We start from the raw sequence: 72,089 nt of genomic DNA on the forward strand, positions 1-72,089 counted from the left end.
GCCAACGGGAATGACAGATTTCAGTTTCTGCACCTTACAATTGATACCCAACGAGAAGAACTTAGCACTTTCTTTGATGCATCTCCTATAGCTTGTGTTGTCCACCCTTCTCGATCTAAATGTGACTTCATTCCTATGGAGCCAAATATGCCATTACCCCATGACAAACAAGATTTTCCATGGCAAACCCATTATATCAGAACTAATATCTTTCTGGTAGTTGACCTTAAGCCACTTCCCAAGGGGTAAGTTAAAAGAATCCCTTAGGCATTGGGGAAAGTTTAGGTCCTACCAAAACCTTTGAGCCACCTCACAGCTCCTTAACAAGTGCTCAATTGTTTCATTGTGTCTTTGACACAAACTACATATGGGGTCAATGTTTAAACCCCTTGAACCTAGCACGTCTCCAATTGGCACACTGTTATGTAAACACAGCCACAGGAAAAACTGAACCTTGGGAGGAGCTTCTACCTTCCAAACCCATGCTATAGGATTTGTCTCCAGGTTCAAAGGATTTAAATTTCTTGCCAACAAGTAAGTTGATTTAAGTGAGAAGATGTCATCCTTGGAGAATGCCCAATGAAGAGTATCTTCTGTATTCTGGTTTAGAGACAATGGTGTTGCTTTAATTACATTAAGAACTTGATCTGGTAACTCAAAAGATATGCATTGGCTTCTCCAAGCACCTTCATTGTCAAAACATTGATTAATAGTAATCTGCTCTTCAGCTCGATTCAGAGGTCCTTCAATGAGGCTTCAAAGCCTGCCTATTGGTAGCCAAAAATCCCTCCAAACATTGATTGATTCACCATTCCTCACAACCCATTTTAAACCCTTGACATATATTGGGCCACACTTTTTGCAGGCAATCCAAACACTTAAGCAAGGGGCTGATCTACCTTGCTCTAATCTTTGGGGAGTTAGGTATTTAGCAACCAACATTTGAGCCCAAGGTGCCCCTTGATCACTAGCCAACCTCCAACACAGTTTAGCAAGAATAGTAAGATTCCTATCTTTCATGGAATGAAGACCCAATCCACCCAAATCTTTAGGCAGAGTCACTATGTTCTAGTTTACCATGTGCATTCTTCTCTTCTCCTCCGTTGAACCCCAAAGAAAGTCTCTGATAATCTTGTCCACTGCATCACACACTTTGGTAGGTAGGGCTTGGCATTGCATATAATATTCTGCTACTGGTACAGCTGCTGTTTTGGCAAGCACTAGCTTCCTTGCCCTCGATAGCAGCTTTGTCTTCCAGCCAGCAAGCTTGTTTTGAATTTTCCCCACCACAAAGTTGTATGCAGCCCCGACTCTGCTCTGTTGAAGTATTGGAAAGCCAAGGTATCTTCCAAGGTTGGTTGTTGCATGGATTCCCAATTTCCCACATATGGACCTCTTTCTTCTTCTAGTGACATTTGAGGAAAAAAGGATTTTGGACTTTCCCGGGCTAACTTTCTGTCCTATAAGATTGCAGAAATTATCTAGAACTTCAATAATGGCCTCACAATTCTTATGATCAACCTTTGCAAACAACATCAGATCATCAGCAAAGAAGACATGGGAAAAGCTTGGCCCATTTCTAGATGCTTTGACCTTATCCCACCTCTTAGCTTCATACATGCTAGTGATTTGGCTTCCAAGAAACTCCATGCACAACAGAAAAAGATAGGGTGAAATTAGATCACCTTGTCTAATCCCTCTCGAAGGGTGAAAAGCTTCAAGTTTACTACCATTAAAAAGTAGGGCTATGGTTGTTGTGGAAATACAACTCATGATGAGGTTGATAATATTTTGGGGAAGACCAAAATGTTCCAGAACCATTTTAACAAAACTCCACTCAAGGCAATCATAAGCCTTCTCAAGGTCAATTTTTACTACCATGTACCCTTCCTTCTTTTAAGAGAATAGATCAATTCTTGGACAATAACAACATTACCCGTGGCTCTCCTCCCTTCTAAGAAAGCAGTCTACATAGGGGAAATCAGGGATGGAAGAAAGGGTCTAAGCCTTTGGATGATGATCTTAGAGATGACCTTATAAACCGTATTGCAAAGGCTAATAGGTCTGTAATGGTTGACAGTTTCAGGTCGAAGCTGTTTCGGAATTAGAGCAATGAGAGTCTAATTGAGATACTCTAGGACTTTTTGACTTGTGCAAGCTTCCCTGACTTCTCTCTTAACCGAATCTCAAACTATAAGCTAGAATCTCTAGAAAAACCCCGCATGAAGACCATCAATCCCAGGGGCTTTATAAGGTTTCATAGACTTCAAGGCAGTCCATATTTCCTTATCAGAAGGGTTGTGAGACAACCCTCTTGCTTCTTCGAGACTAAGATTAACACCCCACTCAGTATTCCATTGCGGGGTAATGTTACAATATACTTGCTCAATCTAGTACAACTTAATGAAACTTGAAGTGAAAATATCCTTAACTTCTTCAACATTATGCACCCAAACCCCATCACCATTCTGAATGCTAGTGATTTTGTTCTTGCTTCTTCAAGCAAGTGCTAAGATATGAAAGTAGGAAGTATTCATTTCCCCCAAAATGATCCAATTTGTTCTTGCTTTCATTGCCCAAATTTCCTCCTCCATTTGAAGAGTAAGATTATACTCCTCAGATAATTGATTTTGGAGGTTGATATGAAATGGGTTAGGGCGAGAGGCTAAAGCTTTTTGAGTACCCACTAGCGTGGCCATAATTAGCTTCTTCTTGGCAAAAACATTCCCAAAAACCTCCTTATTCCATCTCTAGGGCCTTACCGTAAAGTCCGAGATAGCACCCTTCAACCTAACATCTTGTCCTTCCCAAGCTGCCCTGATCACAGTTGGGAACTCCTCATGGTTGAGCCAAATGGACTGAAATCTAAAGGGTCTATCAGATACATTACCCATATTCGGGTTCAAGTTTAACACCAGGGGGCAGTGGTCAATACTATTGCTATTTAGTACATACTTCTAAGTTTTGAGATAGTTTCATTTTTCATTTTTTTTTTCTTTTTTTGTGAAAAGAACAATGACACCTCCTTAGGAATAATTTATAGAAAATGGTTTAGAATATATTTTTAGAAATATTTTATAGAAAAATGATAAAATAATTAATTTTTTTGACAGCTTCTTATATTTCACATGAAAGTGATATCAAAATTTTCATAATATTATTTATTAACAAATTGTCCTAAGACATGGTTAACATTACCTATAATTTATTGTTCCTACTAACCAAAAACAAGATAGCAATCAATTAGGGTGGTTTCGAGTCTTTCAATGAGTCTTTTGGCTGAATATTGTATAAAATGAAGTTTATTTGAGAAAATGAGGAGAGATGCAAATTTTGACGATACCATTGCCAAAGTTCTAAGAAAAAGTAGGAGAGAAGAGAGAGACATGATGTGACGGAAGGGAGAGAGAGAAAAAAAAAATGAATTATGGCAATACCATTGCCGAAATTAACAGAGAAACAAAAATTGCAATTGTGGCAATTCAATTGCCAAAATATATTAGGGTAGATATGAGATGTGATGGGTTTGAAGTATTTTGTAATCCAATCGGGGTGGTTTCAATTCTTTCGACAAGTCTTTCGGCTGAATATTGTATAAAATAAAGTTTATTTAGGAAGATAAGGAGAGATGAGAATTTCGGCAATATCATTGTCAAAATTCTAAAAAAAAAGTAGGAAAGAAGAGAGACATGATGTGACGAAAGGGAGAGAGAGAGAAAAAAAAATGAATTGTGGCAATACCATTGCCGAAATATGAGAGGAACAGTGAAATTTTTCTCATATTTTGACAATTGAATTGCCACAGTTGAATTGTCACAATTACAAATTTTCCTCTTTTCACTATTCCTCTTATATTTTGGTAATTGAATTGCCACAATTGCAAATTTTTTTCTCTTTCCTAATTTCAGCAATGGCATTGCCACAATTCATTTTTTTCTCTCTCCCTTCCGTCACATCATGTCTCTCTCCTCTCTTCTGCTTTCTCTTAGAATTTCGGTAATGATATCAACGAAATTCACATCTCTCCTTATTTTCCCAAATAATTTTGAACAGTGCTTATATCACAAATAAACTTCATTTTATACAATATTTAGCAAAAAGACTCATCTTTTGACATTAATTAGGTAGAGATCAAAGAAAAAGAGAATGGACGCAAGTGAGAGAGCTAAATAATTGAGAGAAAACAAGTGTTTTTAGATGGTAAAAAAGAAGTACAAATTAAATAATTATAATTAAGAATTGTATAAAAAAAGATTAAATCATATATATATATATATATATATATATATATATATAACGTTTGAGATGAGATAAAGCAAGTAAAAGCCATCATTGTCCTATCACCATTTTGAAGCAGGGAAAATCAATACGAAGTAATGCAAGAAAAGTGGGATGAGAAATTTTGACCCTATCTAACAAAAAAAATTAATTGGATAACTTGGTTTGCTTTTGGGCCAGGTTATTTGTCCAATTGACTATATCATTATCCATGATATGGGACCATTATTTATTGTTTAGGGATGCAATGCTAATCAAGGCCCATCCAATTCTTCGGTTTCATTGACTTTGCAAGACAAGTGGGATGAGAAATTTTGACCCTATCTAACAAAAAAAATTATTTGGATAACTTGGTTTGCTTTTGGGCCAGGTTTTTTGTCCAATTGACCATATCATTATCCATGATATGGGACCATTATTTATTGTTTAGGGATGCAATGCTAATCAAGGCCCATCCAATTCTAAGGTTTCATTGACTTTGCTACATGATGATTAGTTTTTCTTCAAAAGATGACACATGAAATAATGGAACCTCATCCATCGTGACCTTTCAACCTTCATAATCTTTAAAATAAGGATAAACGAATCAACCTACATTCAATATATAGTGTATTTTTTCCTATAAACAAAGCGTACTCATAAATTAAACAACTAATACAAAGTTAAGAGGACATAGTCTCTCATAATACATGCCCAAATTGTCATAATAAAGCAAAACACAAATACCCACACACGGACTATTGAAATACAACAAAATCCTGGTTTAGTTCCATTCCTTCTCTAACTAGAGCATCAGCACAATAATTTTCCTCACAGAAACAGTACTTTATCTTCTCTTAAAATATCTAACCGAGGAGGATCCTACAATCCATAATAAGACTTGCATAATGTAAATTGTTGCAACAAGATTCAATAACCCATTTAAAGACTACCTTTGCATGATCTCATTTTCAACCGCCAATGAATTTATATTTGTATACTTCAATAGGCCATCCCTCAAAACACAAAGCTCTGCATCAACACTGTAACTAAGTTTGTGACAGCCTTCCATAGGTTTATTCCATCTCACTCTAACTAATTGCATGCTCTTGTTCGTGTGAGACCGTGTAGCACAATAGAAGAATTCAGTAGCACAATGATTCACTTCTTTAAACAAATCATGACTTACCAGAGAATTTCTAAACACCACTCTGTTTTTGTGAAGCCAAAGGCTCCAAATGGCTAAAGGGGAAAATAAATTGCTGTTAATGGTTCCTTGGCAACCTGTGTTTTAAGTAACCACATACACAGGTCCATGTTAAAGAAAACTAGGCAACAATCCAACAGCTTGGGTATTAGCCTAAAAGGATCTAACATTGTCACAATCTTTGGTTATATAGAATCTGTTTATTCAGGATCTTTTTAACGGGTTCAAAGATCCTTATTCCTAGCAGAAAGTTGTTGAGCTGTCCTTACTGGAATTTAGGATTCTTATATAATTAATGATACACAACTGATATAGATGCATGTATTCTTCGGCACTTCTGCAAAATTATCATTAAAAAAATGCAGAACCGTAAGTGTGCATGATACTAATTAACTGCAATAAATAAAAACTAAACATGACAGCTGTGGGATTTGAACCCACGCCCTTTCGGACCAGAGCCTAAATCTGGCGCCTTAGACCACTCGGCCAAACTGTCGGATGTTGTGGTTAATTTCCCCAAAATATTTATATATCAGAATAATATTCGAGGTATGACATACTAATCTCAGAGTTCAGACCAAATTAAAAGTAAAATAAGAGAAGCCCATTAATATTATCCAACCAAAGAGGCCTAGACTACCTCATCTACCATTGAATTAATATTTAATATACACACTATCTCATCACAACTCTACTTTTGATGTTGATTGAAATTTGGTATATATCGATACCAATCCCTTATTCTTTGGACACCTCTGCGCTTAGCCAAAAAAGCACTTGTGCCTTTGTTGTACTTGTATGGTTGTATGTGATTTTTTACTTGTTTTTCTTTATTGCTTTTTGTTTTTTCTCCTTTTCTTTTTCTCTATGTGTCTTCTTTATACAAACAAACCCACATATATAGAACCACACCAATCAGCTGGATTGGCACTTTGGGGCATTGGCTCCTCAGAAGCTTCTACACAGGGATCTACTCGCCAATTTTATCTTTTTGCCAACCAAGAGGATTAAGGTCAACTATTTCATGTCTCCCTCGAGTAAATTATGAAAAACTACCAAGATTGAACCTTTGATGCAGAACATTTAACCTGTAATTTGACCATGTAATGCTAGAGTATCTATTTTTACACGAAGTACTCTTTTTTGAGACAGATCTAAGCATTACTATTAATCTAATTCGATTACTTATCAGAAGCATTACTATTAATCTAACCCTTTTTAATCAATTAATTGATTTTTTCCTCATTAACAAGAATATAACACCAAACCTAAAAGGACAAGGAAGAAACACCATCTCTTGGTGCAAAACGAGACATGGGGGGAAACATATGAGAATCCTTCCCACTTTTTACAATGAAAAGTCCAATTAGCTTTTTCTTTTTTGGGATAAGTTAGGCCCAATTAGCTTAGGAGAAAGAATTTCTTCAAATCGGTTTAAAGGAAAATTTCTTTGATTTCCTATACCGTGAATGTTAAAATCATTCAAATGCATTTTTAGTCATATGACTTATTTAATGAATTATATCACTTAAAAAAAATATATAAATAAATAGACAAATTTTGAATCCAAATATGCCTGGAGGCTTAGGCTTCAAACCCCAGTAAGAAGATGTCATGTGTCATTATTATACATAACGCATATGACTCACTTAATCAAAAATTTTAAATTAGAGATTGTTGTGTTTCCATATGTGAGTTGGAATGTTAATTTAGAAATATTGTGACATTTTGTTTTGTTTCCAACATTAATCAAAAATAATACTGTCCCCCAAACATAATCTATAACCCCTTAGAAAAAATAAATAATATAATCCCAAATAATTACAATAAAAATAAACCCAAATAACAACAAGATTAGGCCAAACAACAACAAATTAACAAAATATTCAACAAAAACCCATTCAAAAAAATAAAAAATAAAAATCCCTAATCATTTTGGCTCATAATCTGTTCAACCTATTCTGAAAAAATAATCATTAATTTCATTTTTTCTAAAAAAATGGTACTAAGAGAGATATTGTAACTGTGAGTTCTCCTCAGCAAAACCAACAATTCTACTCTTCTTGGTGGCATAACTCTCTCTCTCTCTCTCTCTCTCTCTCTCTCATTTTTTTAGTTTTGTTGCTAAAAAAAATTGTAAAATTTCATATATATAATTTTTTTAATAATATCCATATATTCAAGTACTTTTTATTATATTTTATGCAATTTAAATTTCTTACTTATTGCATTTCTCACTTCATGTGATTACCAAATAAAAAATAAAAAATTTCCAGCTGTGCAATGATAATGTCCATCAATAATAAAATTTCCCAATGGTTTATTTGGTGGCTCCTGTGGCCTGCCCTTCATGATCAGGAATCTGACCGACCTGGCTGGCATGTGGATCTTCCTAAGTCAATGTTTCATGTTTTGACCTTTAATCAATTGGCTAATTATAATTAAGCCATTGGGAATTAATAAAAGGTTTATAAGCTGGTAACTGGTTACCCACTTGCAGAGACTTTTTTTTTTTTTTTTTTTTTTTGAGAAAACGGTAAGAAGACAGGGTTTATTTTGTGAGTAATGTTGGATACATTAACTTTGGTATAGTTTGTGTCACAACTCGTCATATGGTGAGTTATGATTAGTAAGAGTGTGTCAGTAGGCCATATGGGAGCATGTATTTACCAATCATAACTTGTTATATGACAAGTTGTAGTATAAAGTTGTGTTAAAATTAATGTACTAAGTATTACTCTTATTTTATAGGACAACAAAGGATATTATAAAAAAAAATCATAATAGCATATCCTTTTCTTGGTTATTGTAATTGCATGTTGGTCATGTTTATACCAATAAAGCAAGTCTTCTGTGTCTCTGTTGCAACTTGCAAGGCACAAATTAACTTCCTTCGGTAAATATTTTTGTTTAATAGAGGTTAATGCTAATTCCAAGTAAAAGTAAAAGACATAAACACAAAGTACTTATGTTAAAAGAAGATTAAAGAAATATTAAACACTGATAAGACCCTCTTTTTAACTTTTTGACCAAACACAAATCTATTGTAAATTCTTAAAATCTACATTTAAGATTCTTTTGTTTCACAAGATAGCTAGTTCTTTTAATTTCAGACCGCCAAATCCAGTTGTCGAATTCAAGAACTTTCTGATTATTGTATGACCGATCAAAATCACACCACGCTCTTAGATGCAAACACATGGAGCCCACCTCCATTTTTAATTTCTGCCAGAACCCGTTGGAGGGCAGCCTGGCTTTCTCTAAGTTCCAGTTCGGCACTTACCCATTTTTTGTATTTTCATTTTCATTTCAATTCCTATATTGCCCATGTCGGTACTTAGTACTTTCATCTTTTTCTTTTTTCTTTTTTTTTTTCTTTTTTGCCTCAAAAATAAAAAGTACTTTTATTTTTGATAAATGTCAAAGCATTGAGTATAATACTAAACCCCCCATTTAAAAAAAAAAAAAAAAGTATTGATTAATACAGTGAAGGGATGGTGTTCCCATGAACAAAAAGAATTGACTGAAAAGAAAAGCTACTTAGGTGCATAATTTATAAAATTAGAACAATTAATGAATGATTTTTATTTTTGTTATTGAAAATGAACTATTTCAATAGGCTTCAATCCACATATAATAAAAACAATCTTCCACATAACATCACGTTTGACTATTATCTTCATATGGGAAAAAACCAAAAAAGAAAAAGAGAAAAGAGAGAGTTAAATATTATGGGTTATAATACATTTGTCTTATACTTTTTTGGGTCAAGTGATACAAGAAAGAAATATAACTCTATAAGACTAATTTTCTTTTCCCCATATTCATATATAAATCATAAAATTTGATGTAGAAAACATTTAAGTAACTATATAATATGACCAATTATTAGCTCATTATTATCAAATAACGTACATACGTTTGAATAGTATTACATGGGCAAAAATGTACATACAAATAACTAAATTATTAACCAGACAATCTTCATGTGCAAAATCCTTATTCAAATACTGGCCATTTAATGCAACTGCTTCTCAGAGATCCCAGCTTAGAAGCCTCTTTCTCTTCCCCCAAAGTCCTTCAGCCCAAAATGGAAAGAAGAGTCTCTCCAATGCCCACTCTTCTTTTCATTGCAGCTCTAATGGCTGCTTCTTACTTTATTATATCTGAAGCAGCTGATTCTAAAGGATCATTTCAAGACAATTTCGATATAATGTGGTCTCAGGAGCATTTTTCAACCTCCCCAGATGGGCAGATCTGGTATCTCTCATTAGACAAAGAAACAGGTAACACACATATATCCACAAGATTAGCTATACTTAATTCTATTTTTGCTTGCTTTAGTTTAAAGATATAGTCTTTGTGATAAGAAACTTATATAGTATAGTTTACTTTTTCTTTTATTGTATTGTTGAATAGGCTGTGGATTTCAAACAAAGCAAAGATACAGATTTGGGTGGTTTAGCATGAAGCTCAAGTTGGTCGGAGGTGACTCTGCCGGTGTAGTGACAGCTTACTATGTAAGTCTTTGACATTGAATCTTATTGCTTCATATTTATAGCATTTGTATTGTAATTAGAGAGTGGCTAATTAAAATGATTGGCAAAAATTTATGTTGTAGATGTGCACTGAAAATGGGGCAGGGCCAACGAGAGATGAGTTAGATATTGAGTTCTTGGGGAATAGGACTGGGCAGCCTTATCTTATTCAGACTAATGTGTACAAGAATGGGACTGGTGGCCGTGAGATGAGGCATATGCTTTGGTTTGACCCCACTGAGGATTTCCATTCCTATTCTGTACTCTGGAACAGCCACCAGATTGTGTAAGTTTCTCTTACCATTGAAATTCACTCTTTTTTCTCTGAGTTACTTGTTTAGATTCTCCTCCCCACTTTGTACATGTGGTTACTCATCAAACACTTCGATGCAGTCACCATAAATATTGGAGACAAAAGATGTCTTAGTTACTCTGTTGCTTTTGACTGAATGAGTAATACATAGACACAAACATTTTTCACAATTGCTAACATGTCCGGTTATGATTGAAGCAACTTTTCAGCAGTCACAAGTAAACAGTGTGAAAATTTTGTGATTGGTGGTGTACATATGTTTATCAAAATTCAACCATATAAATGTATTGGTCAAGACTTACGCAGTTGAATTTAATTATACTTAAGAAAAAAATAATAACATTCCGATTGTGTTTACATTAGTCCATACAATTACATGATTGAGTTTATTTGAGAAACTTAAGGTATGCACCAAAGTTTTGTATACAAAGAAACAAGGGGAAGTCTAACATGGGCTTTGGAAGAACTTATACTGACAGTTACTTGAATTGCTATTCAAATATGCAAACAGGTTTTTTGTGGATAGTACTCCCGTAAGAGTTTTCAAGAACAATGGGGAAGCAAATAATTTCTTCCCCAACGAAAAGCCCATGTACTTGTTTTCTAGCATATGGAATGCCGATGATTGGGCCACAAGAGGTGGGCTCGAGAAGACAGACTGGAAGAAGGCCCCATTTGTGTCCTCTTACAAAGACTTCAGTGTTGATGGTTGCCAATGGGAAGATCCATACCCTGCATGTGTTTCAACCACCACTCGAAATTGGTGGGATCAGTATTCTGCTTGGCATCTCTCTGATTCTCAAAAAATGGATTATGCTTGGGTGCAGAGAAACCTTGTTATTTATGATTATTGCAAGGACTATGAAAGGTTCCCCACATTGCCGGTAGAGTGTTCATTGAGTCCATGGGATTGATGAGCAAAGTGATAACTGATAAGGGATAAATACTACTTTATTTTTTATTTATTTATTTTCAAATTTCATATTACATTGGTAAAAAAATGTGTAGTTTTGTGTCATTATTTTATTTGATTATTATTTAGATATTTAATTTATTCAAAATTTTATTTTGAATTCAAATGTCTTCTTTTGCTCGATTTACATTTATATGCTGAGTCGTGACTTTAAACTTCTTAGAAAAGTAATCAATGAAATTACTATATAGGGTAATGTCACACAAAAATAAGGCCAGCTTATCTTTTGATGTTGAAACTTGTTTAAAGCTTAGGAACTTTGAAGTTCAAACTTCTCTCATAAATAGTTGAAAATTTATTTGTATGTTAAAAATAAAGAAGAATGGCCAAGTATTAATAGCCTAAAAATATTCAAATGTTGACATTATAAATTTCCATATTTTCATATACTTCTATTTAAATAAAGAATTAGATATGTTTGTAGATACATGAAATAAAATAAAAATAAAAATAATTTATTTTCATGTTTATGTTTATTTTTATAATGTTTTTGTTTAAATTTTTTTATTCAAATAATGATAAATATTAATTAATATATTTTTACCCATTTTAGACCTTTTAAATTATGTATAAAAAATAAACAAGTAAGTTGACATTTATTAGTTACATGATATCCTTGATTACATGCAAGCCACGCCAATAAACATACAAAAGCAAAATAAAATTAACTATAATTATTTTATTGGAACTTAATTACAATGATAATTTAAAAATATACAATATAACATTATACCCCTTGGCACTTTGTTGTTATTGCAATTGTGTGGCATGTACCCATTTCACCAAAAGAAAAAAAATCAACCATGTCCTTTGGCATTTCCTTGAATTCAAAAACTATAAAATAACTTAAGTCCAAACTAGTCGCAACAAAATATAGATTTTAACTTACTAGAGCTAAAACATGATAATATATCTAAAACTGAACAGCTACACTAACTCTCAAAAACTTAATGGAAATTGGTGTTATGCTTTTTACGTTAAGCACATTCGACATATAACTGAAAAATAAAATGTATCAAAGCTTTATTTTTTAAAGAAAAAAATGAATCAAAGCTATCAACTCTAAATCTATGATCGCTAATAATATTTAAATTAATAATTTTTTATTATTTACACGTACGTTAAAAAAAAAAAAAAAGATACTTATAAATGAACCCGTAAGTGTGATTCCTAGTAGTGTCGCAACGTGATCAACTAATTTAGGAACCGCATATGATATGAATTTGTAGTCCATAATATTTTGACCAATTTAGACTATGGTTGCCAACTAGAAAGCATAAACTATAAGAAAGTACAGAAACTTTGAAGGAGAAATGGAGAAACAATATGCGAGAGAGAGAATGAAAAATTCTGATTTCAATTCAATAATGAATTTGTACAAGCTCTGCGTCTAAATACCAGAAAAACAGAGGCCTGGAAAAATCCCAAAACAGTTACATCCCAAATCAGTTACAGCACGTGTGACATTCTGTTATTCCACGTGTGAGACTCCTCCAACTTAAATACATGGAAAGCTACAAGTAGTTTTACATACAGAAAACACAAAACTACAACAACTATACTACACTAATGTCGTTTAGACAGAAAAATCATTTCTTTGCTGCTTTCTTCTTTTGCTTCATTTCTTTTCTGTCTTTCTAATGTGGGCTGCAATCTTGATACTCCCCCTCAAGATGAGAATTGGGATTATGGATATTCACAATACACATCTTGGATAGTAATGCTTGCAACTGCTGGCCACTAAGAGCCTTTGTGAGGAGATCAGCTAGCTGGGAATGAGTGGGAGTAAAAAATAAACGAATGACCTTATCTTCAACTTTGTCCCTGACCAAGTGGCAATCTATTTCTATGTGCTTGGTTCTTTCATGAAACACGGGATTCTCACCTATGTATATGGCTGCTTGATTGTCACAGAAAAGCATGGCAGGTTTGGGATGAAAAACCTCCAAATCCTTTAACAAGGCCAGAAGCCAAGTTATTTCACATGTAGTAACTGCCATGGCCCTATATTCTGCCTCGACAGAGGAACGAGAGACTATAGATTGCTTTTTGGTCTTCCATGAAATGAGTGAATCACCTAAGAAAATGCAAAATCCAGTAATGGATCTTCTAGTGTCAATGCAGGAAGCCCAGTCTGCATCTGTGTATGCCTTTAAATGTAAATCTGATTTGGATGAGAAAAGGATGCCCTGACCAGGAGTTCCTTTAAGATATTGCAGCACTTTATAAGCTGCATCCAGATGAGGTTTGCGTGGCTTGGACATAAATTGGCTCAATTTTTGGACTGAGTAAGCAATGTCTGGTCTAGTTATGGTGAGATACAACAATCTCCCTACTAGTCTTCTGTAAACACTAGGATCAGGCAGTAACTCCCCACAAAACTTGCTTAACTTCAAATTTTGTTCCATAGGAACCTTACTTGTTTTGCAACCTGACATCCCAGCATCTTTAAGTATATCCAAGGTGTATTTCCTTTGGCATAAACAAATGCCTTGTTCTGATCTGGCCACTTCAAAACCAAGGAAAAATTTTAGGTTTCCAAGGTCTTTCAACTTGAATTCTTGATCCAAAAATACCTTAAGTTCTTCAATAGCATGAGCATCATTACTGGCAATAAGGATGTCATCAACATACACCAAGAGAGCTATAAATGACTGATTAAACTTCTTGGTGAATAGAGAGTAATCTGACTTAGATTGTTTGAAACCACATTTCAAAATGGTAGCTGAGAACTTAGAGTACCATTGTCTTGAGGCCTGCTTAAGTCCATACAATGACTTATTTAGTTTGCACACCAAATGCTCCCCCTTGTTGTGAAAGCCTGGAGGCAGATGCATATAAACTTCCTCATGGAGATCACCATGGAGGAAAGCATTGTTCACATCAAGTTGAACAAGGTGCCAACCCTTCACAGCTGCAATAGCAAGGATAGTCTTCACTGAAGTCATCTTTGCCACAGGAGAGAAAGTGTCTGTGAAGTCTAAACCCTCCTGCTGAGTGAACCCTTTGGCCACAAGTCTGGCCTTGTACCTCTCTACTATACCATCAGCCTTATATTTGATTCTATATACCCATTTGCACCCAATGGCCTTTTTGTGAGAAGGGAGAGAAGTAAGAGACCAAGTTTGGTTGGATTCCAAGGCTGCAATCTCATCAACCATAGCATTCTGCCACTTAGGATCCTTGATAGCCTCAGAATAGGATTTTGGCTCAGAAATAGCAGTGATTAAGGAACAAAAATGGGCATAGGAAGGTGAAAGACCAGAAGTATCAATATAAGCAGAGATAGGATACTTAGTACCTGACTTAGAGGAGCTGGAACCAAACTTGATGGCTGAATTGGAGTGATCAAACTTAGCATGAACAACAGTACTGCATTTAAAGTCTTGCAAATAAGCAGGAGCTTTACTGATTCTTGTAGACTTCCTTAAGGGTGGAATGGAAGCAGGAATAGAAGTAGGTACTGAAGCAGGAATAGAATGGGATATAGGATCAAGTATGGGGTCTACAGAAGGAGGAAGAACAGAATCAAAGGAAGGGGCAGAGGTAGTATCTGGAATGGTTAAAGGTGAAGTAGGGGGAGGTGAGGTAGGATTGGACAAAACAGATGTAGAATCTGTAATGGGAGGTGTTGGGGTATGTGAATCAACAATAGGAGTGGCAACAAAGGGTAAGGGGTCAAGGTAAAGGTCTGGGGAAGGAAAAATATGAGGTAAGGTGATTGTGGAATGAGGGGAAGAAGAGTATGTGGAAGAGATAAAGGGAAAGACAGTCTCATGGAAAAGAACATCCCTAGAGACAAAAATTTTCTTGGTGGCCAGATCAAGCACCTTGAAACCTTTAACCCCCATAAGGATAACCCAGAAAAACACATGGTAAGGATCTAGGATCAAATTTTGACCTATTGTGAGACAAAGTAGATGCAAAACAAAGGCATCCAAACACCTTTAGATGATCATAGGAAGGGATTGTGTTGTATAGTTTCTCAAATGGAGTTTTGTTGCCAAGAGTAGAAGAAGGCAGCCTATTTATAATATACACAGCAGTTAAGACACACTCACCCCAAAAGGTAAGAGGCATATTGGACTGAAACTTTAAGGCCCTTGCAATGCTCAATATATGTTGGTGTTTCCTCTCCACAACTGAATTTTGTTGTGGAGTGGCTACACAAGAATGCTGATGCAAAATTCCATGCTTAGCATAAAATTCTTTTAGAGTGAATTCTTGAGCATTATCAGTCCTAATAGCCTTGATTTTAGTGCTAAACTGTGTGAATATCATATTGAAAAATGAAATCAACAAGGGTCTGGTTTCAGATTTGGTTTTCATAAGGTACACCCATGTGGATCTAGTGGCATCATCAACAATGGTAAGGAAATATCTAAAACCATCATGAGTGGACTTAGCAAAAGGGCCCCATACATCACAGTGAATAAGATCAAAAGGAGTTGTAGACAAATGATTAAAGAAAGGAAATGGAAAACGTTTCTGTTTAGCAATGGGGCAAAGAGTACAAGTTTTATTGCTATGAACATTTCTTACATCAGGAATACAATCATGTAAGGCATGAAGTTTAGCATTTGAAGCATGTTCTAGTCTAAGATGCCAAAGAAATGGCTTGGTTATGACAAGAACATTAGAAATATTATTGACAAAAGTACCAAAAACAGAATCCAAAATGGAAGAAGCTGCAGAATCAGATTTGCAAGGAGTTGTAGAGAGCAAGTAGAGGTTGTTATGTAGTTTACCTACTCCAATCGTTTTCCAACAAGAAAGGTCCTGTATAAAACACAAATTGGACAAGAAAATGAAACAACAGGACAATCTTTTTGTCAATTGACTCACAGAGATCAGATTGAAGGTGAAGGCAGGAACACATAATACATTTTCAAGTATAAGGCTGGCTGTCACTTGAATGGTGCCAATGTGTGTGACAAGAACTCTTTCACCATTAGGTAATTGGACAAAGGATGAGACAGATTTGGTGATTTTAGTGAACAAATTGACAGAACGAACAATGTGATCTGTTGCCCCAGTGTCAAGGACCCAAGTTTGTCTATCAAATGTTGTTTTACTAGCTGGATTATTGGCAAAAATGGAATGTTGCATACTTAGGCAGAAAGAATCATGAAAAGAGTCACAAAGATTACCTGAAATGGCAGAATTGGCTGTGGCTATAGCATCATTGGAATTACCAGAGGTAGATGCATGAGAATTCAGTAGAGAGAGCAACTGTTGATACTGCTCTGAAGTGAAAGGAAAGGGATTATTCTGCTGCACAAATTCAGATTGACCTTGGTTATCATCTACCATAACCTGATTAGCCTTGGCCACCCGTCCATTTTGCTTGTAACCTGGAGGAAATCCAACAAGTTTATAGCATTTTTCCTTAATGTGACCAAGTTTTCCATAGTGGCTGCATACAGGTCTTCCTTTGGTAGCATTGCCCTTGAAATTTCTACCATTGCTGTTGTTTGAATGAGAACCTTGATTGAAGACTTGGTTCTTAACAGCAAGTGCAGCTGATTCAATAGAAGGAGCACCATTAGAGGTTGAAAACCTTTGCCTTTCTTCCTGAATTACCAATGAGAAAGCCTTATCTATTGATGGAACAGGCTCCATCATAAGGATTTGAGTCTTGACTTGTGAATAACAATCACTCAATCCGTTGAGAAACTACATTATTGAATCTTGATAATAAAGCTGCGTAATCTTATCATTTACTCCACAAGTGCATTTGCCACATGAACAGCTTGGCAAAGGCCTGAGATTCAACAGTTGATCCCAAGTAGCTTGAAGATCAGTGAAAAGTGTTGTTACTGTAGAATCTCCTTGCATTATAGAGGAAATCTGCTTCTGGAGCTGAGAGATTCTTGGTCTGTTTGCTTGTTGGAAACGGATCTTTAGTGCATTCCACACTGCACGAGCTGTGTCTCTGTAAATAACACTAGCTTTGATGTGAGGTGAAACAGAATTTAAGATCCAAGATGAGATCATCGAGTTGCATTTTGACCAAGCTTGCTTCTCAAGAGGTGTAATCGCCATTGCAATAGTGATGGAACCATCAACAAAACCAAGTTTGCTCTTGGCATCTAAAGCCATTATCATTGCTCTAGCCCACGTTGGATAATTATCCTCAGTCAGGTGTGGAGCAACGAGGATCGCACCAGGAGATTCACCATGATGCAAAAAGAACGGACTGCGAGGATCTTCCATTGGAGAAAGCTCGCGATGCGAAGAAGTAGATGAGACAGTTTCTATGTTTGACGCCATTGATAAAGGCTCAAGCTCTGATACCATATAAGAAAGTACAGAAACTTTGAAGGAGAAATGGAGAAACAATATGCGAGAGAGAGAATGAAAGATTTTGATTTCAATTCAATAATGAATTTGTACAAGTTCTGCGTCTAAATACCAGAAAAACAGAGGCCTGGAAAAATCCCAAAACAGTTACATCCCAAATCAGTTACAGCACGTGTGACATTCTGTTATTCCACGTGTGAGACTCCTCCAACTTAAATACATGGAAAGCTACAAGTAGTTTTACATACAGAAAATACAAAACTACAACAACTATACTACACTAATGTCGTTTAGACAGAAAAATCATTTCTTTGCTGCTTTCTTCTTTTGCTTCATTTCTTTTTTGTCTTTCTGATGTGGGCTGCAATCTTGATAACTCATCTCTTTCAAATCGAATTCTTTGGAAGATTAATAAAATATCAGTGATTTTTTTTTTTTTTTTTTTTTTTTGTTTCAAATTTTTTTTTTTTTTTTTTTTTTTTGCTTCAAATGAGCCTTGCAAGTAAGAATAAAAATTTCATCAAAAACAATTTACATCTAATATAAAAGTAAGGTAAGACTATCTTTAGATACTTAAACTTGTTTAAAACTTAGAAACTTTGTTGTTTAGCTTCTTTCTCATAAATAGTAAGAATATGATTTATATGTTAGAAACGAAAGAGAAAATGGTATGAATAGCCTTAAAAATTCAAAATTTGACATAGAAATTTCTATATTTTCCTATGCTTCTATATGAAAATTTTGTAACATATGTATTTGTGGAATCAAATTAGTTAAGTGTTTATGTTTAACATATGTGTTTGTGGAATCAAATTTGTAACATATGTGTTTGTGGAATCAAAATTTGTAACATATGTGTTTGTAAAAATATATTTATTTAAATGTTTATGTTTAATTTTATGATGTTTTGTTCAAGTGTTGTATTCAAAAATAATAATTTTAAACAAATATATTTGTAACCATTTTAGATTGTTTTTAATTAGGTATGAAAAAAAAAAACAAGTTGGAATTTCCCAAACTTTTTTTTTTAAAAAAACAAATCAATATTTTACATATCCATAGTGGTCGTGTGTGTGTGTGTATATATATATATATATATATATATTTAAGGCATAATCTTTGGTGTCTTAATTCTTTAAATTTTTAGAGCATGAAGATAATTATCCAACTTCGCCTTAGTGTGTCTCTTTCTTAAGAATACTTTTATTGATAATGGTTTATAGTTAGCTAAAAGAGTAAAAGTGAGTTATTTACAATGTCTTAAACAACATAATTTTAGCTAGGACAAAGTTTGTAGGCAATGGCTACAAACTCCCACTAAAAAAATTAATATGGCTACATAATTTAAAAAGTCTAAAAATTGAATTGCATTTTTCTTAAAATATATGTTAAACTTCGTTCAAATCGAATATTATTTACTATTCAATTCATAAATTTATTTTATATGTATAATTAAATATTACAAAAACTTGAAATTTAAACATTTGATTGATGATATATTTATTGATTTTTTTTTTTTATCTTTTTGAAATTTTGCAAACATGAAAGATATTATAAGAAAAATTAATATAATGTTGGATTTCAAAATTCACATCTAATAAAATAATTGGGGATTTGTAGACATTGCCAACAAACTAGCTTGTGGACAAACTTTGTTCTTTTAGTTATTATATAACTCTTCTTATGTTTTAATTTAATGTTGTTTTAGATAAGAATTGATAGATTTTAAAAAAAAAATTATTGATTAGTTAGTAGCTAGTATAAAATTCATTTTAGATCATATATTTTTTTTTAAAGAAATTATAATCTTAAAGGAGTCGAAATTATACTTTTTACTGGATATGTATTACAAACAATGGATCGTAAACTTATATAATCTTAAGGGATAATTACACATAACCCACCTGTGGTTTGGGCGAAAATCATTTTGCCTACCCGTGGTTTGAAAAGTATCACTTAACCCACTTATGGTATGTTTCCGTCAATCTCCGTAACCTACCTCAAGCCCAACCGTTAAAAAAACACCTCTTAACCCCAAAACACAACATAACGCGAATCAAAACACCTAAAACTTGGAAACTTTTCGAGAAAGAGACCTGTGGTGAGATCAACATGTTCTTCGTGGTTTGGAGTGTCTGGAGAGGGAGAAAACACAAGTTTCGCAACATTGAAGCTAGGGAAGGTAGTTTCGGTAAAGAAAATCAAGGTATTTGTGTCTGTTCTCGATTTAGGGTTTCAGATTTTGTGTCTGTTCTCATCTCATTTGTGGGTTTAGTGTAGCTTACATCACTAAAGGAGATCCTATACAGAAAATGATGTTGATAAGGATGAGGGTGACTCTGACTCTTCTCTCATTTCCTTCAACTTGTTCTTCTCTACCAAAATGGCTGCATTTCCTTCACCAGCACGACCATTTGAGCCCAAAGCCACCACTCTTATTAAAACTGGACCTTTTCTCTGAAGTCTGAACCCGAGAGATAGAGTAGCTATAGGACCCTGATATCCCAGTATTGTTCTGTGCCACCCAAAACCGCCACCCAAAGACCCACTGCCTCAAACATCCACCAATCAAACCAACACCCAAACAACCACCAAACCAACATCCAAAGCCACCCCAACACCCAGCAACTATCAGCGAGCAAAGCCCCCCACCCACAGCCCACAACCTATGGCGAGCAAAGCCCACCATCGACGACCACGACAAGTGAAACGAAAACCCAAAAATGAAAAATATTCAAGCCACCGTTGCTGTCACCGTCTTCCTACCCCTGCTGCCATCGTCCCTTGCTTCTAGTGTCACTGCAGCCTTCAAGCATCTTAACCGAGAGAGACAGAGAAGAAGCTCATCGAGAAGAAGCTCGGTTGTGGCCAGGTCGAGGAGCTCATCGAGGAGGCTCATGAAGATTAGTTTGTGTTGTGTTTGGGTGGTGGGAAAATGGGGAAAATAAAAGAAGAGAAAAATGGGTATTTGGGGGGATGGGGTTTTTAGATTGTTTTGCAATGTGGGACTTTGAGAGCTGAAACTTAAGGTGGAGTGTAATTTGTTTTGTTGTTTTGGTGTGTGGTTTGGTTTATTTAATTGTTGAGAAAGGAAAGGAGTATGAAAATTAGTTTGTGAATTGTTTGGGTTCTGAGAAAATAGGAGTGAGAGAGGCAATGGGGCTTAGGCTTTTTATTTTTTTTGGGTACGTTCTTCATGTTCTTCATGTTTAAAATTTGTGTGAATGGAGAGAGAGACAAATACCACTTTTTGATCTTGTTTTTCTTGCATTTTTGCTCTATTTTTTGTTTGGGGAGGAGAGAGACATAAAATTTGAGCAACAATACCTATTTACCCCTGATTTTAACAGAGGTGGGTTACGGAAAATAAACGGAACATACCACAAGTGGGTTAAGTGATACTTTTCAAACCACGGGTAGGCAAAGTGATTTTCGCCCAAACCACAGGTGGGTTATGTGTAATTATTCCTAATAAAATTCTTACCTAAATTTAATACTACCTATAATCATTTATTTTTTCTAATTTTTAATAAGATAGAATGACACAAAATTGGATTCCATAAAAATATAAATAATTAATGAAATTATTTTTAAAAGGTAAACGTAATTAGTCACATATTAAAATTCTGCCTAAATTTAATACTACTTATAAACATTTTTTTTTTCTAATTTTTAATAACATAGAACGTGTGTTGATCTTTGTTTTGTTGTGATTTTTTATTGAGTATATGTGATTATTATTTTTTTAAAATTTTTATTAGTTCATTAATACTATATTCTTAATATTTTGTACTCATTAACTCATTTAACACAAAGATTAAAAAACTTAAGTGGACACATGGCACAAATTTAAGTAGATAATTATGATGTGTTCCCATATAAATTTAGACACATGAAGCAAAATTAAATTCTAATTGAACTTTCTTTTAACTTTGTCTATTAATATAAATAAATAAATAAATATATATATATATATATATATATATATTTCAACTGCTTGTAAGTTATTGGTTGAGTTGTGGTGTACCTTTTTAATTATTAGAATTTGTTTCCCTCTTTTTTGTGTGTGGTTGTTTCTAAATAATAATAAAAAAAATAATAATTTGTATACTTGATTCTTAACCTTTGATTTTTTTTTTTTTTTTTGAAAATCATTTTTATAACAAACAAAAATAGAATTCTTGAGACGTAGAGTTCATTACCTACCATTGCCCCTTATCCATTCCTACCATATTCTCCATCAATCTCACAGAAGCCTTCCAATTTTTTTACTCTAAACGCTCCATCCAGGCCATGTATGATCCTTTGAACCTTTGGAAACAAAGGTTAAAAATTGAGAATCAAATTATAATTTAACATGTGAATAAATAAAAGTGAGAATAAAAAATTAAGGAAAACTATATAGTAATATCATATATATATATATATATATATATATATATATATATATTATGAATCCGAATATGATCTTTTTTTCTTTTTTCTTTTTGGAGAAAAGTTAAGAAATTGTATTGATAAAGTGGAAACTGTAAATACAAGTAAAAGCCAATTTTTACATGATCCATTTAATTGAAGTGTAATAATATATTCACAACAATTTTTATAATTTTACAATAAATCATGTAGGTTGCAAATTATTATTGGTTCTAAGTTTTTAGTTTTAACATGTACCCACCCACCCCTAAAATTAATTATTTATTTAGCTATTAAACCGACTCTTTCTGGGCTTTCCCCTGGCACCTATATATTAAGGCCCAAACGAAACTGTATAGTTAGGGCTCCGATTTTCTCAGAGCAAAAACAAAAACAAAAATTCACAGTTTTTGACAACAATGGTGTGCGAGAAGTGTAAGTTCTTTGATTTTTTTTTTTTTTTTTTCCTTTTCCCCCAAATTTTCGATTCTTATATATTCGATTCCTCTAATTAATCATCAAATGCTTAATTTTATAATTGAGATTATTAAGAATAATTAATGATTGTTGTTATTGTTGTTGTTGTTGTTGTTATAGGTGAGAAGAAGCTAACGAAGGTGATAGTACCAGACAAGTGGAAAGCAGGTGCAAGCAACACCACTGAAGGCGGTGGCCGCAAGATCAACGAGAACAAGCTCCTCTCCAAAAAGAGCAGGTTTTATTTTTTATTTTTTATTTTTTTTAGTATTAGATTTTCTTGCTCTGTTGAATGATTTACTTGTTTGGGTTACTATGTTAGAAACAAAAAAAGGGTTTTTTTTTTTTTTTTTTAATTATTAATTATTATATAGAATCAACTAAAAGGATTTTTTTTTTTTTTTAATTTTAATTATTGCGAAAGAGTTAGCTAAAATTGAAATATGTTATATTATGGTGCAATCTAATGAAATCAAGTTTGTAACTTTTGTAATGCCGGCGCGAAAGAGTGATGTTAGGCTAACTATAAATCTTACTAGGAAAATGTTGGGAATTTGGTTTTTTATTTATGTTGTTGATGCGACACCAATCATGTTATTGTCATGTTAGTTTGTAATCTTTTTGTAGTGGAAATTGGTAGTAAATTTAGTTTTTATTCGTCTAGTGAAAAGTAAATAAAGCAATTCTGGTGTGAATATTTGTATATGATGTACTATTATTATCATGGGCACATTGTTAATATTTGTATTTGATTTTGTTTGTGCAAGGACTAAGGATTTGTGGAGCTTTTCTGGTTTTCCTTTGATATATGTGTGTTTTTTGACATGGGTTTTATTGCAATGCATGCTGAAAGGGCTGTTTTTGTACCACAGCATTTGCAGTTTTGATTAGTTTCATGTTCGTCTACAAAACTATGATTATTGTGTAGATTTTGTTTAATTGAGTTCATAATTACAATTGGAGAGATGGAGTGTAAAGGGATTTTGGTGAGTTCTGAACTTGCAAGCTCTTTTTCTATTGTGAGAATTGACTAAGCTAGATTACTACCGCACAAATAAACCGAGCACTGCAGCTAGTGATCTTGATTTTAAAATTGTAATAGTTGTAATGGGGTCTGTAGACGCATGTTCAAATTATAGGGCTAAGTGCAATTCCTGTGTAAAATAGTTTACATAAAATTTAGATCAACTTGAGTTGCATCAGATGTGTATCAGAGAGGACTGTTCTAGCAAATTGTTTCATCTTGTTATCTTCTTTAGTTAAGGTAATAACAAATAGCAAATATACGTCACACTCTTAACTATTTAGTTGATGTTGTGCAGATTTTGTGAAGGATTGTTGTGACACTAGAATGAGTTAGATACAGAATTGGACAAATTTCACTCTAGGTCTAGGTACACCACAAATATTAAAGTATTTTATGTGACAGGTTGCATATTGTGCATTGATTTGGGCAGATATAAGTTAAAATTTGTTGTAACAATGAGTATGGCCTCGGATAGGGTTCGAGGGGCCTCAAGTAATGCTGTTGTGTACAAGAGTTCATGTAGCCAACTCACAATCAGTTAGGATCAAGGCTTTAGTTGAGTTGAGTTGAGTTATAGCTTAAACTTTATTGTTGCGTTCAATGGAGTTGCTAACTTTGTAATGCAGAATATATTTATTTAGTATGCTGATTTTCATGTAACATCTTTGCCTATTGTAGTTAATTTTAACGGTCAGCGTTGTCAATTTAGGTTTGCATTTTAATAAACTTATCGAGAGTATTTTTTCCTTGCAGATGGACTCCATACGGCAATACAAAATGCATCATATGCAAGCAACAAGTACACCAGGAAGCCAAGTACTGTCACACCTGTGCTTATTCGAAAGGTACTGACTATGATGAGCAATACTAGGGACATGACTCTTTTCACAATATGTTAAGGTGGCAAGTTGTGATTGGTGCAACATCACTTTCATAGATGGCCCATCACTTATACCACTTATATTATGCATCAATCACAACATGTCGCCTCAACAATTTATGAAAAAAGTTATGAATGATTTTGTGCCACTAAACTTACTGAATTATTATTTGATGTTGCTTATCTGTTTGGTAATTATAATAGCTAAAGTTTCATGCTAGGAAACGTCTTAAATGTACTTTCTTGTGCAGGAGTCTGTGCAATGTGCGGTAAGCAAGTACTTGACACCAAGATTTACAAACAGAGCAATGTATGACGCAGACCAGATACTAGCTGCCTTCTCTGTTAGTGCCTTTCCCTAAGTGAACTCATCAAAATCATTAGAGGATGTAAACTTTCATTAACTATAACATGTATACTTGGTGTTAGTAATGAAGAATAGCTCATTTTATATTCTGATGCATTGTACTTGTAACCTAGATTATGGTGTTTCCATGTAAATTTATCTTTAAAATGGACAATTTCTTTCTGTAGATACAAGTGGCAAAATGTGCTTGGGTTTCAGATTTACTTTTTTTTTTTTTTTTTTTAAATCCTCATGCATTTGCCTTTAATCCCAGTTTAGCATGGAGGTAATGATCAGGTGGCTAGGTTATCAATTGTGGTATAGGTTTTGAAGTTGGTATTATATGTCTTTTCTTATTTTTTTAGTTGGCATTGATAGGTCTGTAGTTGGTATTGCACCTCATCATCTGATTATCACTTATGTTTAGGGATGGCAACGGGTCAGAACAGGGGTGGATCATGGGTGCCTCGTCCTTACCCTGTCCCCTTTTTGGTACTGGAAAAGCCTGCTTGGAGTGGGATAGGTAGGGCCGAGGTAGAGGCATTTTGTCATTCTTAATTAAGTGAATTTGTCATTGATGAGATGGAGATGAAAAAGAAAAGGAAGATGTCGCAGTGAGAGTGCCGAGTTTGCGATAGATTGAATTACAAATCTTGGTAGGAAGTGATAGTTAGCATGATAAAAACAGGAATAGTAGAGGCAACAAATTTTATCATTCCTTATCTAGCTTGTGTTGATAGGTTTGAGAATTCCATTCATTTAAAAGAAGTTGGACCCCTAAATGGTTTCCAAAAGATGTAGAGGAAGGAATTTGAAGAAGAGCTTGTAATTTAGAAAAACTGTTATATAGGGGTATTTTTCAAGATAAAGATTTCTATTTAGGTGTCTGACTTACCTCTAGTGAAAATCTAACAAGATATCTCTTTTTGTTTTAAACAGAAGTTGCCACATCACTCATTAATAAACCAATGGTGGAGATTAAAACTCAATCCCACCTCATTAAATTTTAAGCAAAAGCTAATAGAGCCCACCCAAGACTAACGTTGCTGCTTCTTCTCATGTTAACAACGTTAAAGTTTTCACTAACGTCTTTTTTTTTTCTTTTCTTTTTTCACGTTAACAGTGCCCGCCCAAGTTCTCCCTCTTTTTTTTTTTTTTTTTTTCTAGCCTACCAAATCAGATTTTAGAACTGGGCTAAAGCATATGTGAAGGTGTCATTTTCTGCAGGAATGACTACAACTCAATTGAGTGAGTAGAAACTCTGATTTGAAGGATTATTTACATGAATTTCTGAACTTTTCACCTACTAAAAAAAAAAAGAAGAAGATTATTTACAGTAATTTTGAATGGACAGTGTTGTAATTTTGTAGTTTTTCATGATTACTACCTTAATCGTTTGTAATGAGGTGGCGTGCTCTTTGAATGGATAGTTTTTATTTTGGGTTTAAAATAATGCATGCCAAGTGCTTGAGAAAAGTTCCCAAAGAATTTCAAATAGGGCCAGAGCCAACTAGCATATACTGTGAAGGAAGCATTGTATTTGAAGGAATCATGCTAAGGCCAACTGAAGCAGCTATAGCACTGCACCAGTTATGCAGCAGCCACTGCACTGCATCCGTTATGCAGCAGCGACAGCACTGCACTAGGCACCTATTAGAGATTTTATAACCGCAACAACATAGATTAATATATATATATATATTCTTCCTGCAAGCCAATAGCACAGCAACATACTGTTCTTCCATAAAAAAAAGATACTATTCTTCTAATTTGCATAAATTGTTTGCTAAAAAAGTACAAAGTAGCATTGAACTTTGACCATTACAAACTTTGAGCTCCAACAAAATAGCATAAACTGTGAGTTCCACAATTACAATCTTCAAGCTCCAAAAAAAAAAAAAAAACATAAATCATGAGCTCTAACAATTACAAACTTTGAGCTCCAAAAAGTAGTATAAATTGTTAGCTCCAACAATTAAAAACAATGGTTATTTACAATCATTCAAAACTAAGTATTCGCTGCATCCATTCAAAGATAGGTCGAAAAAGCTTCAATTTTACTAGTTGTAAACTTTGTAAGCAATGAACTGATATCATCCCCTTCAAGATCACTAGGATTCTTAGAACATGGAAGAGGAACAGGAGGATTTGTCATTCTTGCTTGACACATTACAACTATTAGCCAAATATTAACTATTAGAAAATCCACATAAGTCTCTTGAAAATTCTTCATTTCTTTTCTTACCATAAAAATTTACTGAATTCTCAAAAGTTCCAAATGAACTCTATTCTTGATCATCTCTAATACTCTTTCCCTGTATATAGTAGAAACATAATAGTTAAAAATGATGATTAATCTTATAGTATAAAACTAGTTGTTATCAAATAAAATTCAAATAATTCTAATTTATGCAGCCAAAGTAAACTCTAATACAATGGCACCTGAGATAACAACGAAGGATTACAAGGTTCACCAACACTTGAAAAATGAGGAATGTACAAATCCTGTATTTATTAGTGATTAATAATAGTGTACAATTTATGAAATCAAAATCACCTAAAATGAAGGGGGAAAAAAATATTAAACAACATGGATGAAGTTACCTGAACTGTATGATCTATGTATGACAGAGGATTATAGCTAATGGCTCCATTAACTTGCATAGATGAAGTTAGATGCTTATCCTACATAACGTGTAATGTTTAGTAAATTATTATGTCATTAAATAAAGAACCTAAAATATTTGTGAAGCTATAAATGTTAAAAATTATAATGGTGAGACTAGTACTTGTAAACACTGATTTGTTTGTATGGGTTGATGGATGCTTCCTTTTTTTCTTCTTTTTGGGCTTTTCAAGACAACTTTTAATCCGGCATCTTCGTTTACTCCCTTGCTTCTTCTTGAGACCCTTAGCAGAAATGGTTATCATCTCATCTGATGAATTTTCTTGGTTAATATCAACTTGACAGGGATTAGATTTTTTTTAAGGATATATTTAATTTTTTTGCTCAACTCATTATAGCTTCCCAATGCTAGCTCGTATGCTTCCCCACATTCACTTGCTTGAGCGATAAGCTTGACATACATTGGACCCAAAAACTTATATCGAGTTGTAACTTTCAACTTGGTGTTAGCTTTGATATCATGTCCATTAAAGTCTTGCACAATCTCATTTTGTGCATCTTTTGGCCATCTCTTAAGGATGTATTTCTCTAGAAGAACCTTAATATCCATAACATCAAGAATTTTTAAAGCATGACTACACAAAATTCCACCTCTTTCAAACTTTCTACAACTACATGAAACAATATTTTCAAAAGGATTCCAAATTACTTGACGATCTTATGGCTTACCATATATTGAAACTCATGAGTTGCATTTCTTTCAACACGCTCCTTCACAAAAGCTCCTTGGAACTCTTCATATTGCTCTTTAAAATTCAAAAATAATTTACGTGTATAAATATGTGCTGCTTGAATCAGAATAGGTGACGCAATCTTAACTTTTGGCAACTTTTGCCTTAAATTGTACTCACCCTTCAACTCCTTGTAACGTTTAGTATCAAGTAGTCTCTCAAAATGTATGAAGAATTTTACAATATCATAGTCTGACTATAAATAATCCTTCAAATCAGAGTTTATACTCTCACTCAATTGAGTTGTAGTCATTCCTGTAGAAAATGACTTCTTGGCATATACTTTAGCCCATTTCTCTTTCACTTCAAACGTACTTTGAAGCCAAGAATTATCAAAAGCATTGTACTTATGAAGTATAGCATCCCAAGCACTAAGAAACTCTTCCTCCTCTTCCCAAATTTTAAAACATGCATCGAGATCACTTCTAAATTCATCCTTACCTCATAATAAATGGTTGACACCCTTGAGAGCATTTTGCATTAAATGCCATTTACATAATCGATGACAAGTATTTGGCATCACCAATGAGATGGCTTTTGCCATTGCCAGATCTTGATCGGTAAAAATTGTATTTGGTTTCTTCCCAAACATTGCTTCAAAAAAAGCTTCAAACAATCACTGAATAGTTTCATCATATAAAAGGGCAGCCCCAAACATCGTAAACTCTCTATGATGATTAAACCCAACAAACATTGCAAGGGGTCAATACTCCTTATTAGTTCTGCACGTTGTATCAAAAGAAACCACATCACCAAATAACTTAAAATCAACAATCATTTGTGCATCTGCCCAAAAAATATTTATTATTAGTTTTGAAGCATCTAACTGTATTGCATAGTAAAAGGAAGGATTCTCTTTCCTTTGTTTCTAAAAGTATTTAAATAAACTCCCTGCCTCACCACATTTCTATTCTTTTTGTCGTTTACTATAATGGTAATTCTTTTGATCTTGCTTGGTGTAACCAAGAGCATCTCTACCACCAACTCGCCTGGCCATGAACTCATATGAATCCTTCAATTTTATACCATTATCATAAGCCAAATCAATTTCCATTGCTTGTGCTTTTGAGACCTTTCGTTGGGATGGCATCATGTGAATACATTGTGGAATATGGAGAATATGATTATGGTTGAGCTCAAGGCTATGTATAAAATATTTCCCCTTCTTTTTATCAAGCCGAATTATCATATGAGCATTGCAACCTATCCTTGTTTCAGCCCGTTCATACTTATTTTCACCATCTCTCTCCCATGGGGCTTTATTTCGCTCTTTACAACAAGTAAACTTTCTCGAAGTCACCACGCCGTCTTTTTTTCTTTTATTGCACCATTCTTTTCGAATACTAAATCCATAATTTCTTCCACACTCATTATAAAAGTCATATGCCTCTTGTTCAGAACCAAATTCAATGCCAAGTTTTGGAATATAATCAGTATCCAATTTTTGACTATCATCATTGTTTTCCTCTTCCATGTAACTGTTAAATATAAATCATAATGTATAAGAAACGTGAATTAGCACTGAAAAATGAAATTAAATGAACGAATGATGACAAAACTTTTGTAATCTTATACATTATTTGCCTAAATTTATTAACAATGACAAAAAAACCTGTAGATTTAATAATATTTAGCCTAAACATAATCTTTTAATTATTTTGACATCTCATAAACATAGGATTGAATAAGAAATCAAAAGTAAAGATGGAAATACCTTCTCAGATACTCTGACAGTTTGCAAAGAAATTTCTTCTTCTTCTTCACTCTTTTTTCTATAGATTACACCAAATAGTTCTAAAATCTGATTTGGTAGGCTGGAAAAAAGAAAAATAAATAAAAAGGGAGGGAGAACTTGGGCGGCAAAACATATTTTTCTTATTACTATTTTTGTATTTTGGCGCTGTGTTTTGAAACTGAAGAGTCAATGAAGTTAAAAAAAAAAAAAAAAAAAAAAAACCATTAACGTTAACATGAGAAGAAGCAGCAATGTTAGTCTTGGGTGGGCTCTGTTAGTTTTTGCTTAAAATTTAATGAGATGGCATTGAGTTTTTAATCTCCATCGTTGGTTTATTAGTGAATGACGTGGCAACTTCTGTTTAAAACAAAAGAAGATATACTGCTAAATTTTTACTGGAAGTGAGCTAGACCCTATATTTTGGAAGACTAACTATTTAGCTAGAGTAATGGCAGTAGGTCTGAATTATTGAAAGAATATGGCTACAAGCCTTTTCATTGGCCCCACTGCCAAGAATAGATGGGTTATTGATGGCCATTTGAATGAAATTTCAAAGGTGAAAGATTACAAAGCTAAAAGTGATTGTTCCGAGGTGATATATGATCCCCTTGTCGAAGGTCACGACACAGGAGTAAAGATTCTTTTGTGACTCCATTGCACGTGATTGAAAATGAGAAAAGAAGAGACAAATATCATTATAAGTTTGATAAAATGATGTGAAAAGTCATAAAACATTATGGTATTTTGTAGAAAAAAATCATTCTATTCTCTCAAAAGCTTTGTATAAGTCTAAGCACATGCAATTTCTTGGCAGAAAACCCGCATGAATAGAGTGGATTAATCTAACCTAGAAAGGTCGAATGTGCAGAGCTAAAAGTTTTGTTCCAATCTTATATAATGCATTGCAAAGACTTACTAGTTAGAAACTTAGAATTGTTGGATAGTTTTCAGATGTGGAATTTTTAGAATTTAAACCATTTTGGTGTGATTCAACCACAAAGAAATAATACCTTGAATAAACATATTTTGAATGAAAGAGCAAATATGTGATTCCAAAATATTCAAGCATCCTTGAAATTTTTAAGGATGAAAGTCATCCGCGAGCCTGCAGCTTTCATAAGGTTCAGTGAAAACAAAACATATTGAGAAGACCGGTTTTGACCCCACCAAGGTTTGTTATGCAGTGGATTTATAAATTATTTACCAATTAAAACAATTATGTAAACCCAATTTAAGTAATTTAAAAAGTCACTAAATCTATCAAGCAAGTAATAAATAGATAACATATCGATCTAGCAACATAGTGGAAAAACGTTGGAGAATGTCTTCGAAGAAGAATAGAAATTTATAATCTAAAACAAAACTTTTGTAATAGATTTTACAATGTTAGTAGATGAACTCGAACTCATTGTTGTGACCCACAACGGTTTCAGAATTTCCAAACTACTTGTAAATGGACCACCTCACAAACAACCTGTCTGTGCTAATGACCAGAAACGTCTTATCGACTACTCCAAGGTACCGACTTGAAGGTTCAATGACGTAATGAATTTCACTGGACTGTGGTTTTAATCTCTTGATCAAAATGCACTTTTTTAGCTACTTCAATATTCTTTGATCTTGTGGGTTCCAGTTAACTCAACTGGTAAAATATTGGATGGTTAAATAAGAGATCTAGGGTTCAATCTCCCTGTTTACACCAAAAACTGATTGGTGTCTTAGTCTGATAATAAAGAGTTATCATTAGAAGCGGACGCCATAGGTTGAAACTTTCTCTAAAAAAAAAAAAAATTCTTTGATCTTGAACAAGTGAACAACTTTTACAGATACTATTTCAAGTACATTCTCAATGGATATTGTCAATCTAAAAGCTCACACATTTTCTTATTTTTTAATTTGTAAGTACAGGAGAAATGCATACTACCAAAAACAAAGTACGATTTAGAGGGCTTGAGACATCTAGGCACTCATGTTGTCTACCAGATCATGTTACTGGATCTCAATAAGGTTGAGGCCAAAAACTATGGTTAAATTTACGTAGATTGTTTGCCTCCTTATTATAGTCTAAATTTTTGGAAAATGTTCAAATTAAATTTTAAAAATCTAAAAGAGTTGAGATTGTCAAGTCATTTAAAATTTTAAATCATGTAACTGTCAATATACTATTAAATCCAAAAAGCAAAATCTTAACCATGAAATAAGTGAAACAGAGAAGATTTAAAATGAAGAAAATCTTGTTATTAGGTCCTCACTTAATCGGATCTTAAAGACATGCAACCTCTCCCTCTCCCCTCTATCCTTGTTTTGAGAAAGAAAGAGAGATTTGGATCATGTAAATGAACCTTTTAGGACTTCATGCGCATTTTTAAGGATTCTTCAAGAGGATATTTGCCTTTTGGGTATAGATTGCTAGGTGAACACATTGTATTATCTTACAATTTTACTACCTATTACACAAAACATCCACTTTTTGCAGGGTTAGAGAGGTATAATGGTTGACAATCTTACCCCTAATTTATTGAAAAGACTGATTTTTAGATTTACACCCACAGTTTGTCGTTTATTTTTTATGAAAGACACTTGTCATTGCATCAAAGCTAGACCTTTTTGTAATTACACTGCCTAAACCTTATTTTTTAGTGCATTCCGGATCAGCCTGCCAGATCCAAAATAATATTGTTATCCACATCACCATAGGGTCAATAAATAATCCAAAGTAGGATTATTTTATTTTTGTTTTTCGCAAAGATCTTTATGACTAGTTAGCAATCAACGACAACAATTATGGTACAAGTTTATTTTTTCCAAACAATTATAGTACGCAAGACAATTGAAGTTCTACACAAATGAAGACTCAAGAAATCAGGAAAAGATAAGTGCAAAAAAAGACTCACTTATCTCGACTGATCGAGATTCGTGCAAATCTAAAATCTCACTTTCTTTCTCAACCATTGGATCCAGGGTTTTGATGGAACTTAAGGATATTTAAATAAAAACCCTAGAGCACGTTTTTACACATTTTAAGAGGGAAATGTTTTGTACACAAATCTAGAGATTTTCCAAACCCTTTTGGAGCTATAGCTGGAGACCTAGTGAAAACAACAGATCCAGTTATAGAGTAAAGTTGCTACATCAAATCAACCATAGTTGATGATCTAAACTTTAAGTGGAGATCTCAAAATCACAAACTGGAGAGTTTGTGTGCAACAGTTTCACAGTAGAAGAGTTCGTGGAATCGAAATTATGTGAGTAAGTACTATATGAGGTAGTAGTAGATTTAGGGTTAAGTCTATTGTACAAACTTCCATTCTATTAGTGAAATGTTGCCTTGAGGAGGTTAAATCCTCCCTAGATTTTTTACTTTGAAACCACAGTTTCAAAAGTTTTCTTGGGTCATCATTCTTGATGTTCATGTGATTTGTAAATGTTTGATGTTTGTTTAAATCGTATCTATTGCATAATTAATCTAAATAATTATTTGGCTAAGATTTGATAAAATCTTATTCAATTGGAGTCCAAAACCTTAACAAAGTCAATTTATTTATATATTTAATATTGTCAATAAAATTTAGAAATAAAAAATAAATAAGAAAAAGAATAATTGTATGACTAATGACATGGCAGATGAGGTAATGCAACATGAGTATAACAATAATAAATATTATGTTTCAGGTTTTAGATATATATAGATTTGTTTGTATTTTGAATTTCCGGACATAAATTATTGTACTTGACTTTGGACCCAATCGTAAGCCTCTTTTGGAAACAAGAAGATAAAGAGGAGATACTTTGGATAAGATTACGGATTGCCTAAGATCAAACTTCAAAGGATCTAATTTTGCTTTTATTGATAAGATAGCTGAAGGAAACACAAAATCCAACTCTGATGAGAAGCCATTTCCATGGCACAATGTTTTCGTACAATGCATCATTCAAGACTAGCTAACTTGAGCACAGGGATATTTTGTACATAGGAACTCAAGGAATAATCATACTGACGTTGAATCCTAATAGCAAGAACATAAACAGTAAAATCCAAAACGTCAATCGTTATGTCCTCGAAGATGGTACGTTAGAGAGCAATATTGAGGGATATTGATGAATCCATAGAGTTCTTTTTTCTCAAATAAGGTTTTGGTAGAAAGGAATTAAACACCAACATGAGTTCTTCTACATTCATTCACTTGTTGAGTATCTAGTAGTCCAGTACTTCTCAATTTCCTCGGCTGTTCTTCCTGGGATCCTCCCAGCTATTAGAGCCCACCTAATCAAAGTTATAGAAATTCGACTGAGAAAAGCTTTTTGTGCCTTCACAATTTTTTTAAACTTTAAAAAAAAAAAAAAAAAAAAAATCATGTAATGCCACTGAATTACAAGACTGGTAGTTGCCTTTACAGGGCTTTGAATAAAAGCACGAGAAAAATTAGAATTTTAGAACAAACCCACCTCTCTCCTACAAGATTGAACATCCTTATGATAAGTGTCTCCTCATCTTCAGAGAATTCGAGCTTGGTCGCTTCACTTGTTTCCTCTGAAATAACAATCCGATATTAGTAAGGAGAGCTAAATTTACATCTAAGGAATTAATATCAAGTTAGTAGAATTCCGAACCAAAGACAGTAAATATTTGAGCACAAAAAAATACATGTATGTGAACAAAACGATATGGACCCAAAATATATATGTAGGACCCGGGAAGCAGAAAAAACTATCTTAGAAATCAAGCAAGGAAGATGTGAAAATGACTGTCTTTGAACAGGATTATAAGCTTATAAATGCACTTGTGTGAGAAAAAAGAGGATAGGAAAATTTATGTCAAAAAGGATACCTTGAGTGTCTGTAAAAGTTTCATTGGAAGAAGAGTGTTCGGAGTCGGCCATTAGGAACAAGCTTCTGTGAAAAGAGTAAAGAGCCAATGTAGAATTGTGTTTATAGCATTGGAGGCGCTTAAGTAGTAGATATTAATAGTAGGGAGTGCACGAATTTGATAAGCATGTTTGAGAATAAGAATGGACGTTGACATAAGGTATGAATGGTAGTTGAATAATGGGAGCTATCAAGTCTCAAAACAAATTTGGATAGGTAGTTGAATTGCTCGGATGGGAGGGAGTTTATACATTGGTACGTGTGTGGTGTCACTTTGTATAATTGTTCTGCATTTTGTGACATTCACAGTGATGTACAAATTTTGAAATCCATATTTCACTTGGAAGCATGGGGGTTGCCAAGGGGGGCCATGGCCACCCTAGCTTTTGAGAATTTCCATTAATCTTCTTTTACATTTGGTAAAAAATCAAAAAAATACACAAAAATGTATTCACTAGCCCTCTCAAGAAATTTTTCTGGCTCTGCCATTGTTGGAAGCACATAAAATATTTGTTTCTTTACCTAATCCATGAGTTCCACATGAAACTTAGATTACATGTTCTTTAATATTGTGTTAAAAAATTTTGATGCATAGTAATGGAAAACAGACTGCATTACAGTCAGTTCAGCCTACCAGAAATTTTGCATCAAAATATCTTGCCGTAAAAATATGCCCTTTTTGGAGTTCCCTCCCACATACCGCATCTCTCTTGAACAAAGCATACACTATTACAAAGCCCCTAAACCATAAACATTAAGATGATATTGTTTTGATTCTCCACACACACACACACACAAAAAGAAGAAGAAGAAGAAGAAGAAGAAGATGATATTGTGAAATTGGAGCTCTCTGCATAGTTTGGATGGAAATTAATGTTTGCAGAAACATCAAATATTTTGCCATAGGCCTTATATTTTTTCAATAGTGTGATTTTGAGCAATTTCTAGGCACTTGAAAGCTATTCACTTAGTCTTACATAAACATAACTCAGTCACGTTAAAAACAGGTGGTTCCTCTTAGGACCTTGGCTGGATGTGTTTGGAACCAGCTAGGAACAGAACAAAAGTTAATAAAAACATGAAGTTTTTACATTCTTGAAAATGTTAATGTGGCTGGTGGTATGTCTCAATCCACAAACCTTGAAGGGTCCCAACAATATCTTGATTGTCTGGTAGAATGACTTTACCCATAAATCAGTACTGGAGGGTGAATCACTGCAGAATATTTGGCCTCTGAATTATACCATTTGATTGAAGAGAAAAAGGGCCCAAGTCCCTTTCTATCAAAGGAAAGTTAATAGCACTAAGGTAACCCCACTTAAAGCCTTCTTCTTTGTTTTGTTTGGATTAGTGAAAAGTATGGACTTGATGGCCAAATTTCGGGTTCATTTGTCTGTTGAGTACACTTTTAACGATATCTTAAATTTAATAATGAGCTTGTGCATTACCCTAAAGCAGCAAAGGGATGAGAAGAGTTGACCTGGTATTATGGTAGTAACTAGGAGCATAATTGGCAAGACAATTCTAAAAGTAGGTGTGGAAGATAGAACTTGTGATAAGTACCTAGCAATTACGAGAAAATCTAAGACCACAATTTTTTTTAACCACAACCACAATTGTGATGTGGCAGATTGTGAGTAAAAGCGAAAAAATTGTGGGTTTATGTGAAAGTAATAAACAATCACTCACAGTTGGCCACATTAGAATTGTGGCCAAAAAAGTTATAGTCCTACAACCACTTAGCAATTAATGGATGTCTAAAAACTTTAGAAAATTACCTAATCTTGAGTGCTATGCAGGATGAGGATCCATTTTTAGTCTTTGGGTAGAAGATTATCTAAAGGAACTTTTAATTTGTAATAATCTATTATATTTTTCTTGGTAAGGTTTGAGTGAAGGATTTATTCATTTCCTCGCCACCTCACCCTCATACCATATTATATTCAAAACAGTTGAAACTGCAAAACATTTTTCTTACAAATAGAGCACTGTTTACGAGTTTCCTAAGTACAAGTATATACATATTTGATCAATGTAGGTTGTATAACCGTTGTGAAACATCATTTTATTGCATTATGCTAATAGATTACGTAGTAGGAGTTAGCATAATGAATCTGTAGAAAACACAGAGTAAAAGAAGGGTACATTTTTTTCAAATCTTAATTGAAAATCATTGCCATGAGCATTGGTGCTTTTGAAATTTTCTCCTCTGCTATACATATCAAATGCTTTCCATGCACAAGGAGTCAATTTTTGCGTCTGACAGCAATCCACGGACGTGACATCCTTCAACAAGCTAGGGGTCATACCGTACGATTACTAGTTTGTTAGGTTCTTAGTTTTCTTAATGTACACAAAGTTTTCCTTTCGTACCAAATAATGTTCTTTGGATAACAATTAACAATGAGGTCATTGCAATGGGATATAATACTCGCACATAGACAAAGATAGTATTTTATTAATGCTTGAGAATATTAGTTTGACAGAAATTGAAAATACATTATAGACACTATACTCGAGTCTTAGAGCCATATAAATTGTATGATCTCTTACATGAAACAGCAGTTGCAAACATTTAAGTATATCTGCTACTGCTGAGAGTGCTGCTTAAAAACCATGAATCTTGACATGTTCCTTCTTTGCAATGCCAGCCTATTGGCCAAACCCCAATGTCGATGGTTTAGAATTCAGAAATCAATAGAGAGCAACAAATTGAAACATTAAGAAGTTACCTGAACTAGAAAGGTAGAAACATTCTTTCGTTGATCACCTTGAAGTTGAATGACCTGTGCACATCAAGAATTTTATTCAATTTGAACATTTGAAACGCTCACTATCAGTGAGAAAGCTAGGAGTCTATTATAGTAACACATAATGTAATATAAGCACCTGGCCCAGCTCTGGATCCTGGACAACAGTACCATTGCAGCAAAATTCTTTCTTAAGGTCCTTGAGTATTTTACTATAGCTGAATTCCTTCTTCAAGCCCTGGACAGTGGTCAAGCGTTTCCTACCGTTACGCTGCTGTATACGCACATGAACGTACCCCTTTGCCCCGGCAGAGTCCTTATCATTAGCCTCTGCAAATGGATCTGCCCACCAAATCACACAGGATGCACACAAAAGCAAACAACAAAAGTCAGCATGTGCTGTTCCCATTGTCAACTAATTACTTAAATTATGGCATGTCTTCTGCAACAAATGCTTACACCCTGGATATATTATATTCCAATCCAGGTTACAAAGTAATCCGGTTTTAAGATCATTATTATTTTTGGATTTTCTGTTTTTCGAAACCTTGACTACCTTGTTGAGGATCAATAGGTAACCCCAAAATTTTGAGACTAAAGGCTTGGTGGTTGTTATTTTTCAAAACACAGCACTTAACAGGAAACAACATAGAGAAGAAAACTTATGCAGGACACAGGTGCATTTATGAACACAACTTAATAGAGGATCGAAAAAACATACCGAAGGCACTAGGTATTTGGATGTCGAGTTCAGACATGAAACTTGGTATAGGAGATTGAAGAGATCCAACACAAGTTCTTTCTCCCCTTCTAAACACAGATGCTCACAGCTGAATCCAAGTTAAAAGTCCCATCAGTCCCAAAACACTAACATGGTTTGTAACACAAGTTTTGAAATTAACACCATATCTTAAGGGAGATTGAAGGGGAGCAAACAGAGTTGGACCAGATTTACTATTTTCTTTTGTTCTTTTTACCTCCATTTCTATACAATCTTAAAGTAATTTACCCCTTTAAATTTTAAATGGTAACTTTGAAAGCTTATGACTTTTTTCATTCAAGTAAATCATATCAAGACACTAACTTCTACTTTGCCCTATATTCTGTCAAATGCTCCCATCAACTTTAGTGAAAGGGAAGAAGAGGACAAATCCCCCCCACCCAATCACACACAAAAAAAAGGGATCATTATGCTGTTCTGCCTTCGACTAGTTTTAATCATTAACCAACAACCACTCTTTGAATAATAATCTTCACATCTCCAACCACAGATTTGTACTTCTTGTTTTGCTCTTAAATACTGTTATTGCCAATTCTTCGTAAAAATCCTAAATCTGATCAGAGTATTTTAGTTTTTTTTTTTTTTGGCAAGGATAGTCAGTGTGCATCACTTTATCACAATATAATGGTTGCTAAAGAAATATCTTTAAAAAATAAAAGACAGATCACACAATATAATGTTCTCAAATTCAAAATTGTAAGACCTAGAAACAATTTAAAATAGCCAAAGCAGAAGAGTTCAAGGGAAATTCTGGATGGAAACATTGAACACAAGAAGATAAAAAGGCTTGTCCAAGGAAGTGATAAAATGCCAATGGCACTAACTAGTGTAATAATCCTTGAATATAATTAACTCTTCATGCTCCCATGAATTTTTCTTTTTCAATTATTTGTTTTAATGAGTAAGTTTGACTTCAAGAGGAGGTGGAGAAAGAGATTCAATTATTCAAACTAGAAACCTATGCTTCATGCATGGCCAATTATGATGCTCTTAAACTAAACAAGTAATGGCAGAAAATAAATTTCTAGCTTATGTGAATATAGTATATATTGAGTATATCTTCAATTCAAATTGACAACATGAATTTCCATAGAAACCAAGTGCAGCTGCATTTCTCAAATTTACAAAACGATTTATTTATATGACACAGGCAGTAGGCATGTGTCCAGGGAAGGTATACACAGATATTGAATTGTCCATATAACATCTTTATCATTTCAGTAACAAAACAACAATCTAATTTTACATGTTTTTCCCCCAATTACACTGTATGACTAATGAGATCCAAATATTATTAGACAAAAAAAGGGTGCCTAAATTTTCCAGTGGGTCTACTCACATGCATGTACCTGACAAGGTTTCTATCTCAAGTGTGCAGAAAGTTCCTTCCCACTACCAAATGAATTATGTTAGTCAGGATTACTTTTGCTTTGTTCTTAAGACACAGTAAGATTGGAACTTAAGGCAGCCACCCCATTACGATTGTGCTTTATTAGGTCAAGATATCAATGGATTTATTTATTTATTATTATTTTTTTTTTTTGTAGGTCAGACCAGATTTGATCTCAAGTCTCTTGAGTTGTATTTAATACTCCATTAAATGATGATTACTCGTCATTTTCAACAATATAAGGTCAACTGGTTCACAAATAACACTCAACCACCTTGGATTTGTGTGTGGGTGTTAGTGAATTGATGACAAAGGTGTTTTACTTTTTTCTTTTCCTTTCAAACTATTTGTATTTCGGCTATAATTATCTATTTAAGAGCATTCACACATAAGCTCTTTTATAAAGGTGTAAAATACACATTTTGACCACTTTTACACATTTTAAACCAAAAAACACTCCATATCAGTCCGTTTAAAAATGTGTAAAGTCTTCTAAATTTTTCAATGAGCTACAATACCCATGTAAATTTACACGGGCACTGTAGCATGTGTATTTAATTTTTTAATAGTTTTTTCTCTCTCTTGTCTCTGCTCTCCCTCTCACTCTCTCTCAGGCGCACTACACAGCTCTCTCTTTCTCTCATCTCGTCAATTTTTCTTCCTCTAGCTTCCGCCGATCGCCATCGCCGTCGATGAGAACGAGGTCGAGCAAGCAGGGTAGCCGGACGAGTCCGTCGCCTACAACACGAATGGAGTTCTCCGACGGGTCTGTCGTCTAGAATCTCGTGGGTTTTGATCCAGTTTTGGTTGAGCTTGAGGCCGGCGGCCATCGCGAAGAGGTGATGGTGCTGCAAGGCGTCGATCTTGCTCCGATCTATTGGTTGCTGGTTTTTTTTTTTTTTTGGTTGATTGTGGGTGTGGGTCGGTGGGTTTTGATCTTGATCGGCTTGGCTTTTCTAGTTCATTGGTGGGTTTTGATGATCTTGCCGCCAATTGGGTGGGTGATGATTTGGCTTAACTGGGTTTCGGGTTAGGTGGGTGATTAATGGGTTTGGGATTGAGTGGGTTTTCCTTGATGATGGTGGTTGCGTGGTGATGATTTTGGTGATGGTGGCTGGGTGTGGAGTGATTGTTGGTAGTGACGGACTGTGGGTCTATGAGAGAGAGGGGCAGCGAGAGAGGGAATAATAAAAAATTGTAAAAGAATGAATATTTTATTGAATAAATGTGTAGAATAGATAAACTGATGTGAGTGCTTTGTAAAAATGGGTGTGTAAAATAGAAAAAGTAGGTTTTTCGGTATAAAATAGACGAGAATTTTGCATCCACTGATGTGGATGCTCTAATATTCCTTAACGTATGTCCATAGGTTAAGTCTATAATTATAATAGTACAAACAATCACCACAAATGACAATCATCAATAGTTTGGGGGAATCAAACCCAAAAAGTTTGGTCACATGGGATTCTACGACCTGTGTTTTAAACAATAAGCATTCATAAAATCAAGAAAAGTATCGCTAATCAATTCACTCTTCTAAAAAAAAAAACAAAAACAAATCCTTAGTACTTGCTCACAATTACAAAAGTCCCTATCTCAAAAGATTTTTATTTTTTTATTTTTTATTTTTTTGCTAATATTAAGACACGATAAGATTGAAACCTATGGCTGCCACTATATTATGATTGCTATTTCCTAGGTTAAGATATCAATGAATTTCTTTTATATGTAGACCAAATTCGATCTCAAATCTCTTAAGTTGTATTTAATACTCCATTAAATGATGATTACTTATCATTTTTACAAAAATATAAAGTCAATTGGTATAGAAATAACACTCAACCACCTTGGATTTGTGTGTACGAGTCAATGAATTGATAACAAAGGTGTTTTACTTTTTTCTCTTCCTTTCAAACTATTTGCATTTCGGCTATAATTATCTATTTAATATTCCTTAACGTATGTCCTTAGGTTAAGCTTATAATTATAATAGTACAGCCAATCACCACAAATGACAATCACCAGTAGTTTGGGGGAATCAAACCCAAAAAGTTTGGTCACATGGGATTCTATGACCTGTGTTTTAAACAAGAAGCATTCATAAAATCATGAAAAACATCGCTAATCAATTCACTCTTCTAAAAAAAAAAAAAAAAAAAAAAAAACCCTTAGTACTTGCTCACAATTACAAAAGTCCCTATCTCAAAAGATTTTTTATTTATTTATTTGCTAATATTAAGACACGGTAAGATTGAAACCTCAGTGGATTTTTTTTTTTAATTTTTTTATGTAGACCAAATTCGATTTCAAATCTCTTAAGTTGTATTTAATACTCCATTAAATGATGATTACTTATCTTTTTTACAAAAATATAAAGTCAGTTGGGATAGAAATAAAACTCAACCACCTTGGATTTATGTGTATGAGTCAATGAATTGATAACAAAGGTGTTTTACCTTTTTCTTTTCCTTTCAAACTATTTGCATTTCGGCTATAATTATCTATTTAATATTCCTTAACATATGTCCTTAGCTTAAGCCTATGATTATAATAGATACAGACAATCACCACAAATGACAAGCATCTGTAGTTTGGGGGAATCAAACCCAAAAAGTTTGGTCACATGGGATTCTATGACCTGTTTATTAAACAAAAAGCATTCATAAAATCACAAAAAACATTACTAATCAACTCACTCTTCTGTAAAAAAGGAATCCTTAGTACTTGCTCAACAATTACAAAAGTCCCTATCTCAAAAGATTTAATTTTGGCTAATATTAAGACACAGTAAGATTGAAACCTATGGTGGCCACCATATTATGATTGCTCTTTACTAAGTCAAGATATCAATGAATTTCTTTTTTAAGTAGGCTAGATTAGATCTCAAATCTCTTAAGTTGTATTTAATACTTTGTAGTTAATACTCCATTAAATGATGATTAAATATCTTTTTAAATATATATATATATAAAGTCAATTGGTATAGAAATAACACTCAACCACCTTGGATTTGTGTGTGTGTCAATGAATTGATAACAAAGGTTTTTTTTTTTTTTTTTTTTTTTTTTTTTTTTTTTTTTTTTTTTTTTTTTAAGTCTTTTAAACAAGGGTTCGGTTAATGTGTGCCCTTAGAGCACACGTTAAACTTTCTGTTTTTGGAAACATTTTCTCGAGAATTGAAAAAGCTGTCATTACTTTTTCAATTCACGAGAAATTTTTTTCCAAAAATGGAAATTAATGTGTGCCCTTAGGGCACACATTAGTAAAATCCTTTAAACAATATACATTACGGCTATAATTAACTATTTAATATTCCTTAGCATATATCTTTAGGTTAACCCCAGACAATCACCGCATATGACAAGCATCTGCAATTTGGGGGAATCAAACCAAAAACCTATTGACTTTATCATATTATACAAGAAGCATTCATAAAATCACAAAAAGCATTGCTCAACAATTACAATATTCCCTATCTCAAAAGCCTTGTAACTTAATAGTATTGTCTAGTTCTTATTATGTGAAGAATCTGTGTTCAAATTCCCTCTCCCACTTTTTGATAGCAAAAAAGTATTTAATATATACAAACATGAGATGACAATGACGATGACCAGATCATGTAACATAATTCTAATGAAACAATAATTGAAATTAACAACAAACAAATAGTCCAAAAAAAAGAGAAAAGTACCTGATTCTAAATGAGGCTGTGAGAGAGAGAGAGGAAAGAGAAAGAGATAGCTGAGAGAATTGGATAAGTTAAGGAAGGTGGTGGTATGAGTTGGATCCTTATATAAAATAAACGATAAAATGACAACATAGTTTTGGCCACGTCTTTGCTTTGATGTGGACAAGCATTCTTGACCATTAAGTTTCAAATTCCAGCCTAACCAAACATTTGATTTCTTCTTCGAAATACATTTCCCATTAAACGTATGGATTAAAACTGTTGGTATTCTTTGACTGTTTCGGTGGACGGTATTCATAGTTTGCCAAAAAAACTTGAAGAAATGAGATAAAAAAGGGCATTCATGTTTTTCTGTCTCTCTCTAATTTTCTGTTGAAACTCTCTCAAAAAAAAATGTTTTTCTGTTTCTTTTTTCCCCTAGTAATATGGGTTAATTATAGATTAAAACTCCTTTAAATTTTGAACACTCTTGGATTTCTTGAATACTCTGGATCGATTTGGCAATAGGCTGTCAACGAAGTTAGAAAATTTGATATCACACCCAACTTTTTACCCAGTCAACCAGCCAACCCATAACCCTAGCTAGCCCCTTAGGAAGAAAATACGTGCATGCCAGGTAAGTTTTGTTCAACATTTTAAATGCATAGGCTGTCAATGCATGGCTCTTCTTTTTTTAATTCTTGTGTTTTTTCATTCTCAACAATGAATTGTCAAATGATCCATGGTTCTTCCCCACTTGTTTAGCTCACTGGTGGATGGAATCTTACACATACAGGTGTATGGTAGTGTAAAGTTGAGTTGGAGAATTTATCAAGAAAATGTTGCATGACAAGGGCGAGGAGAAACAAAAACGTCAAAAAAAATAGAAAAGACACCCCTAAATACCAGCAACGACCAAAGAGTTGATCCCTAGCGTCTTGCTTTTTGAATCATAAAGCTTGCTACTCAAAAACATAGTTTTCAGAACCGGACCAGACCGGGAGGTCGGACCGTGAAAACCGGGAATCGGGATAACAACCAGTTTTTTAGCATAAAGAACCGGATTTTTTGTTAATTTCGTGAACCGTTAAAACTGGGGTTGGACCGCACGAACTGGTAAGAACCGTGCGGTCCAACCCCTTAACAATTTTTTTTTTTTTAAACAACTTAACACAATTTTATTCTATTTAATTAAATTATCCATCTCTTACAAGGAATAAAAAAATTATAATTAAAATCTTTCAAAGATATTCAACTTTACTTCAAAAATTAATCATAAATTTTAATGTTTTCATGGTTATTATTTTATTTTATTAACTTTCTTATTTAATTATTAAATATATGCTTGAAAATCATTAAATTTCCCTCACATATATAGATGTATTGTCAATTTTGCTAGTTTTATAAATTTAATATCTATATTTAGGCTTTAATTAATTATTAAATTAATTATGATGTCATCACGGTTCGATCCCGGTTCGACCTCGGTTCGACCTCAAAAACCTTAAACCTCTCCCTTTTACGGTTCAATGAACAGTCCGGGTCTGAAAACCTTGTTCAAAAACCTTAAAAATGGTAGTATAAAAGGAGATTATTACAACATTGGCATTGGGGGCTCTAAAACTCCCAATTTGCTATTTTAAAACCTCAAACTATGAAAATTAAACTTCAACCAGATGGTTATACTAACATAAAATTGCAACTCAGCTAAAGTAAACTCTTAACATTCACATCCAAGTTTGTATCAAAGTTGTTATTTTACTGTGTAAAAACCTACTTTATCTATCATACCAACCTATTTTACAATATATCCAACATCCCAATTATAATTATAATATACAACTCATTAAAATAATATAGCTACACAATAAAATAATTTAAAAATAGAGGACAGAGAGTGGACTCAAAAAATAGGGAAGAGAGAATATTTTCACAATAAAAAATTCTTTACAACTTGGTTGTAAAAAATTTTGGATATGCACACTTGGATAAAGTAGGTTTTTTATGCATTGGGGTTGTTGAATAGCCATTGGGGGGTTTGACAACCCCCAATGCTAATGCTCATTAGCATCCAAGTATCTAAAGATCATACCCATTTTATCCTTAAAAAACTATTTTTATCTACTTTACACTACCATTTTACAACTTACACTATGTCCAATTTCTTATTTTTCACATCACAACCAATACTATTCATTTATCTATTCTCTCTCTCTCTCTCTCTCACAATGTCTCTCTTTGCTACTAGCAACCATACCAGCAATTAGTTTACAAACCAAGCATCACCACCACGACACCCAAATCTACAAACCGAAACCAACCCCACTAATCACCAAAACACTAAAATTAAACAACCACCAACCACCAAACCAACTCTACTCTTGAAATACTGTACCGCCACCACCACAATTGAAACACCAAACTAAGCACTAAAAACAAAAAACTAACAACCGAAACTCAAAGCAACTGCCAAAACTAAGCCTAGAAAACATTGAAACCAAGCCCAGCACCACTAATTCAAAACTAACCAACTGATTCAATCCACAACCCCCGATTTAAACCCAAAACCACTGACTCAAACCCATCGAACAATCAGAAACAAAACCCAGTTGCCGCCACCATGCACCTTTTGTCCTTAAAGCTGCCGCCACCTTCTACTAAAGAGAGAGCAATATTTTGGTTTGGTCAAGGAAGGAGAGAGAGAGAGAGAGAGAATAAAATATATGAGTTTTATGTTTAGATAGAGTGAACATTGATTTCTATAAGTAAGAAATCGCTATAGTAAAATTGTAAAAAATTTTAGGTTTAGACACTCGAGTAAAGATGGGTTTTAGTGTTTTTGGGTTCTAAAATAACAACTTGGGAGTTTTACAAACCCAATGCTAATGCTCTTACTAATAAGATTTTACTATAGCAAATGTCTATTTCCTTTTTAACGGTTTTTTTAATTTTATCATCTCTCTCTCTCTCTCTCTCTCTCTCTCTCTCTCTCTCTCTCTCTCTCTCTCTCTCTCTCTCTCTCTCTCTCTCTCTCTCTCTCTCTCTCTCTCTCTCTCTCTCTCTCTCTCTCAAACCTCACCACTAGTGTGGGTTGTTTTGCATAGAGATCAGCATAGGTCTTTTTGCAGATCACGTGGGTTGTGATGTTGAGATTGGTGTGTTATGGTGGCATGGTAGTGGTAGAGATCAGTTGGAGGTATTAGATTGGCGGTTCATGGGTGTTGGTTTGGTGTAGGTTGTGTGTGCGTGGGTCGTGGATTGTGGTGCAATAGTGGTGGTGTGGGTCATACAATGATAGCATGGGTCTTGAGATTGGTTTATTAGCATTGGTTTAGGGTGAGTTTGGTTCAGCTTTTTGTAAAAGTACATAATGAAAAAGTGGAGTTTTCAAAAAGTGCATAATGAAAAAGTGGAGTTTTCAAAAAGTGCATAATGAAAAAGTGCATTTTCAAAAAACTGAGTGTTTGGTAAAATCTGTTTAAAAGTGCTTTTTGAAAAAGCTGAGTGTTTCGTTAGCACTTATAAAAGTGGCAGTTTGAGGGATAAATTACCAAAAATGACAATGTATATATAAGAGCATCTCCAGCAGGTTAGACAAATTTTTGTACTGTTTGGACAATCAACAATGACATTGATCTTTTGCCTATCCACTTTTTTAATTTTTATTTTGTAATCAAATTTATTATTTTTTAATATTTATTTTTTCTTTTTCTATTCATTCTCAACAATTATATTTTTCAACAAAAAGTGTTACATCCACAATATTTTTTGCAATACTTTCACAAGAATCATAACAAAATCTTATATGGAAAGTTGTTACTAGTTCTAATTTGAACCCACCACTGAAATTATATTTTTACTCACCAATATTAGCTAATTACTTAAAATTTATTGTGAAAATATTGTGGTAATATTTTTAAATTGTGATTTCTAATTCTTTGCCTTTCTTTCATCCATATGTTTCCTTTTTCTTTTCTTTTTTCTCTTGCATTTTATCCACCACACACGTATACCATTGTCCACTAGTACATCCTCTCCTTTTTCTTTTTCTTTACTTCCACTTTCCAGAAGCTCCCTCATTCTTTTTTTTTTAATTTTTTCCTTCCTTTACTTCCACTTGATTCCAGAAGCTCTCCGGCTCTCTCATTTTCTTCTCTCCTTTTTTTTTTTTTTTCCTACTTGATTCCATAAATTCTCTAGCTCTCTTTGTGATATTTGATTCCATAATCTTGCTTTCCTTTTGGTGTCATTATCTTCAAAGTTCAAACACACACAGACACGCATGGAGAGAGGAGAAATCGTCTTTGCTCCACCACACCGCCACCGCTGCTCCTCCTCTTCATTGCGGAGTGCATGCAACCAGGGGTCAAATCGGCTTCTTCTTTTTTTTTTCTTGATCATTTATTGTTGTTCTATTTTTTTTTTTTTTCCTGTTCTTGATCTGCTGTTGTTGTTGTTTTGATTTTAGATTTGTTGTTTAAATTATATCAGTTTTATGAGAGCAAGAATTTTTTTGCTTTTATTGTTGTGGTTTGATTAATTTTAAGATTATGTTTTTGAGTTTGTATTTTGATTAAGCTTGAGATGGGAGGCGTGAGAGTGAGCTTTGTGCAAAGGGAGAGCAGAGAGATGAGATGAGGGGCGTGAGAGTTCAGCTTCAAGCGTGAGAGAACTGATGAATTTTTATGGGTATTTTCGTAATTCACCATCAGCCCAACGGTAACAGTTCAAACGCGCATGTGCATTTTGATTTATGGACCTCCTGCGGTCTATAAATATTGCGCGTTTTGAACGCGTTTTTTGCCTGGGTCCAAAACGCAACTTTTATCAAAAAGTTGCATTTTGGGCTGAGCCAAACGCAATTTTTCTTCAGCTTTTTGTAATATGGGCGTTTTCAACTCCTAAAAGTGCAAACAAACGCACACTTATTAGCATAGGGTGAATTTTGAAATTGGATATTAAAATACATAACTTAGTTTTTTAGTATTTAAACTAACGATTTTTTTAAATACCCGGATGATAATAATCTTAGTAACCATAAGTAGCAAACAAGGAGGATGAGTGAATAGCATTTGGAGAAGCTTTTTAATTGCAAAAACCAAGTAGAGATTTTCGGGTTGAGTTTAATTTTAATAAGGATTTGAATGGGTTTTACATACTCCAATTAAAATTGTCACATCATATTTTCAATATTAACGGATAACACTTTCCATAGACAATCTTTTGAGAAAAATTAAAATCCCATACCCTTGGATCTGAATAACCACGAATTGCAACTAGCTAGGCCGCCAAAATCCGTCAGAGATACTATCGAAGTCTAAAAGAGCAGCCAACAGATATGTATTACTCAAGGTTTTGTTTGCTGGTTGGAAAAGGACTTACAAGAATAAAAATTAGAAGAATGATAATGCTACAAATTTTTTTTTACAAACTGTTAGCGTGTGAGTAATTATTGATAAATAAAAAAATAATGTCAATAGCAGATGATGAGATGAAAACCAATAAGAATTTTTGCCACATCAATTATTTGTAAAAATATTATAAAACAATTTATGGATATAACATTACTTTAAAAACTTGAAGGTAGAAACCGAAAAACCCATATTCTCCCATTGTCGCCTCTGACTCTTTGATTCTTTTCCAAATCCCAAGCGCCATTTTGGAGAAAATAAAATTTATCAAGTGTTTTTTCATTTGCTTCAGTTTGCCTTCGTCCTTACCCTCTCGAAAGTCGAATCTTCAATACTACTAGCCCAAGCTAATTATGTAGAGACATTATCCCCCCCAAAAACAAAGTATAGACAGGAAAATAAAGGTGAAGGATGAAAGAGAGCCGTTGTTGGTGATGGGCCTTGAGAAGATAAACCATAGTTATTGGTCTGGTCCAAGAGAAAGAGCGGATAGGTATTGATTGTATGGCAGGCTCTATACTCTATAGCTTAGTTTGTGACTGGCTGGAAAGGCACGCTGGGTTTAGAGTGTATGCACTCTCAAGTAATTGTAATTCAACTTAGCAATTAATTACATTCAGCATAGATTATCAACAACTACAACAGAAGCCTTGGAAGTAAAACGGGCAATTGAAGCTAACAAAGTGTGATGTAGAAGGAGACGTACCTTTGTGTTTGAAGCAATTAACTTGGGATTTGGTCCTAAGTGGTGAATGATTTTGGATTCTAGTTTTAGATGGAGGACAAGTTTGAGAACAAACTGGCTCGTGACTTAAGACAGTTGGACCTAGAGTTCCTACCTAGTGCTGTAGTGCACTGTGCATGTATATGATGAGATCTATCTCCATATTTTTTGTGTTATGTCAGCTAATATAATTTTGATGTATGATGGGGCGTCATCTCAATATATTGTGGTGTTTATATACATGCTTTGGCATCATTTTGTCGGTGTTCAAGAAGGAAAGTTCATTTTAATTAGTTGAGAAAAAATTTATAATCCTAATAATCTAGGATAATAAAAAGAAAATGACAGGACCACACCCCGTCAATCAATTTCAATCACTCTAATGAGCACAACCTACTCTATCAAACTCTAGGAGCAGTTAGGTACGATGTGTTTGCTTTCAATTTTTAAATAACATTATACATAATTTTTCACACATCCACATGTATTTTTTAAAAAAATTTGTTAACAAAACATAGTTACCACCCCTAATCACTCTAATTAGCTCAACCTACTCTATCAAAATCACTTTAATTAGCTTAACCCAAAAAAACTCTTACATGGCTAAACACATACAAGACAAACGTACGAACCACGACTATGAATTTCACTTCCATAAGCCAACTTTAAACGATCAAACTTCTAGTCTCAACTAATGTTCTAGGAGTTCTAAGAAAAATCAATTGAGTTTCTTCTATAACAATTATGCCTGGGTTTGAAAAACCAAAGCACCTAAACATGGAGGTTCATCAAGCACACAATTCAAACACACAATTCATAGCACAGATATATACTTACACAAACATAGCAACAGCATCAAATTTATTTAAAGGCCACATCAGGGCCATAGACATAATAATATAAATATAAAAAGAGTTTTAGATGTTTCCACCATTAAAGCAGAAACAATTAAACAGAACCATAAATCATAAAACAACAATTTTGAATCATAAAGCAGGGCTTTTTCACTCCTCAGAAAGCACCACCACGGAGACGGAGGACAAGGTGAAGGGTGGACTCCTTCTGGATGTTGTAGTCAGCAAGAGTGCGGCCGTCCTCCAGCTGCTTTCCTGCAAAGATCAACCGCTGCTGGTCTGGTGGGATCCCCTCCTTGTCCTGGATCTTCGCCTTCACGTTGTCGATGGTATCCGAACTCTCCACCTCCAAGGTAATGGTCTTTCCGGTGAGAGTCTTAACGAAGATCTGCATACCACCACGGAGACGGAGGACAAGGTGAAGTGTTGACTCCTTCTGGATGTTATAGTCGGCAAGGGTGCGCCCGTCCTCGAGCTGCTTCCCGGCGAAGATCAACCTCTGCTGGTCCGGTGGGATGCCCTCCTTGTCCTGGATTTTAGCCTTCACGTTGTCGATGGTGTCGGAGCTCTCGACCTCCAAGGTGATGGTTTTGCCAGTGAGGGTCTTGACGAAGATCTGCATGCCACCGCGGAGACGGAGGACGAGATGGAGGGTGGACTCCTTCTGGATGTTGTAGTCGGCGAGGGTGCGGCCGTCCTCGAGCTGCTTTCCGGCGAAGATGAGCCTCTGCTGGTCCGGTGGGATGCCTTCCTTGTCCTGGATCTTGGCCTTGACGTTGTCGATGGTGTCGGAGCTCTCGACCTCGAGGGTGATGGTCTTTCCCGTCAAGGTCTTGACGAAGATCTGCATGCCACCGCGGAGACGGAGGACGAGATGGAGGGTGCTTTCCTTCTGGATGTTGTAGTCGGCGAGGGTGCGGCCGTCCTCGAGTTGCTTTCCGGCGAAGATCAGCCTTTGCTGGTCTGGGGGAATTCCTTCCTTGTCTTGGATCTTGGCCTTGACGTTGTCGATGGTGTCTGAGCTCTCGACCTCGAGAGTGATGGTCTTGCCGGTAAGGGTTTTCACGAAGATTTGCATCTATCAACAACAACAATAACGATATGAGATTACGATACGACGCCGTTTAAGATTTCATGAATTTCCATATAAAATTTTCCAGATTCAACAGATCAGATCAGATCAGATCAGATAAATCAAAACCAATATATAGAAACAAATATATATATATATATATATATACATATATATATATATATATATTTTTTTTTTTCATTTTCCATACAGATCTAATGAAATAATAAATCTTTCATTGTATTGAAAAAATAAATTTGATATAAATCCTCCACTATAATCAATTTTTGTTAGTACAGATCTGACCAAATCAATTGGATTTGAGCAAAAAATAGCACCAATTTCAATATGACTTTTCCAGATATGACAGATCTATAATCTGTCTATGCTTTTCACCTGCTTTATTATGGCTTAAGCCAAAGTCCACTAATATAAATAATCAGATTCCACGAATTTCCGTATAAATCACAGAGATCTATAATTCCTTTGATGATTATTTAGGTTTGGATTTCCCAAATACTATAGATATTTACTATGCTATATTGCTATGCTTCAAATTAAGAAGAGAAATCAAAAAAGAGGACTGGAATAATAAGTAAAAGAAAGAAAAAGAAAGATACCTTGAGAGAGTTTTGATTTTTTGCTTCACAAAAATGAAAATGTATTGAATCTGAACGATGAAACAATGAAGGAGTTGGGCTTGCTTTATAGGAATAAAGTTGAAGAGTTGGACACGGAAATTGAGGGACCCGTGACTAAGAGGTTGAATTAGGTGATGACACGTGTCCAGTAGGAGGTGTTGGGCACTAGTGTACACGGCAAGTTGGAATCCGATGATTTCGAGGTAATTTACTTATTTGTTTGTTTAACGACGTCAATGATTGTAACGTATTGGTGGGTTTTAGCGGTAGTTGACGGCGGTAATGACGGAGTTAAAACCGTGGAGAATTGGATTTTGGATATCGTTACTTATAGGGCAGAGTCGATTTAGTTTTTGTTTGTTTGACGGAGTTATCTATGAGGTACAGTGAAGTCTCTCTCTTTCTTTCTTTTCTTTTTCTCTTTTTTTTTTTTAGGTACAGAGAAGTCAGTGTCAATGGGCCGGCAAGGTTTGTATTGTATTTGTATATTTTGCAAGTGGGTTTTGTTTATTTCTCGTGGGCTCCACTAGGAGTTGTTGGGGAGCTATAAAGATTCCTAGGTCATCCAACCACTCGTCAAGATTTCTTTTAATATTTATTTATTTATTTTTATATTAGAGATAATATAGAATTTCTACTATAAACATTTTTGTTGTAATGTAGAAATTTTTTTTTTTTTGTTTGTTTGTTTGTTTTAAGAAGAAATTAGATTGGTTGAACTAACTAAAATTCACAAATTATTTTTATTATTTATTTGAATGAGGTGAGGAGGAGAAAGAATGGGGTTATGGACACAATATTTTTAACAACAAAATTTAAGCCACAATTAAAAAAATAATATTAATGACAGATCCAAATAACAAGTGTAAGGACGCGATTCGTGGCGGACCGTAACAGTGTCGGGTTCGCGCGTGAAAAGGCCCCTAACAATATCATTTGTAGAGCGTGGGTTTGGAAGGCTAGGCCTTGATCGATAGGCGGTGGGTTTTTCGCGGTATTCATACAAGTTTCGGTTTTCCTTCACCCCTGGAGTCTTTCTCCTGGAGGTGGGTTGGGAGGCTCTGGTTTCTGGCCATTTTTCCCAACCTCCCTCTTAGGTTACTTCCTTTTCCTTTTATATTCGCCTGCGTTCATTGTCCTTCGTCCACGTATAGGGTCAGTCTTTCCAAAATTGATACTTGTCCCATCAGCCCATATTCAAAGTCGTTGGGGGTGGTTGTAAAAGCCAAAAAATACGGCTCTGTCGGGTTCAGAATATTAAATGATAATAATAGCAGCTTTCCCCGGATATTTTAGATCTTTTTTCCGAGTTTCAGTTTTATACCATTTTTACCCTTCTTTACGAGGGGGAACTTTGGGTCTGCCGAGGACTGAACTACCCTCGGCGGTACCCAAAGTCTATTTTGTTGAACTTGGGCCATAATCCTCCTCGGCTTGGCCCATAAATCATTTACGCCCTACATTAGCCCCTCAAAACCCGGCTGTCCAACCTCTGGGCTGGACAGGGGGGTTTTGGTGACGCCAAACTTCCTCCTGTGGCCCAATCCATTCGGCCTATTAAACACGCTGGCGGTTCCTCATATGCCCAAGAGATTCACCGGTCCACGAGATAGTTTTTAATTTCGCGCTTGAGGCGTTCTTATCGCTTGGGGTATCCAAAACGAGCTTTGAATGATCACTATTTACGAGACTACTTTAATTCGACGGTTTATTTTGATGGGGTGGAGAAGTGGAACCGGCGTGTTTGGGTTTGCTGATTCCTTTGGAGATCTGAACCTATTAAATGCCCCCCGCTCCGCCCTCTGTATAAGTAGGACAGGAGGAGGTTATTGTTTTTACCAAAAATCCCTTTTCATCCCCCTGCGACTCTGGAATACTTAGCCTCCCTTAGGATTCGGTTTACTCGCTGGTTTATACACTTAATCGTAAAATACTTTACCATAACAACAAGGGATGCAAAAGCCCCACCCCTCCCAAAAACGCCACGTTCCGATAAAGCTTATCATGGCTCGATCGGGACAAGGATGGCGAAGACTCAAAATCAACCTCATCCTTCTTTCAGTCAAAATCCGAAGCAGGGACTCGTCACGTCAAACTTTCGACGTGACTGAGTCGAGAACACCCATGATCGTTACCATCCGGCTCCTCACGAGCGTACCTAATATGGCACCGGCGTGTTAGGAGTCAGGGCTGAGGCAGGGGCTAAGTGCTTCTGCTTCTCCCTCTTCTTATTGTCTTCCCAGCACCAGTTCCGCCCTGATGCTGTTTCTTTTCTATCTTTTGTTCCTCTCTTTGTCTCTTCATCTCTCTCTCCTCTTCTCCTCCTTCTTTACTCATGTCTTCCATCTTCTTTATTCATTCCCTCCATCTTCGTCATTGATTTCTTCCTTACTATTTCCTTCTTCTTCATTCATTCTCTTTTTTAAAGTGAGTCCCTCTCTTAGTATGAGCAGCAATGAGGCAGAGATTGGAGAAACTTTGAAGACGAGTTTAAAAGACGCTTGACAGTTTACTTTTCTGTACTACAGATGTAATGGTTGCTTAGGCAGTTTACATTTTGTATAGGCTCGTTTGAGCCCCTTTTTGTATGTTGTAATGATTTTTTATATTAATAAAAATTGTTGTCTACCTTATTCCACATGTTATGTCTCTGTGTTTTCATAAATTTGCAAGCGCTGCTCGGCACAATAATATAGCATCTAAATCAATGACGACTAAGACCAAAATATTTGATAATAAAATGATGTCGCCATAGCTTTAATAGAAGTGCTTGGCACAATAAGGCCGACCCGTAAAAAAAAGTAGTACTTACCCGGAACTAGCCGAGGAGAGAACCGAAGGCTTGATGCCGTGTGAGAAATAACCGTCCGAGGACATATCCTCTGCCAAATGAATAGCCCTCTTATACGACTAAATGTTGAGGCGTTCCGCCACCTTCCTTACACCCTTATTGGCCTTAACCTTTTATGGTGTTTAAGCCGTGTATGAAGTGACCTGGCATTTTTATCAAGTAACTCTTCTTATGAGATTCAAACCTTTCCTTATCCAAGTGTTTGGTTTTTCCATTGGCTTGGGTCCGAGGACCATACAAGGCCTTGGTTCTGTCCAAAAACTTGTAATTTTTATAATTTTTCGTGCTTGGTTTCCCCATAGGCTTGAGTCCGAGGACCATGCAAGGCCTTGGTTCTGTCCAAAAACTTGTAATTTTTATAATTTTTCGTGCTTGGTCTCCCCATAGGCTTGAGTCCGAGGACCATGCAAGGCCTTGGTTCTGTCCAAAAACTTGTAATTTTTATAATTCTTCGTACTTGGTTTCCCCATAGGCTTGAGTCCGAGGACCATGCAAGGCCTTGGTTCTGTCCAAAACCTAGTTTTCCACATCCAGGTAGTTGGTTTCCCCTAGGCTTGGGTCGAGGACCATGCAATGCCTTGGTTCTGTCCAAAACCTAGTTTTCCACATCAGGTAGTTGGTTTCCCCATAGGCTTGGTCCGAGGACCATGCAATGCCTTTGGTGTCCAAAACCTAGTTTTCCAAAACCTATTTGCCACATCCAGGTAGTTGGTTTCCCCTGAGGCTTGGGTCCGAGGACCATGCAATGCCTTGGTTCTGTCCAAAACCTAGTTTTCCACATCCAGGTAGTTGGTTTCCCCTGAGGCTTGGGTCCGAGGACCATGCAATGCCTTGGTTCTGTCCAAAACCTAGTTTTCACATCCAGGTAGTTGTTTCCCCTTGGTCGAGGACCATGCATGCCTTGGTTCTGTCCAAAACCTAGTTTTCCACATCCAGGTAGTTGGTTTCCCCTGAGGCTTGGGTCCGAGGACCATGCAATGCCTTGGTTCTGTCCAAAACCTAGTTTTCATTACATCCAGGTAGTTGGTTTCCCCTGAGGCTTGGGTCCGAGGACCATGCAATGCCTTGGTTCTGTCCAAAACCTAGTTTTCCCCTTGTGCGGGATCTTGGCCTTAGGGGAGTTAGCTCCTCAGCCAAGCCCCTAGAGTTTATCCATACGGTTAACGTTGCAAGGTACCTAGTTTACTCTTTACAGGGGACCTTGGCTTTAAGGGAGTTGGCTCCTCAACCAAGCCCCTAATCAAGAAACGTAGTTCCTAACAGAACTTTATACTAGAACTCTATAACCAACGGTTAGATATATCGAAGAAACTCTATCGACCCACTTCCTATACCAACACACAAGCCTTCCCACAGACGGCGCCAATTGTAAGGACGCGATTCGTGGCGGACCGTAACAGTGTCGGGTTCGCGCGTGAAAAGGTCCCTAACAATATCATTTGTAGAGCGTGGGTTTGGAAGGCTAGGCCTTGATCGATAGGCGGTGGGTTTTTCGCGGTATTCATACAAGTTTCGGTTTTCCTTCACCCCTGGAGTCTTTCTCCTGGAGGTGGGTTGGGAGGCTCTGGTTTCTGGCCATTTTTCCCAACCTCCCTCTTAGGTTACTTCCTTTTCCTTTTATATTCGCCTGCGTTCATTGTCCTTCGTCCACGTATAGGGTCAGTCTTTCCAAAATTGATACTTGTCCCATCAGCCCATATTCAAAGTCGTTGGGGGTGGTTGTAAAAGCCAAAGAATACGGCTCTGTCGGGTTCAGAACATTAAATGATAATAATAGCAGCTTTCCCCGGATATTTTAGATCTTTTTTCCGAGTTTCAGTTTTATACCATTTTTACCCTTCTTTACGAGGGGGAACTTTGGGTCTGCCGAGGACTGAACTACCCTCGGCGGTACCCAAAGTCTATTTTGTTGAACTTGGGCCATAATCCTCCTCGGCTTGGCCCATAAATCATTTACGCCCTACAACAAGCAATAATAATTTTCTACCAAAATGTTACTATGAAAGTATTGTGTTCGTAGCACTACTCATGGTGAAATTATTATGCCCTCAGATCATAGACGTAATAATTTTTCAAGAAGGGAAGGGAATAGAGAGAAGTCAATAATATCTGTACTCACCAAATTTTAAGTTTAAAAATCATCAATCGAAATAGTTTTCACAAATTTATTTTGTATTGATGAATAAGTAGTTATAATTCTCTATAGGGCAAATTACATCTTACTCGCTTGTAGTTTAACCTAAATTTAAATTATTTATTTGTAATTTGAAATTTGACATTTTACCTACTTGAGGTTAGCTCAGTTAGAATTCTGTAACCCACATTCATTAAAAATAGGGCTAAATATGTAATTTTGATACACTTTTATGTCTCTCCCTTCCCACATAAAAAAAAAAAATATATATATATATATATATATATATATATATATATACAAAAGCAAGATAAAACAAGATAAAAAAAGAAAGGGTTTCAATTCCTACCTACACCAAAAACCAATTGCTATCTTGGTTTGATAATAAAAATTTATCATCAGAAGTGAACGCCATTAGTTGAAACTCTACAAAAAAAAAAAAAAAAAATTGTTTTGTAAAAATTAATATTTTTCCATAATTGGAATTTTAAATCTAACAGATGGGAATCAATGAGTGAAGTTTCAACCTGTTTAAATTTTAAAAAAGTTATGCTAATTCTCCAATTGACTCACATTTAAAATAGAATGGGAAATAAAAAAAATAGCTCACGCCATAAAAAGTCAAGGATGGACGGCAGACTGTGTAGACGAGCCTTTAGACCACAGTGAACATATGAGTAGTAGGCAGATTTTGGATATACATAGAAGTGAAGCACACGCAAAGCTCAGACATCACCAGTCTATACTCAACCAATACAAGACGTGATGAAGTCATGGGTCAGACGTAAGAGGGCATGGTTTGGTGGTGGGAAGAGGGGAAAACCTATTCCGAGGTTCCCGCTTTGGCTCTTTTAGGGGAAATGTTCTGCTGGGATGACATACCGCCCAAAAGAAGCAAAGATGAGTTGGAACCACTAGGTGCATGCCATGAGGGATAAAGAGAGAGAGCACCACCGTAATAGGTAAGAGGGTCACGGCAGACAAACAAAACAAAACAGCCTTCTTTGTCTAGTAATGGGAAGTGGCACAACCAACACAGGTAAGTGATGATGGCTGAACGACTAACGAACTAGTAGTGGTCGGCAAGGATACCCATACCAGACAAAGGTAGTTAAATGATAAAATAGTAAAAACCAGTCACGATAGGCACTATAAAAAGGGCCCTTGTCATGTACAGCAAAAGGATCACGATCACGGTAATAGTAATATCTAGGAGAAAATCACAACATAGGAGAAAACACTAAGAAAGGAAGAGGGAAAAAACAAACGGAAAAAAAAAAAAAAAAAAAATAGAGAACTTAGAATGGTAGGCATGCACCAATAGGTTGGTCTCCTCTCTCTCTTTAAAGCCTTGCTCTCTATCAAAGACAAAGGATCCTCATTGGACATAAACCATTCAGGCCCATTCCCTCAAAGTAATTAATTTCTTTTTGGGGAGATTATTCACATTGAGGAAGTGATTTTCCCTTCTTGGTTTCAGCTTCGTAGCATTACCTAGCATGGCAAACTGATCTTTTTCTCTTTTGATCCAATAAGCCCATTATTATTATTATTTCCCCATTTATTTATGTTTTTTTTATTTTTTTATTTTATGTACGGGGTGCTTCTTGTCACTCCATTTTATTCATTTTGTCTAGTATTTCTTATGTCATGTTTATTATATTTGTCTACCATAACTTCCCCGTAGCAACTCTGTCTGTCATGGGTATGTGATCAAAATCTAGCAAATGGGGCGTAGTTTGTGCACAAGTCAGACCAAGGCAGATTGCAATTGGACCGGTCCCCAACTCCCTTATCCAGAAAACTTGGGCCTAGTACAGTAGGAGGCAACTTAGGCCAATATTACAAAAAAGGCCCACTACACTATTACTGTTGTATTTGTTACTGCACATGTCGTAAAGCTTAATTGTTTTTACTTAAATGAAGTCACATGCTTGTCACGTGAGGCTACTTGCACAGCTGTCACACTGTGATTAGTCTTAGTTGTTAATTTGGTTAGTTAGTTTGTTTAATATTGTAACTACTTACTCTTGGTGTTCTGTTATTTGGGTAATAAACATGATTGTAATTAGTTTTCTAATTAGTGAGAATAATACAGATATTTCTCCAAATCTATTTCTCTCTCAATTTTTGTTAAAGAGAGAAAAAATATAACGAAGAGAAAGTTATAAAGAATGAGAGAATGACTGAAAGAGAAGAAAAAAGAGTTAAAAAGAAAAAGTTGTTGGCAAGTGTACAATATACAACTTGAGATTTAAAGCATGGATACGTAGCAAGTTAGCTAAAAGTGGATCAAAAAGAAAAGTAATTAAAGTAAGTTCTTCTCCCAAGATAGAGAGAAAATTTTTGGTGAATTGCTATTAAAGCCCTAAGAAAATATATTTATACTTAGATGTTTGGAATATTTCAAATTTTACTATATAAGTTTTATAAATTAATATAACATCAATCAAATAAAAATTAATTCTCATTGTCATTTAATATGTGCTAAAGTAATATAAACCACATTCATTATTATATTAATTTTAAATTTTAAATTTTTTTAGTAAAATTTGTAATAGTTTTAACATTTTTCTTATATCTAATATAATAAATATTCAGAGAGAGAGAGAGAGAGAGAGAGAGTAAAGTTATAAAGAATGAGAGAATGAGTGGAAGAGAAGAAACGAGAGTTTTAAAAAAGAAGAATCTGTTTATTACACACACTTTATTACATACACTTCAAAAAAAAATTAAAAATATGAATTCAAGTTATGTTTTCAAAGTAAAAATTGTGATCTCAAGTCATAGTTTTAGTTGATGTGTGTGTAACAACATATGTGTAACATCTTTTATCTTTTTAAAGAAGAAGAAGAATTTGTTGGCAAGCGTACGATGTAAAGCAACTTGAGATTTTGGTAAGAAAATATATTCATATATTGATGTTTGGAATATTACAAAATTTACTACATATATCTTATTTAATGCTGTCTCATCAATCAAATAAAAATTAACTCAAACGTTCATTTAATAAAAGTTAAAGTGGTACTAGTTACATTCATTATCATATTAATTATTAAGTTTTTTATAGTAAAATTTGTAATGACTTTAACATTTTCTAAAATTGAGCACAATAAATATTCATAGTTCAACCAAGAAAAGTAAATATTATAAAGGTGAAAAGATAAGATTTATCCGAGAGAGAGAGAGAGAGAGAGAGAGAGAGAGAGAGAGCGGAAGAGAAGAACTAAGTGTTTAAAAAAAGAAGAATCTATTTATTACACACACTTTGTTACATACACTTGAAAAGGAAATTGAAACTATGACTTCAAGTTATGATTTCAAAGAAAAATCATGATTTTAAGTCACGGTTTTAGTTGATGTGTGTGTAACAACATATGTGTAATATCTTTTATCTTTAAAAAAAATAAGAAGAATCTGTTGGCAAGCATACGACGTAAAGCAACTTGAGATTTTGGTAAGAAAATATATTCATATGTAGATGTTTGGAATATTAAAAAATTTACTACATATATCTTATATATAGCTGTCTCATCAATCAAATAAAAATTAATTCAAACATTCATTTAATAAAAGTTGAAGTGATACTAGTTACATTCATTATCATATTAATTTTAAAGTTTTTTATAGTAAAATTTGTAGTGACTTTAACATTTTCTAAAGTTGAGAACAATAAATATTCATTCACTTTTCAACCAAGAAAAGTAAGTATTATAAAGATGATAAGATAAGATTTAAAGTAAGTATATAAAGGTGATAAGATGAGATTTATCTTGGAGAGAGAGAGAGAGAGTAAAGAAATAATGAATGAGAGAATTAGTGGAAGAGAAGAAATGAGAGTTTAAAAAAAAAAGAAGAATCTATTTATTACACACTTTTTTACATACACTTGAAAAAGAAATTGAAACTATGACTTCAAGTTATGATTTCAAAGTAAAAATTGTAATTTCAAGTCACAGTTTTAGTTAATTTGTGTGTAACAATATATGTGTAACATCTTTTATCTTAAAAAAGAAGAAGAAGAATCAGTTGGCAAGCGTATGACGTAAATCAACTTGAGATTTTGGTAAGAAAATATATTCATATTTAGATGTTTGGAATATTACAAATTTTACTACATAAATCTTATATATTGCTGTCTCACCAATCAAATAAAAATTAATTCAAACATTTATTTAATAAAAGTTGAGGTGATACTAGTTATATTCATTATCATATTAATTTTTAAGTTTTTTATAGAAAAATTTGTAATGATTTTAACATTTTCTAAAATTGAGCACAATAAATATTCATTAACTCTTCAACCAAGAAAAGTAAGTATTATAAAGGTGAGAAGATAAGATTTAAAGTAAGTATTATAAAGGTGATAAGATAAGATTTATCTTGGAGAGAGAGAGAGAGAGAGAGTAAAGTAATAATGAATGAGAGAATGAGTGGAAGACAAGAAAATAGAGTTTTAACAAATAGTATTATTTATTACACATACTTTGTGACACGCACAATTACACACTCGAAAAAGGAATTAAAACGGTGACTTCATGTCATGATTTTAAAGTAAGTCACAATTTCAATTGCTTTTTCACGTGTATGAAACAACATATGTGTAAACCGTTTTTATCTTTTAAAAGGCGGGCGTATGGTGTATAGTAACTTGAGATTTTGGTAATAACATATATTTATATTTAGATGTTTGAAATATTACAAATTTGGCGAAAAACACATTTTAGTCTCTACATTTTTAGTCGATTCCCATTTTAGTCCCTACATTTTATTTTTACCGCTTTTAGTCCCTATCCTAAAAAACGCTTCCCGTTTTGGTCCCTGTCATTACTCATTTAACAGAAATATCCTACGTGGCAAACGGTCCAATAGTAAATGCTGACGTGTCTATTAAAATAATATTAAAAAAATATTTGCATTTTTAAAAATGCCACATCAGCAATTTAATTTTTTAAAAAAGCCACATCAGATAAAAATAATATAAAAATTTCTAACCTAATTATTTTTTTAAAAAAGAAAAGAAATTAGTTAAATTAATATTTTTTCCTTTTTTTGGAAGAACATGAAGAACTCAAACTATGTGTTCTTCATTTTTCTTCCCCAACTAAGCTTGCCCAGAAAATTAAAAATTAAAAATTTACTTTTCTTTTCTTGCATTTTCTTAGCAACCAAAGCCATAAAATCACTCAGATTTACAAAATAAAAAGATATGCCCATAAAAATTTACAAAACGTAAACATTCAACAAGATTTTCTTATGCTTTGAAGCCAAACACAAAAAACACAGAACTCAAACCCAGATTTTCAGCCTCCATGCACAACCAAACCCAGCGAAGCCTGAATAAGATCTTTAGAGAAAGCGTACACTTGATTCCACTCTGGATTTGAAATTTTCTCCAAATAAGTAGTCGATTTGGATTCAGACAACATACACCACAAACCCACAAACCCAAAATCAACATACACCACAAACCCAGATCAACAAAAGTCACAACCCACAAACCCAACATTGGAATACATATTTCCACCACGATCTACACCACTGAGCTGAGAGATAGAGAGATGAAAGAGAGAGACTTACCGATCTGGGATAGAGAAACAACGATCTGTGAGTTAGAGAGAGTTTGAGCTATTTGGGTCTGAGTTTAAGAGAATCGTGAGAGAGAGCGTAGGTCGTTCATAGAAAGAAAAAAAGAGAACCACTGCCGGTTGTGGTGGTGGCGGTAGTGGCGATGAGTAGAGGAGGCCGGCCATAGAGTTTGAAAGAGTTGTGAGAGTTTTGGAAGAGAGAGGAAGGTTTGAGATTTAGAAGTGAGGGGAACCGGTTTGATAAGGTAGTGTTGGGGTTTGAAGGTTTTCTTTTGAGTGTGTGAAAATTTTTTGGGTTTGTGAATGAGAATTTTTTGGGTTTGGATGCCAAGAAAATACATGAAAAAAGAAAAAAAAAGAAAAGGAAGACAAAGAAAAGGGAAGAAAATAAGGATTAATTTGCTAAGAATATGAGTCAATCTTTTGGGGAAGAACACAAAGAACATGATGATGTTCTTCCAAAAATGAAGAACACATAGTTCTGAGTTCTTCATGGTCTTTCAAAAAAAAAGGAAAAAAAATTAATTTAACTAATTTCTTTTCTTTTTTTTAAAAATAATTAGGTTAGAAATTTTTATATTATTTTTATTTGATGTGGCTTTTAAAAAAAATTAAATTGCTGACGTTTCATTTTTAAAAATGCAAATATTTTTTTAAAATATTATTTTAATGGACACGTCAGCATTTACTGTTGAACCGTTTGCTATGTAGGATATTTCTGTTAAATGAGTAACGGTAGGAACCAAAACGGAAAGCGTTTTTCAGGGTAGGGACTAAAAGCGGCAAAAATAAAATGTAGGGACTAAAATGGGAATCGCTTGAAAATGTAGGAACTAAAATATGCTTTTCGCTTACAAATTTTATTACATAAATTTTATATATTGGTGTATCATCAATTAAATAAAAATTAATTCAAACATTCATTCAATATGGGTTCAACTGATACTAATTACATTCATTGTCATATTAATTTTTAAGTTTTTTATGGTAAAATTTTCAATAATTTTAGGATTTTCTTAAATTGAGTAAATAAATATTCATTTACTTTTTTTTTAATAGTGTGGTTAGAATATCTATGAATTGCAGATGTGGCATATCGAACATCTTCCTTTACCTCCACCCCTTCAAGTACTTTACCAGGGAGTAACCACCGCGTCAAAATTATTCGTGACAAATATTCATTTACTCTTCAAGCAAGAAAAGTAACTACAATAAAGGAGATATGATAGTATTCCTCTTCCTCTTAGGGGTGGGGTGGTTGTTTGCAGGTATACAATGCACAGTTCTCGAAATTTTATGTAAGAAATAATATTTAGATACTTGAGATATTATAAAATTTACTGTATAAATTTTGTAAAATGGTGTGTTATGAATCATATAAAAATTAAAGTGATACTCATCTCATTCACTGTCACATTAATTTTTTAAGGTTTTTTTATTTTTTTTATTTTTTAAATATTAAAATTTGTAATCTTTTAGCATTTTTCTTACCACTGGTAAAATAAATATTCATTTACACTTTTCTGGCACGTCTTTGAAGAACCGATGTCTATCTTCTATTTTTTTGATAAGCAACGTACAGATGCCTATCTCCCTCGCACTTCAGCTTGCTAATTTAAGAATGTAGGGCTTCTACAAGTATCCATTCATATATTTTGTGTATTAGGAGTGTACTGGGAGGCCATAACAAAATGGTGCTTGAGAATGTCAGTTATTGTGTGGGTGAAGAATCTTGTCGAACAATATGAGGTATTGTAGTATATGTCTTCATGATAACGCTCCTAACAGCCTTAATTTCTAACAGTCTTCGGTTCATGGAGGCGTCGTAGCCGCAGTTTGAAGCTCAAATATTCGATATGGCATCTTATTTTCTGTTTACGTACCTGATAAATTAAACCATGGGCCTGATGAAGTCGTCAGGATGCGGTTATGAATTTTTTGCAGTCTGGGAGATGTTTTTGGTTATTTTCCAGGTAGCGCTAATTGTATCTCCGCCTACAGCCTTGAAGACAGTGAGAATCGGAAGATATAAAACTTGCAACTTTTGGTTCTATATTTTTGGGTGGCCTTGCAGCTACTTATGTCTCGTCCTGCTAATAGTTTATTGGTACTGCTTTCTGTCCTCTTTGTTTTTCTTTGTTTAGAACAGTAGCAAGAAGTAAAGCTTTGACCATGGCTAGCAGATCATACGGTTTGCTGAGAAACACCAAACTGATTGCAGACTTCATGGAAGATGAGAGCAATGAAGATGAAGCGAATCCTACTTGCATGAAATGCTAAAAGTACTTGGTGAAAGAGAAAAAGAAGGCAAAGGTAAAAGTTGCGCCACGCTACCAAATGCGGTTGGAGACTACAGATCTGAAGTCGTTACTCGTTACCATTGATATGATCTGGCAATGCAATGGGAGACTCTTAAGATCCGCTAGAGATCCAGACGGACGACTCAAGGATATTTTCCTTTCATATGCATTGTATAGAAAGATCCCAGCTGAAGACATGGAAGTTTGTTTGAGATGGGCTACTTTCCAAAGAGGTGATGATCATCTGAGAGCATTCTGAGTTATTGAGGTAGAGCTCGCATTTCTTTATGATCTCTTCTACACAACATATCCCATCTTCTTTGCCAATGGACTTCAATGGTTAAGAAATCTTGAGCTCGTTATAGTTATAATTAGTTGTTGGACTGTGGCACCTATTCTAATCCGAGGGCCAAAATGGCCAAATACCATCTTTGCATAAAATATTTAGTAATCTACCACTGTTTGCGAAATATTTAAAAATATACAACTATTTTGAAACTCGAGTTTGACATGTAATTTGAGTTTATGAAAATCGAGTTCCAAAAAAAATGACCCGGTGGCAAAAGCTGATTTGGCATTTTAGAATTAAAAATGCCACGTGGAACTCGAGTTTTAATGTGAAACTCGATTTCATTGAAATTGAGTTCCTTCACTTCCTTGTTAAGTCTGTAACACCCATATACAGTGCCGGCTCAAGGTCTAGGCAACTTAGGCCTAGGCCTAAGGCCCCACAACAAATACAAAATTTTCCTACTAAAAAAAGGTCCCATTTCCCTTAGTAAAATGCCCAAAATTTTATAAAAATATAACATTTTTTAAATAATTAGTATTTTTTTTAAGAGTGATGCTAAGGATACCACAAATTTTACTATAGATTCAACTGACATATCACCAATCATATAAAAAAGTAATTCAAACACAAATAAATTAAGTTGTTGAAATTCATCAATTACACTCATAATCACATTTATTGTGAACATTTTGTAGTATTTTGTAGTATTTTTCTTTTTCATTTCTAACAAGGCTTTTAAAATAGGAGACCAATAAAAATTTAACCCAATTGAAACCCTAAGATGTTTCAAATAAAATGCTGCAAATATGATAAATCATTAATGATGACTAATCTCCTACTAAACCACACACCAAATAATATCTATCTATCTCATTCTCTTAAAAAGAATATATAAAATTAAAATTTAGATTACAACTATACTTAAGTATGCATAGTCATATATCCAAGTTAAAGTAAATTCCTTTTGATTCAACTATAATATTCAATCTTCTATATGAAATTAACTTTAGTTTAGCTAGTATTATTCATCAATTTCTGTATTTACATCAAATTAGTCTTAATTTAACTAGTATTATATAATTTTATTTAATTAATGTTTACATATAAAAAGGCCCCATATAAAATTTTTGCCTTAGGCCCCAAATTTTGTTAGGCCGGCCCTGCCCATATAATCAGCCACACCCGAAAAAAGAAAAAACTATCAACGGCTACACAATATCACCTCCATCACAATCTAAGCCTCAAACCACAACCACACCGAAACATACATCCAAATCCAAACACATCAAGATGAAGAGGAAGAGGAAGAACATGTATCAGAGTCAGAAGGGTTCATTAAAGGGTTGTTCCAACCATGAGAATTAATGCTGTAGCAAAAGGATTCCAGATTATAACACCAAAAGATGCTCTTTGTGAAGGCATATCCACTTCTAGTATTTGTTGTGATGAAATAAAGAAAGAAAGAAAGAAGAGAAAGAAAGAAGCTGAGAGAAGAAATATGTGAACGGAGAAAAAAAGAAAAAGAGAAAAAGAGAGAAAGAAGAGAAAGAAAGAAAGAGAAAAAGTTGAGAAATAAAGTAAGAAAGAGAAAGAGAAAAAACCTGAGAGTTGGTAAGGTCTGTGCAATGTGGGTCCCACCTATTTCCCCACTTGATCAAATTTTTAAAGAACTCGAGCTTTAAGAGCTCGAGTTTTATATTTCAAGCAACTCAAACCTGCCAAACTCGAGTTCTACATGGGCTTTTAAATTATAAAATGCTAGATTAGTTTCTGCCACTGTATCACATTTTTTGAAACTCGATTTTCTTAAACTCGAGTTTTATGTAGAACTCGAGTTTCATGAACTCGAGTTCTATGTAGAACTCGAGTTTCATGAACTTGAATTTCAAAATAATGGTAGATTGCTTAATATTTTGCAAACAGTAGCAGATTGCTAAATATTTTGGGTAAAGATGGTATTTGGCCATTTTGGCCCTAATCCGACTATATAACTTTGTTGATCTTCTCATGGCTATAGTTACGGCGAAAATAGGCTTTTGCCCTTTCTTTTTAAAATATCCAGCAAAATGTCCAATGTTTGAAACTAATTAGGAAAATGCCCTTGTTTTGAAACTCAATTTTCTAAAAATCGAGTTTCAAATGTATAACTCGATTTTTGGAATATCGAGTTATAGCGAATGTGGACTTGGAAATTTTTTTTTTTTTTTGTTTTGGAACTCGAGTTCCATGTGAAGTACTCGAGTTCCATGTGAAGTACTTGAGTTCCACTTGAATTTTTTCAAGGAACTCGAGTTCCATGAACTTGAGTACTTCACATGGAACTCGAGTTCCATGAACTTAAGTTCCAAAATTTTTTTTAAAAAAATATTAATAGCCAAAGTTGAGAAAAAATCTAATTAGATTTTAAATTGGAATTCAATTAGAGTTTAATTTTGCACCACTTGTCTTATCTAATCTAAACTTTTAAATTTTTGTATCAAGTGAGTTAATTCAGTGTAGAAATGAGGGTTCCAATAATAAACCTCGGTTATATATATAATCAAAGCTTAAAGAAAATTTGATTAAAATCAAAATTAGATTTTGTCTTTGTTAGCTTTTCATACAAATTAAATTGTTTAGATTTTTGTTGTTATTTTTTTTTTTTTGGAACTAATAAGTATATTTTTTTATATTGTTTCTATTTAGATATTTTGTATGTGAAGATCTTAAACGTAACAAACTGTAATTGAGCTAAATGATTCCATGCACCTATTTCCAATCAATTTATGAGATATATACCATTGAACTAATTTATTCTTTTATTTTGCATTTTATTTAATTAGTAGAATTTCATCGACGGTGGTAGTGAATTGATATTGAATATGTAGTGTCCATTAGTGATTTTCAAAATTATATACATAACAGCAGTGTAATGAGAAACTCGACATAACCAATATTATTAAAATTGTAAGGAAAAATCATTTTAATACCTCTAAATGTCCTGGTCGACTAATGTTCTATATATTTAACAACCCAAACTAACATTAATAGCATCACTACAATTCATCATTCTTATGCATAAGCACCAGTTACATACTAGTTCAAAGTAAAAGTAAAAAACAAAGTGTTCACACCATATTGCCAGTCGAAGTGAAGAAAACAATTATACATTCACTAAAGACTTGTGGCCAGCGATTGACAAATGGGGTAGATTCTCTGCAGCAAAATGGAGTTGAGAGTGAACTATCTTAGGCATGCAAACTTGAGACACAAACGCATGTTATCATGGTCTGGCATATAGCCACCAGTCTTTGCAAGCTCGATTTATCATCATGTCAACCAACGAGGGGAAAACAATGACTTCATTGTGGCAACTAAGTTGTCTAAATACTATGCCTATTTGATGGCTTTTGGTCGAAGACTTTTACCTGATCATGAATATACTATAGAGATTATTTTTGATCAAGTAGTTGATGAAGCTAGGTATAAACTCAAGGGATGTAGGAAAAGTATTTGCCAAAAGATGTTTACTTGCAAAGACAATCGCGTGAAAAGAATTTGTGAAAAGATGTTCAATTTAGGCAAAGACAATTGTGAGGGTATGGAAGAAATTATTGAAAGGGGTGTTGTTCTTGCAAAGCATCTGATATAAAGAACAAAAGACAATGGGCTAAGATGGAGAATTCTGGTATGGTTCTGGGCAGAAATGATGTTGTTTTGGCTCCCTCTAAAGATGAAACTGCCCATCCTGAGCGCCTAGCCACTGGAGGAGAGTTTGTGACTCACTTGTGGGCATTACTCTCTCATGTAGGAATACTCAAGTGAGACCTAACTCAGGATGTGTGACTATTATTTCATTACTTGTGTGTTTTGTCTATGCCTAAAGTCAAATCCAAACTCTGCCACTGTTTCTATGTTTAGGTGTAATACATATTATTATGATTTTATTGCTCTTAAAATAAAATTTTCTGTGAATCTCAATTACGGAATTTAATTAAGGATGTTAATAAAGTTAAGTGGCATAATATTAGGAGCATGCTAGTTGTTCTTAATTAATTGTTTCTCATTTTCTATTGGTCAATTTTTATCCTTAATTATCAACTTAAGGTTTATTGTGATGCTTGAACCATAGTGCTAGGTGCTAGGTTTGGGGCAATACATGTTATTCTTTTGTTTTTCCTCTTGAGAATTTAAAAAAATAAAATAAAAAAATAAGTTTGAATCTGTACGTTTTTAGACCCCTTAAACACAAACAAGATTAACCTAGTTATTTAGCCAAGTGATTAACTTAGGTGAATTATGCAGATCTAGGTTAACACAAATAAATCATATCATTGAACAGTGTGGAAAATAAATAACACAACGATATGATAACCTAAGAAAACCAAACCGGTAAAAAACCTAGGGAGAATTTAACCTAGCTATCCTCAAGGTAAAATAGACCCACTATAAAAGAATTGAAGTTTACACAATAGCGACTTAGACCACTAACAAGTCCATAGACTACTTCTTTCTTGGATTCACAACAACCACAAGTAATCGCACTTGTGTTTTCTTTAAGCTCTTTATGCAGCAACTGAAACGATCACCAAGCTTTTGGCATCAATCTTGAGATTGGAAACCCTAAGTATGTATGAAGGCAAACACCTCTAGATCTCACAAGAGATTCATACACACAGCATAAACAACAACCATAAAATGTGGCTAGGGTTTTTCCTTTTATACTCAAGGCAAAACATAAAACCTTACACATCAAACAGGCTTGGTTTGAGTTGGAAAATTTTATAGAAAAATAATCTGCACGAGCTTCGATCGATCAAGTATAATTTTCAATCAATCGAGCCTTGCAGAAAGTCAATAGTTATTTTCTGCAATTACTCGATTCCAACTTTACATACAAATACTTTGAGTAAGTTTAAAACAAGACTAACGTTTTGATCATGGTTTACCAACATTACATAATGAAGTTCTAATACATTTAAACCTAAAGTCTTAGAACCTAACAAACTCCCCCTTTGGCAATCTGTGACAAAACACAAAATAAACAAAATGCTTAAAGTTTACAAAAAACAGCCCATTACAACAACATTGCCCAACAAAAACAAATTCAACCTAACTACTATCTATCAGTTGCAAGTGTAGACAACAGCATGACTGAATCAACCTGTATATTCCTGTAACACTTAACAAACACATAAATGCATGTGTGAAAAATACAAGTAAAACAAAATAAATTCTTGATTTCACATAACATAAAATAAAAGATATGTATCATGAATAACCTTATAAATATAAATCAATAATCAATGTATCACATTGTAAAACAAGAAACAGAAATAAGAATATAATGTCTCTCCCTAACATATACAACTTATAAAGAATAAAGACATCAAAACAAATACATCATGAGCCAAAAAAAGAACAAAGTGAAGCACCTAGATACAATCTATAGCTCCAAAACAACAAAAAATCTCTCCCTAAGGAAGGTGGCACCTATGGGAGCTATAATATGTACGGGCTCAGATGCGGGAAACTAATCTAAACCTAAATGTAACAAAATTCGTTGAATAAAAATCAGAAAGAAAAGAGCATGAGTAGAAGAACTACTCCTATAAACCTCAACCAAAGATCAAATGAAAAGGTGAGGAAAACTCATAGTAGTATCTATGACAAGAGCATACAAAAATGCACATCTCTCTATAGGAATAGTATGCAAATAAGAGATGGGCCAGATCGAATGGCAAGAAATTCGGAAAAAGAGATAATGAATCTCGGTCAACTTGTGAGAAGTGATCCGAGGATCAATACCCCACTGGATAGAAGACCCAGTAAGATATGACATGATGTCATCAATGGGAGAAGACTTATCGTAGGGATAGACATGTTGATGAACCAACGATACCTTAAGAGCAGAGGCCACTACCAAAGGAGTAATGGTGTACTCTTCACCCTGTATCCAACTCTTTACAAATTGAGTGTTAGAGTCAACGGAGTGGACAAAGAGGTTCAAGTAGAACTCTCTAATCAAGGTAGCTGGAGGAGGAGGGTCAATGTCCAACAAAGGCAACCAGCCCCTACGCTTAAAGTTTCTCCTAATCTCAGGGTCAAGCTCATCTAAAACTACCTTTCTCTTAGCCCACACAAATCTAAGAAGGTTCAGCTTCTCATAAGTCTCTTGGTTTTTCTCACTTAGAAACCTTTCACTATCAAACGATGGAGTAGAAGAGGAGGAGGATAGCCTATGTGCTCTAGTCTTCCTAACCATGATGCTAAGGTTGGAATAGGATAGATAGAAAAAAAAAAAAAAAAAAAAAAAAAAAAAAAAAAAAAAAAAACACAAAGAAAACCCAAGGGTAGACTATGTCAGACACAGTTAGAACAAAAAAAAATATAGAAAATAACAATCTATGTGATGCATGAATAGTATTAACCCATGATGCATGCTCTAATGCAGTGAGAATAATTCAATTACACTGTTAAAAACACAAAATTGGCTTGAACATAGAGTTTATATCAAAAACACCAAATTTTGAAAACCCACTTTCAAAAATCCCAACAAATTGACCAATTGATCATTACTCAAGTTAGATAACAGAATATAATGACCAAATTTAAAAAAAAAAAAAAAAAAAGAGCCAATTTCATCAATTTATGCTTAATCAAACAAAATCCCCAATTTGGATAGTTTCAAGCCCTAGAATTTTCAATTTTTTCCAAATCATCAAATTGATCAAATTAAACCACAAAGATCATGTTTATATCATCCAACAACAAAAACCCATTGATCAATTTTGAAAGAAATCTGCTAGAACATCAAAAATCCCAAAATCTCATAGGTTTGAAATTCTCCCTAAATGCATGAAAAATGAAAATAAAATGAAAAAGGAAGGGTAGAATGGTCTT

General features: G+C 34.3%; 5 protein-coding genes and 1 non-coding gene across 6 annotated transcripts; 2 read left to right on the forward strand and 4 right to left on the reverse strand.

The window, feature by feature from the left end:
* Window positions 1–5,880: 5,880 nt before the first annotated feature.
* Window positions 5,881–5,960, reverse strand: TRNAL-UAG. Its single transcript has one exon. It is a non-coding gene; the product is annotated as a tRNA-Leu (tRNA).
* A 3,530-nt stretch (window positions 5,961–9,490) lies between these two features.
* On the forward strand, window positions 9,491–11,246 carry LOC115972790 (probable xyloglucan endotransglucosylase/hydrolase protein 8). Its single transcript, XM_031093042.1, has 4 exons — window positions 9,491–9,750; window positions 9,884–9,984; window positions 10,086–10,288; window positions 10,827–11,246. The coding sequence occupies exons 1-4, from the start codon at window positions 9,555–9,557 to the stop codon at window positions 11,227–11,229; spliced, it is 903 nt and encodes a 300-aa protein (XP_030948902.1). The 5' UTR covers window positions 9,491–9,554; the 3' UTR covers window positions 11,230–11,246.
* Window positions 11,247–22,332: 11,086 nt separating this feature from the next.
* Window positions 22,333–24,958, forward strand: LOC115972789 (cysteine-rich PDZ-binding protein-like). Its single transcript, XM_031093041.1, has 4 exons — window positions 22,333–22,439; window positions 22,602–22,719; window positions 24,262–24,353; window positions 24,640–24,958. The coding sequence occupies exons 1-4, from the start codon at window positions 22,424–22,426 to the stop codon at window positions 24,702–24,704; spliced, it is 291 nt and encodes a 96-aa protein (XP_030948901.1). The 5' UTR covers window positions 22,333–22,423; the 3' UTR covers window positions 24,705–24,958.
* Window positions 24,959–33,702: 8,744 nt separating this feature from the next.
* Window positions 33,703–34,917, reverse strand: LOC115972797 (MYB-like transcription factor ETC1). Its single transcript, XM_031093048.1, has 3 exons — window positions 34,715–34,917; window positions 34,333–34,417; window positions 33,703–34,150 (listed from the first exon to the last, which is right to left on the reverse strand). Exons 1-3 carry the CDS (start codon window positions 34,764–34,766, stop codon window positions 34,063–34,065), a joined length of 225 nt encoding a protein of 74 aa, XP_030948908.1. The 5' UTR covers window positions 34,767–34,917; the 3' UTR covers window positions 33,703–34,062.
* Window positions 34,918–37,222: 2,305 nt separating this feature from the next.
* On the reverse strand, window positions 37,223–38,422 carry LOC115972794 (protein translation factor SUI1 homolog). Its single transcript, XM_031093045.1, has 4 exons — window positions 38,224–38,422; window positions 37,642–37,844; window positions 37,485–37,538; window positions 37,223–37,404 (listed from the first exon to the last, which is right to left on the reverse strand). The coding sequence occupies exons 1-4, from the start codon at window positions 38,258–38,260 to the stop codon at window positions 37,360–37,362; spliced, it is 339 nt and encodes a 112-aa protein (XP_030948905.1). The 5' UTR covers window positions 38,261–38,422; the 3' UTR covers window positions 37,223–37,359.
* Window positions 38,423–50,305: 11,883 nt separating this feature from the next.
* LOC115972743 (polyubiquitin 3) lies at window positions 50,306–52,149 on the reverse strand. Its single transcript, XM_031093003.1, has 2 exons — window positions 52,022–52,149; window positions 50,306–51,407 (listed from the first exon to the last, which is right to left on the reverse strand). Exon 2 carries the CDS (start codon window positions 51,405–51,407, stop codon window positions 50,487–50,489), a length of 921 nt encoding a protein of 306 aa, XP_030948863.1. The 5' UTR covers window positions 52,022–52,149; the 3' UTR covers window positions 50,306–50,486.
* Between the last annotated feature and the right edge of the window lie 19,940 nt (window positions 52,150–72,089).

The sequence above is a fragment of the Quercus lobata genome, unplaced genomic scaffold (genome assembly GCF_001633185.2).
Source record: "Quercus lobata isolate SW786 unplaced genomic scaffold, ValleyOak3.0 Primary Assembly Scq3eQI_73, whole genome shotgun sequence".
Lineage (NCBI taxonomy): Eukaryota > Viridiplantae > Streptophyta > Magnoliopsida > Fagales > Fagaceae > Quercus > Quercus lobata.

Coding starts and splice junctions, on each gene's coding strand:
- LOC115972790 (XM_031093042.1), top strand. CDS start 9,555: ATGGAAAGAAGAGTCTCTCCAATGCCCACTCTTCTTTTCATTGCAGCT. Junction 9,751..9,883: donor CTCATTAGACAAAGAAACAG/GTAACACACATA, acceptor ATTGTTGAATAG/GCTGTGGATTTCAAACAAAG. Junction 9,985..10,085: donor GTGTAGTGACAGCTTACTAT/GTAAGTCTTTGA, acceptor TTTATGTTGTAG/ATGTGCACTGAAAATGGGGC.
- LOC115972789 (XM_031093041.1), top strand. Junction 22,720..24,261: donor CTCCTCTCCAAAAAGAGCAG/GTTTTATTTTTT, acceptor TTTTCCTTGCAG/ATGGACTCCATACGGCAATA. Junction 24,354..24,639: donor CACCTGTGCTTATTCGAAAG/GTACTGACTATG, acceptor TTTCTTGTGCAG/GAGTCTGTGCAATGTGCGGT.
- LOC115972797 (XM_031093048.1), bottom strand. CDS start 34,766: ATGGCCGACTCCGAACACTCTTCTTCCAATGAAACTTTTACAGACACT. Junction 34,418..34,714: donor AACTTTTACAGACACTCAAG/GTATCCTTTTTG, acceptor TTGTTATTTCAG/AGGAAACAAGTGAAGCGACC. Junction 34,151..34,332: donor TTCAATCTTGTAGGAGAGAG/GTGGGTTTGTTC, acceptor AACTTTGATTAG/GTGGGCTCTAATAGCTGGGA.
- LOC115972794 (XM_031093045.1), bottom strand. CDS start 38,260: ATGTCTGAACTCGACATCCAAATACCTAGTGCCTTCG. Junction 37,845..38,223: donor CCAAATACCTAGTGCCTTCG/GTATGTTTTTTC, acceptor TTTGGTGGGCAG/ATCCATTTGCAGAGGCTAAT. Junction 37,405..37,484: donor TTTCTACCTTTCTAGTTCAG/GTAACTTCTTAA, acceptor TTTGGCCAATAG/GCTGGCATTGCAAAGAAGGA.
- LOC115972743 (XM_031093003.1), bottom strand. CDS start 51,407: ATGCAAATCTTCGTGAAAACCCTTACCGGCAAGACCATCACTCTCGAG.